At 32.0% G+C, this 66,990-nt stretch overlaps 8 protein-coding genes, 1 long non-coding RNA gene and 1 pseudogene across 12 annotated transcripts; 7 read left to right on the top strand and 3 right to left on the bottom strand.

Annotated features, from left to right (window-relative positions):
• Nucleotides 1–12,774: 12,774 nt before the first annotated feature.
• On the top strand, nt 12,775–14,608 carry LOC105112176 (S-adenosylmethionine decarboxylase proenzyme 4-like). Its single transcript, XM_011007773.1, has one exon. The coding sequence runs from the start codon at nt 13,055–13,057 to the stop codon at nt 14,078–14,080; it is 1,026 nt and encodes a 341-aa protein (XP_011006075.1). The 5' UTR covers nt 12,775–13,054; the 3' UTR covers nt 14,081–14,608.
• A 5,003-nt stretch (nt 14,609–19,611) lies between these two features.
• LOC105112177 (probable protein phosphatase 2C 35) lies at nt 19,612–22,554 on the top strand (the record flags this gene model as incomplete). Its single annotated transcript, XM_011007774.1, has 2 exons — nt 19,612–21,270; nt 22,408–22,554. Coding segments are annotated over exons 1-2 (1,068 nt in total), but the record flags the coding sequence as incomplete, so codon positions are not given.
• LOC105112178 (uncharacterized) lies at nt 22,555–23,436 on the top strand. The gene is made up of 2 exons (XR_839709.1): nt 22,555–22,682; nt 22,927–23,436. It is a non-coding gene; the product is annotated as an uncharacterized LOC105112178 (long non-coding RNA).
• A 5,294-nt stretch (nt 23,437–28,730) lies between these two features.
• On the bottom strand, nt 28,731–29,623 carry LOC105112189 (uncharacterized; annotated as a pseudogene).
• A 2,101-nt stretch (nt 29,624–31,724) lies between these two features.
• LOC105112179 (peptide methionine sulfoxide reductase B5-like) lies at nt 31,725–32,551 on the top strand. The gene is made up of 3 exons (XM_011007775.1): nt 31,725–31,956; nt 32,052–32,208; nt 32,312–32,551. The coding sequence occupies exons 1-3, from the start codon at nt 31,862–31,864 to the stop codon at nt 32,459–32,461; spliced, it is 402 nt and encodes a 133-aa protein (XP_011006077.1). The 5' UTR covers nt 31,725–31,861; the 3' UTR covers nt 32,462–32,551.
• Nucleotides 32,552–32,670: 119 nt separating this feature from the next.
• Nucleotides 32,671–34,104, bottom strand: LOC105112180 (uncharacterized). Of its 2 annotated transcripts, XM_011007777.1 has the most exons (3): nt 33,913–34,104; nt 33,739–33,784; nt 33,557–33,647 (listed from the first exon to the last, which is right to left on the bottom strand). In XM_011007777.1, exons 1-3 carry the CDS (start codon nt 34,045–34,047, stop codon nt 33,592–33,594), a joined length of 237 nt encoding a protein of 78 aa, XP_011006079.1. In that variant the 5' UTR covers nt 34,048–34,104; the 3' UTR covers nt 33,557–33,591. The 2 variants fall into 2 exon arrangements, 1 of the variants encoding a protein (XP_011006079.1); XR_839710.1 differs by lacking the exon at nt 33,739–33,784 and having other exon boundaries at nt 32,671–33,647; nt 33,913–34,101.
• A 3,691-nt stretch (nt 34,105–37,795) lies between these two features.
• LOC105112181 (putative E3 ubiquitin-protein ligase RF298) lies at nt 37,796–42,307 on the top strand. Of its 3 annotated transcripts, none has more exons than XR_839711.1 (4): nt 37,796–37,936; nt 38,429–40,570; nt 40,681–40,996; nt 41,615–41,702. XR_839711.1 is itself a non-coding variant. In XM_011007778.1 (3 exons), exons 2-3 carry the CDS (start codon nt 38,435–38,437, stop codon nt 42,155–42,157), a joined length of 2,679 nt encoding a protein of 892 aa, XP_011006080.1. In that variant the 5' UTR covers nt 37,798–37,936; nt 38,429–38,434; the 3' UTR covers nt 42,158–42,307. The 3 variants fall into 3 exon arrangements, 1 of the variants encoding a protein (XP_011006080.1); XR_839712.1 differs by having other exon boundaries at nt 40,681–41,014; nt 41,615–41,700; XM_011007778.1 differs by lacking the exon at nt 40,681–40,996 and having other exon boundaries at nt 37,798–37,936; nt 41,615–42,307.
• Nucleotides 42,308–46,822: 4,515 nt separating this feature from the next.
• LOC105112183 (tRNA/rRNA methyltransferase (SpoU) family protein) lies at nt 46,823–49,002 on the top strand. Its single transcript, XM_011007780.1, has 4 exons — nt 46,823–47,114; nt 47,200–47,301; nt 47,422–47,548; nt 48,460–49,002. Exons 1-4 carry the CDS (start codon nt 46,908–46,910, stop codon nt 48,672–48,674), a joined length of 651 nt encoding a protein of 216 aa, XP_011006082.1. The 5' UTR covers nt 46,823–46,907; the 3' UTR covers nt 48,675–49,002.
• A 3,768-nt stretch (nt 49,003–52,770) lies between these two features.
• On the top strand, nt 52,771–55,293 carry LOC105112182 (DNAse I-like superfamily protein). Its single transcript, XM_011007779.1, has 4 exons — nt 52,771–53,964; nt 54,295–54,505; nt 54,594–54,723; nt 54,846–55,293. The coding sequence occupies exons 1-4, from the start codon at nt 53,087–53,089 to the stop codon at nt 55,106–55,108; spliced, it is 1,482 nt and encodes a 493-aa protein (XP_011006081.1). The 5' UTR covers nt 52,771–53,086; the 3' UTR covers nt 55,109–55,293.
• A 2,190-nt stretch (nt 55,294–57,483) lies between these two features.
• On the bottom strand, nt 57,484–58,777 carry LOC105112184 (uncharacterized). The gene has a single exon (XM_011007781.1). The coding sequence runs from the start codon at nt 58,499–58,501 to the stop codon at nt 57,854–57,856; it is 648 nt and encodes a 215-aa protein (XP_011006083.1). The 5' UTR covers nt 58,502–58,777; the 3' UTR covers nt 57,484–57,853.
• Nucleotides 58,778–66,990: the final 8,213 nt, after the last annotated feature.

Raw genomic sequence — 66,990 nt, forward strand, 5'->3', positions numbered from 1 at the left:
AAGAATTACAAAGATCAACTTCTAATATTGAAGGTTGAAAATGAGAAAAAAATAAATTCATGAGATCAATTATAACCTAATAGAAAAAAATAAAAAAATACAAAGTATAATTTCAAAGAAAAAAACTAATATTGAAAAAAAAAATTGAAAAAAAAAACTAAAACAAAGATTGGGTTGTTAGAAGTTGAAATTAAAAAACTAAATCAATTAAAAAAAACCCAAAATAAATTGATTAAACTCAAATCAACCTGTCAAACTCATGATGCGTGCAAACCTCGTCTGAAATTGTAAACTATTGTTATAAAAGGAAATCTTTAATTAAAAAATGATAATAAGGAAGAAAAAAAATACTATGAATGGAATTAAAAATCTCATAAATTTATTTAGATCTCATATGGAATGAAATAATAAATTGGTATGTAGAACAATAACCTAATTATAAATCGTGTAAAAATTTCTAATCGAGTAAAATAATTATTTTAAATGAAAGGTTTGTGAAAATTGGAGGTAAAAATATTTAGGAAAAAAAATAGAAGGGAACTTTGAATAAATCAATATATGAATTTTCATGCGAATAATATTAATGGTTAGTGCAAGTTGTGCATTAACTACAAAAATTTAACTAAAAATAGTGAATAATAATATGAGAGAAATTATTATTTTCAAAGGAAAAGTCCCTAAATGGTTATATTTAGTTATATATTAAAAGTAAAATAAGACTTTAGTGGAAAAAGTTCCACAACCAAGGGCTTTATGAAATTTACTATAGTTAAATGACTTAAGTATATTTTTATCATTAAAAAACACCTCCTTACAATAGCAGCAACCGACAATTTAGAGGAGAAAAAGGAGCTTAGGAATTTTTTTTCTCTTTTATTTTTTTTCTCCTTTTAAATCTAGGTTTTTATGGTATGGAAGTTGAGTTATTGATTCTTATTCAATATACTAAATCAAATGGGGGGGGGCTACAGAGGGAGTAGAGAAGGGTTGAGAGTTTTGGGTTTTTGAAAAGGAAAGTAGGGAAAATTGAAGAGGAAGGAAGGGGTTTGAAATTTTCATGCTTGAATTTAAATTGATTAAATCCATGAACTTGGGTTTCATAAGATTTGTTTTGTTAAGTGTTAATTGGATGATACATCATTCTTGATGGGTTAATTATATGTATAAAAATGAAATGAATTTGGTCAATTTGTGAAGAATTTCAAAGACCCCTAAATTTCTCAGTTTTAGGGTTCATGAAATTATTTAGAAATGGGGTGTTTTGTGTTAAAAAAATTATGGAAAGGGTATGATGTTGGTAATAATTAAAGCAAAAATATAGAAAGAACTTAAAATAATTCAAGGAGGAATTTATTTATTAAGGTTGACCATGATGGAATTGCTAGGGGAGATGGAAAACTTGGTTAAAATTGTTGATATTGTGTGTTTAATAAATGAGTAGGTATGGGTAATTGTGTTTGGGAAAGATTTTGGTGGGATATGTGATATTTTATGTAACATGTGTGTTTAGGGCGGGGGGGTGGGGAGTTAGGAATTTTAAGTTGGAAAATTATGTGGTATTGAATGTTTATGGTGTAATAGAAAGCCTTACAAATTGTAAATGAAGGAGACTTATTGCTTAAATGGATGATTGGCATGTTGTCGTTTCTGATTGAAATGTACAGGAAAGAGGTTTGGAAACTTTGATAAAATATGGACATGTAATTCATTGATGAAAAATTGATGTTTGTACATTGAAATTTGTAGACAAAAAGAAAATTATTTGGACATTAAAATAAACTACAAAAATAGATAACAAAATGTTTAGATGTTAAATGTTATAGTAAAGATATAAGATGAATTAAATGAGTAGGCATGTTTAAATGCTGAATTGAAATTGTGAAAAATAAAAAATTCTATATTACTCTAAATTGATAAGGTGAATATTAGTTGTTGAATTATGATATATAAAATATAAAATTTGTAATAATGGGATGTATGAAGATTCTAATGTGAAATGTTTATTAATGATATGAACAATAATTTTTATTGTTTTAAGAATTGTAAAAGAAGATCCAAAGAGAGATTGGATTTCTTGAGAGCTTGTGTACTACGAGCTCAAAGTAAGAGATTGCGCTCTTTTACTCTTTTTAATATTTAAAATACTTTTGCAGTTATTATAATTAGAATGAATATTTAATCTTGTTACATATAATTAAAAAGTTTTATTTGTTTTGTAATTGACGGTGAATGCAATAATATTTTACATGTGATTTATAATAAACTACATTGAAAGTAATCATTAAATAATTGAATTAAGTCACAATAATAATAATCGGTAGATAATTGTAAGAAATTGTAATGGTGGTAATAAATAAGCAATTGTAATCAATCGCAACTGTGACATCTAGTATATTATCAAAATCGACTGCAACGATGGTAACCGTTTTGTAAATAGAAATTGATTGTAATGACGATAACTATTTCATAAATATAAATTGACCATGATGAAAAAATAATTAGATATAAATTGTAATCATTCCTAATGGTGGACTTCACAACACAATATTTATAAGGTGACCACATGAGTGAGAGGCTAATGATCAAATATTTATGAGCTGACCACTTGAGTGGGGGCTACTAATAAGATATTTATGAGTTGACCACATGAATGCAAACCATTCATCATATGTTTATGAGCTTGTCATATGAGTGAGGCTACTAATCATATATATATTGATTTGATTACATGAGTGGGGGCTATGGTCTGAAAAATATTTATGTCAGCCATAAGAATGAAGGGTGATGTTAAAATAAAATGTAGTGTAAATATTGCAATCGAGAAAGAAAATAAATGATAGGTGAGATATAGGTGAGATACGTAATGTTAGAATTAATGTGTAAAATTTTAGATCAGCCACAACGATGAGCCTAATATTTTAAATGTTAATGCAGCCAATGAGGGTTATTGGTCTAGAGTATGAGTTATAAATTTATAATAGAATTAGTGATTATGAACAATGAAGAAGACAAGTTTGAATATGAAAATGGATCAATTGAATTCAATAAGTTGATTAAAGTGTTAACCAAAGTTATGGATGAATGGATAAGTCTAAAAAGTATGGATAAGTTATAATTATTATGTAAATGAGCATGATAAGTATCGAGGTTGGAAAAAAAAATTATGAGCTAATGTAAAATAGAAAATTCTCAACTAAAAATAATTATATATTAAAAGGAAAAAAATTAATGTGATTTAGGATGAATATCTCTAGTAAATTAACTTTAGTTTTGGATAAGAAAAGCTAATAAAATGGTACATAAATTTAAATTTTGACATAAAATTACTTATTGTCTAGTTTTACAATATTAAACATAACTCTCAATTCGACCATTAAATCGGGCTAAAATTATAAGAGAAGTCTCATAACATGTTGTTGTATTGTGGGATATATTAGTAATCCATAAGATATATTTATAGATGAATAGTATAGGATAAAATATTAAAATTTGTATATTATCTACAAGGTAGGAAAATATAGTATGTGTAGATTGTCATGGGGACAAAATGAGATATTAATATGTATATTGCATGTAGGGCAAGAAAATATATTATGTGAATATTGACTATGGAGTAAGAAATTAATGATTAATGAAAGCGTACATAAGGGGAAAGGAAAAAAAAAATATGGGAAGGAATATGTTTTCATGGTAGAAATTTAGCATATGAAAGTTAAATATATCACAACAATAAAGTTTAATATGAAAAATAGGAATAAATTACAATGATGATACTTAAATTAAATGGACCACAACAATGAATTATAATACATGAAAATTAAGTTGACCATGATGGCAAATAATATAAAAAATTTGATCCAATCGCAATGGTGAGCTTAGAATGAAAAACATATAGATGGTTCATGAATGAACCAAATGAATATTTGTGAATGAATAATATATGGATGAGTATAAACAAGCCGAACAAATAATTGTGAATTAATAAGTTGACCATGATAGCAAATAATATAAAAAATTTGATCCAATCACAATGGTGAGCTTAGAATGAAAAACATATAGATTGTTCATGAATGAGCTAAATGAATATTTGTGAATGAATAATATATGGATGAATATAAATAGGCCGAATAAATAATTGTGAATTAATAATATATGGATAGGCCATAAACTAACCAAATGAATATTTATGGATGGGTAATAAACTAACTAAATGAATATTTATGGATTGGATGACATTGAAAAATATATAGATGGACCATAAATGGGCATAATAAATTACTGAATATGAAAATATATTGATGTGACATGAAATGGTATAATGAATAATTGAGAATGAAGATTTGGACAAATTATCATATGAGTAATAAAGGAGAAAGAATAATATAGAAGAGCCTAAATTGAGATGTTATATATGGATGAATTAAAATGTAAATGATGATTTAATGTATATGGTTGAAATTAAAAAGCAATGGATGATTATACAACTTATATTGGAAGAGATAGCCATAGTCTCTCTAATGTTATTACACATTATTCATGGATGAAATTGGCAAGACATAAGCAATGGGGATTGACGCGATCTCTATAGAGAATTAGCCCCAAAATCACGAAGGATAAGATTGACTCAATCTTCCTAGTGCGATTATATAATTTACCTTGAAAAGGATTGATACGGTCTCTTCAGGGCAACAACCCACAACCTTTCAAGAATGAAATGGATTAATCTTCCTAGTATGATTGCATAAATTACCTTGAAAGGGATCAACTCAATCTTCATAGTGTAATTACACAACTCACCTTAAAAGGAATCAATATGGTGTCTCTAATGTGATTGCACACTCTCTAAAAATAAGATTGACTAGACCTCAATAACTCTAAATAATTTTACTTCATCTCTGTAATGTAATAACATTGATCTTCATATGATCCTTGGGATATCTTAATGATCTGTTGGGAATATAAAGATATACTTGCAACCCATATCTCTTTTTAGTTGCAAGCAAGGCTAAATCCTACTATGGTTAGTTAAAATTCAAAGCTCGATTCTTATCAAAACTTGATAAATATTTTTCTAAATATATGCATTGAATCCATACAAGTTTTTCAACAATTTCTTAATAGGCTTTTGGACCTTGCACAATTTTTTTTTACTATTGTTTAAGGAATTGTCTCAATATTTTTTTAAGTATCGGTGTTAGACCTATATAAATTTTCAAAATGTTTTCCAAAGACTTGAGATTGTTTTATACTATAGGCATTAGATCTATATAGACTATATAAGTCAATGTATAAATAAAAAGTAATATTCAAATTTATAATGAAATATATATATATATATATATATATATATATATAAGCTCCACAAGATCAATGTTGTTTACATAAGAGGAGATGGAGAATTAAGGCTTAAATATTTAATATAGACTCCTCAACTAGATATTCTTATATTGGGTAGCAACAACCTTAATTGGGAATACATTTGTAAAAGTAGGCATCATGACTAAATGAAAGACAACCCTAAAGTTTATATGCATTCCTTTTAATTGATTGAAGAAATACATGTTCGATATGACAAAAGGAAATTTTTTTATCCTTAACCATTTTAGACAAAGTTGCAAAACCTCCAAAAATTTCTTGGAACTCCTCTAAAGAGTTCCTCAAAGTCTTTATGGGCGGTCTTTACCTTAAGGGTCTTTTATTTCAGGACACTCACTTGGTTATAAATGGTTTAAAATAGTGTATCAATAAAACTCAATTGAAGAACAGTGCCTTGTATTTGTGCCTTTATTGATGAATAATTCATTTTGAGGCTTATCTGTTCGGCCTCCATAATATTTTCATCCTTCTTTAGTCATTAGAAGGCATCTTGGTTGCCTTTTATTTAGCAATATTCTCCCTTTACATGGTTTTTCTTAAGCATCTAACACCTCTTGGAGTGAGAGCATATCATGAAATTCTACTAAAAACAAATATTATGAATAATGGTTATACAACAAAATTACAAAGGGAAATGAGAAAGTTTCTTATATTAAAGGTCATTTATCCAAACTCTCATCAGACATCATCGAGATGTTTGGTGAAATGATGAGAATCCTTTGTAACAGCCTCACCACTTCAAAGCTAATCTGTCTAAGGCTTGACCTTTCACCGATAACAGACTCCATAAGCTGCCTTTTCTTATCAATCAAGGTAGGGAAACTAAAAGAATCTTAACCAAGAATGATGTTGACAAAAATATCCTCAAATTCAACTTTTTTAGAAATAGCCCGGGTAGAGGGCCCAACTACTATAACCTTTGTAGATAAAGTTGGAAGTCGAGGTAGAAAGAATGCCATCATAAGAGTTTATATATTCGAGGATGGAACATCGATCTACACAAGAGTGAATGATTAGTACTTAAAAGTGTATTTTTTATTAAGGTTTTATGTCATCATTTTGCACTTGAAATATCAATAAATCCTTAACTAAAGCATGTTTTATAATAATATATCTAATAATATAAGATACCTTTAATTTGTGGTAAATGTTCATTTTAAATGAAGGCCTATCACATAAATGAAAGGATTAATTGATGACTTGAAGAACTTAAATTGCATGGATAAAGAGATGGCCAAACTTAGAAAAGAGATGTCGGTGCAATCCAAACCGGAACACTGTTCGGTAATTGGGTCATATCTAGAGCTATATATCTCAGATTTAGGTCCAATTTATATGGATGGAAAGGTAAGACATAGGCCTACAACTTTCATATGGAGCCCAAGATCTAAAAAGGCCATTATCAAGTCCAAATTGTAGCAACAACAAAGAAGCCCGAATCTGTCTTCCAGCCCGAGCACTGTTCGGTATTTTGGCCATATCTGGAGTTCTAGAAGTCCAAATGAGCTGAATTTTTTACACAAGAAAGTTGAGACAATTTCCTACAACTTTCATGTTTAAAATGACTCCAATTTGAACATTATCAATGACCTTTTGGGCAGACAAGAGAAGATAAGGATTGTCACCAAGTCAAAAGTTGGCCACCCACTTATCAATTAGTCATCAAATCAATAGTTCCTAATTTTGGCCTATAAAAGGAGGCATTTCCCATGCATTTAGGCATCTTGGTTTCCAGATCAAGATCATGCTCTTCCTTTCTCTCTTTGTATTTTTTATGCTTTGTTTTCATTAATATTAAGTTTATGCCTTTCATTTCCTTTCCTTTACTTAGTTAACTTTTATGTTCTTATTTTGTTTATCTATTTTGCTTTCTTTCATTATGTCTAGCTAAGTTAATTATGTCAAGGTGAAAAGGTTACACTAATGGTGTAAGAATAAGTATAATGTAAACTTAATATGAACTTTAATGTTTGATACTAACATGTTTTATATTTGTTATCTTGTTCACTCTTTAATACTTTGCTTGTTAAATGACTAATCTTGATTTATGTTGTATAACACTTGGTACAACAAATGCTTGGCACTTTCATAGCCCATAATGTATGGTATAACCGACACCTGAGCTATGAAAGGAACTTGATTTATTGTTAACATAAGTTATAATCATGAATGCGTTTCGACACTTTTGCGCTTGGGAGAAGACATCAATTTTTTAGTCGTGTCAGTAAATATCTTTTTTCTCTTAAAATAGGCAATATCTCCACAAGTGTGAAGATCTTTTTTCTCTTAAAATAGGCAATAGGGCCCACAATCACTTTAGAGGTGGTTAGATTTGTTTGATCCTCATGTAAGGGAGTACGACTACCCCTAATTTCAGTTTATATAGGAGTTCTTGTTCCTTCCATTATGTCCTTAGAGATAAGGAGCTCATTTACAATGATTGGGTTATCTTCTACCTTTTCTCTAGTCTTGCTTCCATTTAAATTAAAAGATGGATACCCTCTTTATAAAATTTTCTCTATAAACCTTGTTATAGTTTTTCTTTCTCTTTTAGCTATCAATCATGCATAAAAATATAGTCAACAATGAATTTAAGTGTAATAAAATAAGAGGAAATGAAGCTATATACTTTACAACAAGGCCTGGTAGTCCCCTCTAGCCATCCTATTGACTTCATGCCTAGTTGAGGTCATTGTCAATAAAACACATGTTTTCTCTTCATTCGAACTAAAACAAGGTCTTCTATTAACATCAGGGGGAGGTACCCTCTAATAATAGGAACAACTCCATTTCTGTTGCATCTCATCTATCGGGCTAACTGACCTATTATACTTTAATATCAATCACCTCCCTTTTAATTTTTTTTTATATAAGCAGAATTTCCCTACATGGTTCTTTTTATGACTTTTATAGGTCTGTTAACGAAGGTAAAAAACTAACACATGTTGTTGCCAACATTAATACTAGCGACTAGATGGCAACAGGTATTAAAGATATTAATTATAGGCTCGATTTTGACAAGTTTAAAGAACTTATCAAAAATGAATAAGATTATCCACCTGTTAGGGTGCAGCTGACTTGGACTTAACTACTAACATCTAAAAACTTCCCTCACACATCTTTGGAGAGGAAAGATGTACCTAAACACATGCATCCAGAGCCTAAAATCAGTTGATTGATATATTTATAAGAGTATTTGAGTTATGTACTCTTATGTTTACTGATCATTAACAATCTTTATGTCCTTCACCCCTAAAGTGCTATGGGCATCATCCTCGAGGACTTGAGGTAGCCTTTCTCTCACTTGAAGTTTTATAATAGCATCATAGAAAGAACTTTTCTTGTAGAGCGAACTATTATCCCCTTATTAGAAGTGAATATTGGGGTTCCATCCCTTTTAGTTCTGGAGCCTAGTATGAAGGAAATTTGTCCTCTACTTTTTTACTCTAGTCTCAAGTTGGAATTTGAACTCCTTATCAATGGTAATAATTTCCTGTTTCTGTGAACAAATCTGACTCTTTTTGGGTCAATTTTTATTCTAACTAAAGAAAAAAAAAAGCTTTTGGTGGAAAATACCTAGAATGATAGTTTATTCCTAGATTAAAACAAAACTAGCTTAGGGTTTTTGAACAAAACTATTTTTTAGAAATTACAAAAATTAAAAGTAAAATAAAAAATAGAAGCAAGAACAATTAGGTTTATAAAGGGAATAATTTTTTACCCTCACTACTAGATGAATAACCTTTCATATCATCTCAAATCTCTAAAAGTCTATTCAATTGTTACATTGAATGTACACTACCTTTTTTGTTTCATAAGGAACACCTCCTTGTAATGAAAATAGGTCACCTAGTCATCTTATTCAAATTAAGACAAAATACACGACCATGAAAAATCCCAATAGTTTTGCAGAGACAAAAAATCTCATGCAAGAAAAGTGAAAAGTCTCTCATTAATGGCATAAACAACTTGGGTAAAGAGACTTTAATTAAAGCTGATAACCTTTCAAAATATTTACGTCTTAAATATATATGGACTTAGAGGGCTAATGATGGATCAATATATTTTATAAATGTTATTTTTGTTTAAAATCCATGTTTAAAAAAGACCAAAGACAGGGTGATAACTCGACATCTTTGGGCTCAGCTATGCGTTAAGCCAAAGTACTTGTGGTTCTGACAGATTGCCAGACCCGACATCCCAAGGCTCTGCATCTCGTCGAGCTTAGATGAATGTAAAATTGATGATTTTTCTATGCCTTTTGCCACAAGACTTTGTTTGTTTTTATTATTATTATTATTATTATTATTATTAAGAACCTTAACATAAAATGTTAAGGTCGAAGGTACTTATCTCTTTATACCTCTAGCTATTTAAAAGTCTTCAAAAAAGACCTACTACTTATCTCTCATTAATTATACGTAAGAGATATTTATTTCTTTTTAAAGTTGTTAAGGCAACATGACACTTCAACTCCTTATCTCTATAAAAGAATAAGATTCATGAGCTATAAAGACCCTGTGAATCTTTTAAATAAAAAAAGGTTTGCAATTTTTATTCATAACTAAATATTTATTTTTAGAGTTCCTTTCTAAAATATTATATTTTCTTTTTTCTAAAAAAAAACTACATATTTAAGCATTAGATAGTCCTTAAATCCACACAAAAAAAACCCTTTTTAAGTACTACCCATTAATCATTTGAGTCTACCAAGTATCGATTACCAGCTACCTTAGTTAGGGAGAGTCTAACAAATTACTTGAATCAAGAGATTAATTGATTATTTGACACATAAGCCTTACTTCTAAGCTATGAGTTTTTAAGGACATTATCACAAACTTTATTTTATTGTGCACAATTATTATTTTTACAGTAAAATATTGATGATTTTTTGGCACATCTATTGCTTCTTCCCCCACCTCTTTTTAATAATTAACACCCTTCATTCTCTTTAAGGAAAAAAAAAGGACAAATTGGTTTTTATTTGTGTTATTAAACTTGGCCAGCTAGTCAGGTCAATCCAAATTTGTGATATGTAATTTTTTTTTAATTTTATTCTCATTCTTTTAATTATTATTTTTATCCATTTATTAAATTGATTTTCTTTTCAATTTCACATTTCAATAAAAAATTTATAGTTGTTCTCTAATTTATTTTTTTATTTTAATTTTGGTTCTTATTCTTTGAATTGTTCTTTTGTTTAATTAATCTTTAATTTTAATTTTACACTTCAATTAAAAATATTATAGTTTTTCTCTAATGTATTTTTCATTTCTATATTCATCCTTATTCTTTAAATTATTTTTTAATAGTTTTTTTTCATTTCCGTCATTCAACATTGGATTGGTTCAATTTTACCCTTAAATCAAAAGAATTTAGTTGTTTTTTATTTTTTTTTAATATTAATTCTCATTCTTTTAATTGTTTTTTAAATCATTTTATATAGTTTTTTTTTTAATTTTGATTTTACAATATTTGATTGGTTAGAGATTGAACTTCGTAGTTTTTCTAGATACTTTCAATCTAATGACTTGAGTTTACATGTCTAAAAAAATAACTCGGATTGACATTTTTTTTCTTTATTTATTTTCTTTTTTAATTTCATTATTCGACATTATTTTTTATTTATTTATAAAAAACAGCTTTATAATTGTTTTTTTGGTTTTTTATTAGGTTATCCAAATTTTATAACTTAAATTAGAAGTTAACAGGTTAATTTAATTATTTTTATAAAAAAATTAATTTTTTTTAAAAGTTAATTTAATTATTTTTATAAAAAAATTTAATTTTTTTTTAAATATTATTTTTTATGAAAAAATAATTTAACCAGTGTCATATCGCTTCTAGCTGGGAGTCCAGTGGCTATCATTAAAAAAAAAAAAAATCAGGAGTGTACTGTGCCAGACCTTAAGCTACCTAGTTTGTGTTTTCTTGTATTATGTGTTTGCTCTGTTTTCTCTGTTTTCGGTCTGTTCTCTTGTGCTTCTCTAGTGGCGAGAGCTAAGAGACTGACCTTAAACGGCAAATAACTTAGGTTCAGCACTGCAGAGCTCATAAGTTTAACTTTTTCCATTGAAAAATGCTAATAATTGTTGTCATGCATAAAAAAGAAATCATGTAGTCCGGTCTATAATTATGTCTCTTATATATGCTTCATAAAAGCTTCTTGCTCTTGAATGACTGAAGACGGTGGTTTTTCATTGTGAATGTTGAATTTTGACCTGGTCCCATTAATTCAAAAAACTCTTCTGATCAATGCATGACCTATTGATTAGATGATGCCCTATACTCACATATATTTCAAGTAATTCTTAATTAATCTGAATTACTGCTGGTAAATACATGTCAAGATTACAAAAACAACTATAAAAATTAGCAAAAAGAGATCAATTATTCGGTCCTGTATAAGTTCAGTAAATGGGACTAGAACTATATATTGAATGGTCCCTCTTGCTAGGGAAACGAATCATGAACATGATTTTTAATTTTTTGGTCGATATCATGAACATGAATGGGGATTGCTTGCATGATCACAGGCACTGCTCCTGTCGTCCCCCCAGCTACGGAGTCCCCCAACATCCTTGAATAAGCATGTTAAGCATTTGCCAGACACTCCAACAGAAGAACACCAATTGGATAACCCTACTAAGTTGGCCTGATCCGAATTGCAATCACAGGTTTCAGACTCAATTATCAGCATTGCTGGTAATTAGATGAAAATAATTTTAGACTGATTGATTAAGAATTATCCTGAGCTTTCGATTAATGGAAGTTTAATTCGGAAACATTACTCTTAATGTTTTTTAACAAGGTTAATTTGGGCAGTACCTATGAACTTCCATCAAAAATTAACATGAAGCCAAGTTAAATGATCCAGTATGGTTAGTCAGTCACATCAATCTTCTAGTGCCAATTCGATAATGGTGTTAAATGGGGGGAAAAACAGTAAAAAAGAAGAAGGTTGCTTGCTTGAGTTAGAATACTGGAAAAGAGTGTTCAGAGGATTTATTCCTAGTTTGAATATTGTGAGATGGGCTAGATTTGTGTACTCCTGACAATGAGTGCTGCCATGGAAAAATATATGCAAAAGGATATATAGTGGCTGGCTGGCTGGCTGGCTGGTACTGAAACTGGAGAGTGTTAGGCAGCGGCAAGAGAGTCTTAAAGAGTTGAGTAGTGACAGAACCATTGACAAAGAAACAAAGAAAAATGCATGCGCGTGGCATAAAATCCGTCCTCCTGTTCTTGTCGTCTGTGATGATCAACTCAAATTTGAAATTACTACTAGTATTACTGCAAGATTTATTTCGAATAATATAAATTAATTGTTTTGTTTATATATATATATATATATATATATATATAGGAAATCATATCATCATCTTATTCACTTCATTATGCCTGCAATCATGACTCTTGGTTGCCTCACCCGCATGCCCCCCTTCTCTCCTTCACTCACTATCTTCCCCTAGCTAACCCCACTCTCTCTATTTCCTTCCTTTTCACCCACCTATAAATCCAACACTAACCCCTCTTCTCTCTCTCACCTGTACTCCTTCACAACACCAAAACTCTCTCTTTTCTTTACTACTCACTAGCTATACACCTCTTCCCTTGATCAATATTTAACCCCTCCTTCTATATCTCTGTTGTTGCAGTCCAATATTTAATAATATCAATGGCTATGTCTGGATTTGAAGGGTTTGAGAAGCGGTTGGAGCTTCATTTCTTTGGCGATGACCCAGTGATGGTGGACAACAATCTGGGTCTTAGGCTTCTTGGTTTTGAGTCACTGGAACAAGTGCTAAATGCAGTCCAATGCACTGTGGTATCTGCTGTCGCTAACCAATATTTTGATGCCTACGTGTTATCAGAATCAAGCCTCTTTGTGTACCCCACCAAGATCATCATCAAGACATGTGGGACCACCCAGCTTCTCAAATCTATCCGTCCATTGATACACTATGCTTGCAATCTTGGCCTCACTTTATGCTCTTGTAGGTACACAAGAGGTAGCTTTATCTTCCCTAAGGCACAGCCTTTCCCCCACACCAGCTTCAAAGAAGAAGTTATCTACCTCGAGGAGACCCTTCCTACCAATCTTTGCTATAGAAAAGCCTCTGTCATGCCTTCCAAAATGACCACTCATTCTTGGCATGTCTTCACGGCTAGCGATCAATCTCACGTAATCCCCAAGGATATTTACACCCTAGAGGTGTGTATGACTGAACTCGACCGTGTTTTGGCTCGTAAATTCTTTCAGCCTCCCGGTGGTACCAAAAGTGGTGACATAGCAGGCAAAGAAATGACCAAGATTACCGGTATAGGTGATATCAATCCAAGAGCTATGATTTGTGATTTTGCATTTGACCCTTGTGGATACTCCATGAACGGGGTTCACAATGATCGCTACTCTACCATCCATGTCACCCCAGAAGATGGCTTTAGCTACGCCAGTTTTGAGTGTGTGGGCTCCATCTATGATGATGATATCGAACATCTTGTTGGGTCCTTGAGGAAGGCAGTCCAAGTTTTCCGGCCAGGCACCCTATCGGTGTCGACCACATGTTCAAGCCACGAGGTATGGACACGTGTCGCCCATGCCCTTGAGCCACTTGGATTGAAATGCCGAAGTTGTGCTGCCGATGAGTTTCCAGCCGCTGGAAGCATCGTGTTTCAAACGTTCACGGCCCGCCGGAAATAGCTCCACCAAAACATCGGTGCTGGTGTGCATGGTACGTAGATAAGACATATTGTGGGACGGGGAGGTTAAAAATTAAGAGAGTTAGGGTTTAGAGGGAGGGTTTAGCTGAATTTTTTAGGACGGGTGATGATGTGGAGAGATGTGATTGGTTAATTGAGGGGTTGTGGGCTTTTGACCTGTGTAGAAAGATCATAGATAAAAGTGGGGATGGGAGTATATTTATCTAGAGATGAGAGGATGGGTGTGGAGGCATCAAGAAGAGGGGTGAAAACTTGGGCTCTATCATGATAATGCACCCCACTTAGGCTTGTCACGCCTAAAGATTTTTGAGCTTGTGTAGTAGTGGGGGAGTGAAAAGGTGCTCAATGTTTTTCAGGTTTATATGGAACTTTCTCTTTCACTTAAATATTTGTTTTTTCTGTTCTTTTCCCTCCTCCCCCCTTGATCAATCAATTGTCTCCTATGTTCTTAGTCTATCAAAGAACAAATCAACACTTTTCAAGTTATAAAATCTTGTTGTTCCCCTCATGATGCACGATCAATTATTTATATTGTTTAATTAATTCAGTACATACCAAGATCGATTACGATGTACGTATACGGATTAACCAAATATTCCTAAAACCATGAATTTAGCGAAAAATACTGGAGGCGCCACAATAAAATACAGAAACAAAGACGAAGGGAATTAAGCACTGAATCATCATATAGTCTGGATGATTTGCATGGGGTTAGAGCATTTTACATGGAAGTGTAAATTAATGCGCTTTGTTTACGATGATAGTTGAGTTGCATCTGGCGTGGAAGTCACCACACTGAGATATGATGCAATCTAACAGCTTTGTCGCATTACCATACACAGAATCTACACGTGAACATGAGTGGCCAGATCGATTAATGTGTGTTGTTCACCCTCACTTTTACTGACTTGGCCAAGAATCATTTGCCGCAGAAATCAAGTATGGAGATCGCATGTGCCAGCTTAAAGCATGTATATTACTGCAATCTATATCGCAATATTACATCCATGCCTCACCTCATGACCATGCCAGCATGCCCTTTACATGGCATTTTTACTCATCAAGATGATTTTGGTCATTCCTAGTTTGAGGTTATCGAGAAATTACTAGCTCGCCATAGCTCTCTATTACTGCCCGTTCAAGATTTCTATTTAATGCATGTGCACTTACATTTACATGCATGCATAGTGTATACCAAAGTTGCAATACGATTTGAGTCTCATTCCATTTATGATCCAGTTTATTACATCGTATACTCAACTCGTATGTTGTCGAATTATTTTATTCAAAACATTATCGCTGGAAGATTTTTTTAAAATAATTTCATAAAGTCGATCATGTCAAGTCTCGTTAAAAAATAACCAGAACCGGGTCAACTCATTGTATCAATATCCAAAATAATATAGAATGAAACTCGGTCGGTTAAGATAATGAATGGGGGTTGGCTTCCATGAACAGCCTAGTTCCCAAGGGAATGGAGGATATACTGTTTTACGCTTTAAGAGTCGACAACTTTAGGGTCACTGGTGACTCTTGAACGATTCTATTTCGAGGCCTTTGTGTTCTCTTTAAAAAGCAGACCGGGCTTCTTATCAGCATGTTTGATTCTTTCTTCGATGATTGAATGTTGATAAAAAAGAAACAAAAGCAAGGCCCAGTACACTAAAGACGACAGACGCAAAAATACTCAGCGCCACTGCTTGTTGGTGGGACCTTAAAATATACGTATATGTGTTTGCGAGCGCGCATGCATATATGAGTGATAAGTATTTTATATCAAAAAAATAAAAAAAAAAAAGATGCATATAAATAAGATAGAAGCATAATTCATTAGTCTAGTTTTTATGGATCGGAGGTGGTGTCCATTGTTACATATAAGTTCCTATACATGTAGGCTAATGTGTATAAACGCAGAAACACGACTATCTCTATAAAACAAATAGAACTCCTTCCTTTGTTTGCTTCCTTACAGTCGAGCAAAAACACTAAACTCCAAGCTTCAGATATGAAAATCGAATTGTTAGATACTTCTGTTGAAAGAGGAGTTGATAATTGTGATTGAATGGGTTTGAGTGGTAGATATCCTATATTGAAAATGAAAAGAAAAAACTGAAGTGCTTATATATAAGATGAAGCGAACATATTATTTCAAGCTGTTAAATTGAAGGTGATATCCATCATCGTATGTGAATCCTTGCACACATATGCACAATATGAACATGGAGGCTCAGACGAACACCAGAAGCTCCTTCACAATTAGTTTGATGGTTGGTAGTTCATTTTATTTCTCTTTTTTTAAGGTTATTTTTGTTAGATTTTATGAAAGATACATTTATAGTGAGAACAATAAATTTAAAATTTTTTAGATATTCTAAGGATTTTATTAAATAAATTTATAGTTATTTAGGTTTCAAACGAATATTATCTGAAGATTATTATTTTTTTATTTTGAATAATTGCTTTAAGATTAGATTGTTATGAATAACAAATCATTTAAGTGTCTGTTTTTTAACATCAATCCACACAAATTAATAGTGAAAAATCTCCTAAATCCTTTTGAGAGAGAAGAATTACTATTTCTTTGAGTGCTAACTCTTTTTTTTTTTTATGCCTTATGAGAAATTTCTGTAACTAACATAGTTTTTTTCAGTTGTAAAAATAAAAGGCATTTCATTTTATTTATAGAAAAACTCCTATAATTTGAAAGCTTTATAAATGATAAAATATCAATTTGCCCCTTAAATGATATCACATATTATTTTATGATAATTTTAGAAATTTAATCAATCAATTCCCTACTTGATTTTTTTCTAAGTCTTAGAATTGTATTAACCTATTAATTATATTATAGTCCTTATAATTTTAAAAATTTATTTACAATCAAGTTACACTTGATTAATTATCTCATTTTAATTCATAACCAATAATTCTCATGTGTGTGACTCATTATGTTTTCTAATAATTTAGCCAAAATATAAATCATAACCATACATAAAATATGATTAAATAAATTAAACAATCTAATTTATTATCAATTCAATAATTAATTATTTTATATTTGAAAATCAAGTATAATGTTTGGTTACCTATCATGATTCCCTAAATTTTAAAAAAATTATTGTAAGTGGCTTGACTTAACCTTTTAATATATTTATTATTCATTTATTAAGAATATTTTTGTTTAAATATTACAATATGAAGTATGTTTGCTTTATTAAATCATTAACTAATAGCATTTAAGAATAATGATACAACATGAATCTTATAATTATAAAAATTTTATAATTTCATTTGTAAAATATCTTTATCTCATAAATTTTATTTTTTTTAGATTTATTAATCAAATATATATATATATATAAGTATTAAATATAAAAAGATTTTATTGATAATAAATATATTTTACACAAATAAAATCAATGTTAAATATAACCAAAAACAAATAGCTACACATAGTATTAACTAAAAGTTTTTCTTGCAATAACTATATTCTGACCACACAGCAACAATAAAGTTGATGAAGAGATCTAGAAAGGGTCATTTCATTTGGGTGCCCACATGCATATCATCTAGAATTTTGTTGCCAATTCAACCTTTATGCAAAAGCACTTTAGGAAGGAATGTTGCCTGGAAACACTCTCGAAACATCCCTACCTTGCACCTTCTGCCAAGCTTCTCTTGCCGATGAAGAGTAGTTTTCTTGGTAGTGCGTTTTCTATCTTTATCTTCGCACACAATACAGGAACTTTCAAACAGATTAAGGACAAATTAGAAGTATAAGCAAGCAACCTAGGGCATCATCTCAGACTTTGACCTCCAAGAAAGTAAAGGCCGCCTCTCGTTTTATAACTTTCCTAGCTCTTTCTTCTTCATCATCACCCAATTGGTAGAACTATTGTTTTGTTCTTGCTTAATGTTCAGAGATTCCCACTTGATGAGTTATCCTGGTTTCTTCTGAATGGAAAAAAAGAAAATGAAAAAAGATGCATCCAAAATAGGCTGGCGTGCAAACAAGAAATGCTAAACTGATTGAATATTCAATTACTTGCCATGATAGTTGAATATTAATAGTAGCAAAAATAAAGCAGTTACCTGTTGCACTCGATTAATATTTGATTAATTAATATTTACTATAATTTTATATTAATTTCATTGGAAACTCTCTTTTGAAATAGTAATATAGAAAAAAGCTATAATATATAGTTTTTATTAAAACTTTTTTTTTCAAATTGTAACTATAAAAACTATTGCAAAGCCAAATACACATTATATATTACCTTTTCTCTTGGCTCCTGACATGAGATTTTACAATATATAAGGGATAAAATGAAAAATTATTGTGCTTTTTATGTGTTAAATTTGATTTTTTAAAAAAAAATTATAGACTAAAGTTTTACTTTGCATCATCAACTTTTAATTTAATATTGAAATTTTCTTTGACAATTATATATACATATATATATATATATATAAAGAAAATTCAACGCATAAAAACAAGACAATAGAAAACCTGTGAGAGTTGAATTGTAAAAATATAAAGACAAGTGCAGGGAAAGTAATTAATAACGTGAAAACTAATCATTAAAGTCATCTAAAAAATAATGTCAGGATAGTTAATTAACGGTAAAAGCCATATGCTTAAGATCCAAAGAAACAGCGAAATCTCTGGAGACGTAATCTTTAGGCAATCAATGCGAACTTCAACTTGCCATATTTACAACTCCATCACTCTTTACAATTTCCTTACAATCACAGTGACTTCTGTCCTCATGGTGAAATATATCAAGAAAGCCTTACTCAATTGGAAGTTTTTACTGGTTAGTTTTTTTTTTTTTCTTCCTTATCTTTTCTCACTCAGTTATTGAATTCAAGAAAGAGAGGTGCAATGATAGGGATATGTTTTATTTCTTACATTTTATAAATCTAAATTTTAGAATCAGTATTGAAATAATCTGTTTTCTTAAATTTATTGGCTTGTTTTGAGGAATTTAATTTAAAAATTATTTAAAAATAAAATAATCTTGATACACGTTGAAAATACCCTTGAAATCCCAGAAAAATAAAACTCAAATACAAGTTCTTAAATTTCATTCTTGACATATTTTAACTATAAAATAGGCATTACCTCCTAATATATTTCTAGCCTTTCAAATACAAATCTAATTAGCAGTCACTGGAATTATATTAATTGGATTTGATTAAATCTTATTCACCACCGTATATTTGTATTGGTTTTTGAAAATTCTCTCCTGAATTTTGGTTAAAGAATTATAATATATATTTTTTCTTAAACTTGTTTTTTTAAACGATAACCTAAAAAAATTATCATAATATCAATCATACATGAGTTAAATTTAATTATGGAGTGGTAATGGCAATGTTCAAGGGTGTGATTAGTTAAATTTAATTATCCTTATTCTAATGGCAAAAAATCTCAAATAGATTACCTCAATAATCCCTCTTGGATCTCGATAATCCAAAACACTCATCTGGGATTCATTAAAAAAAAGGGAAAAACATGTAACTTTGTTTTTATCACTTTACTGTCTGTGTAGAGTTGTTTGTTTTCTTGGAAGATGGACTTTTGTCTGAGCACAAAAAGAAAACCCATCCATGCACACAACCTCTCTCTCGTTTGCGTCATCATCGACGCTTCATTGTCCTCTTCCTGCTCTTTCTCATGTTTTTTATATTTAATTTTCCTGTGTCTTCAACATTAGTACGAGCACCTTACTTGCTTTGGTTCTTTCATCTTAATGAGCAGCGATCTTGTGCGTCCCTAAACAGCTGCATTTCTCGTTCTTTTTTGGAAACCATCCACCGTCATCGTGTGATCATTGATAGACTGAAAAAAGTTTTCAACTTTTGCTTCTGCCTTGGAGGTTTATTCTAATTCTCTTGTAAAACGTTTTCTTGGGTATAAACCAGATTCAAATCATTCATCGTCATTTTGAGAATATAATTTCCTCTTTAAACACCGAGCGGTTTTTGGAGACATTTTCTTAGCTTTTGCCTTTTAGGGTTTGTTTCTGAATTTCCTTTGTCAAGAACATGGCTTTCCCACAAAATTATCTGTTACAGTGCTTCGTTGTTGAATTTATAAGATACCCATCTCGCTATTTCCACCAGAAATTGCATCCCTGCAATTTGTAGGCCCCCCTTTTTTCTTCTTCTTTGGATTTTCTTGCAAACACTAAGCGTGCGGCTCAAAAATTGTTCTTTCCAGCTATTTGGTTATACGTTTGTAATATGGGTTGTGTTCATGGCAAGTATTGTAGCAGGTACCCATCGTCAACAGAGAGTAATTCAGGGGACTACGGTGAAATGGGTTCACATATGAATGCCACCAGCAAGCATATACTTACACGAAGTTCACTAGAGATTGTTCCTGTCCCTTCCCGTAACTATGAATTGCAGTACTCTGTCTTAACACAGAGAGGTTACTATCCTGGCTCGCCTGATAAGGAAAACCAGGATAGTTTCTGCATTAGAACACAAGTTCAAGGTAACCCGAATGTACATTTCTTTGGTGTGTTTGATGGCCACGGTCATTTTGGTACTGAATGTTCCCAGTTTGTTAAGGATAGGTTAGTTGAAATATTAGCATATGATCCCACGTTGTTGGATGACCCTGTTAAAGCTTATAATTCAGCATTCTTAATGACAAACTATGAGTTACATAGTAGTGAGATTGATGATTCAATGAGTGGTACAACAGCGATAACAGTTCTTGTGATTGGAGATACAATTTATGTTGCTAATGTAGGCGATTCGAGAGCAGTTATTGCTGTTAAAAATGGGAATAGGATTGTAGCAGAGGATTTGTCTAGAGATCAAACACCATTTAGGAAAGATGAGTATGAGAGAGTTAAGCTTTCTGGGGCTAGGATTCTGACTGTTGATCAAGTCGAAGGGCTTAAGGATCCGGATATACAGGTGTGGGGTAATGAGGAAAGTCACGGGGGTGATCCTCCAAGATTGTGGGTGCAAAACGGGATGTATCCAGGAACAGCATTTTCGAGGAGTGTAGGGGATGGTACAGCTGAGACAATCGGTGTCATTTCTGTTCCTGAGGTGTCTATGGTTCGCCTTACTCCTGATCATTTGTTCTTTGTTGTTGCAAGTGATGGAGTTTTTGAGTTCCTCTCAAGCCAGACTGTTGTGGATATGGTATGGCATTATGACCCTTCTGTATTTTTCTTTTCTATGCGTTGCATTTATGATTTAGTGGTTGCCTTCGACTGCCTTCATATAGTTAAGCCTCTGATTGCTTGCTGCTTTTGGTTGTCCAGTTATAATTGATAGTTTTTTTTCCTTTTCATTAAAGTTTATAATTTCATGGAAATGAAGGAGTGGAATTTACACGGAGTTGTACAGATATTTAAGTCAGTATCAATCATTGAGTTTGATCTGCATCCAGACTTTCTCATTTGAATGAGGAAAGAGTGCCTGCTTACCATAGAAACCGATCAAAATAGACTAAAGGAAATTACCTTCTTTCTTGATTGGCATCAAATTTTATTGAATACATAATTGTGAAAATAGTTTTTCTTCATAATTTCTTTTCTCTGTACTGTCTGTAGACGTGTTTGGTGTTGCCTTTGCACTGCAGTGCCAAATAGGGGTTCATTGGCCTAGTTCATCGAACTACACCATCAAGTGCTGCAATAGAAGAATTACCTGTAACATTTCTGAGCTGCTCGCTGGCGAATTTAGTGTACTAAAATTTGCTTTTCCTCTAGAAACCGCAAATCAATTATATTGAGCCATAGTCAGACATTTGATCTGATTTAACAATTACTGCATTTATTTAATAACTTCTTGAAATGAAAAGGGTGCATGTGGATATTAGTTGCATGTTCTAATAAAATTTTCATTCTTAAAATGCTGTTTTTTTTTTTTGGAATTAAATTCGGTGTGCTAGAAATGATATCTTGTTAAGGTAAAACATGGCTATTGCTATGCTTTTGCATTTTTAAAACAAGCAACCAAAATTTAATTAATTGCCATTTAAAATTCTATTGTAAGGAACATAACTTAATGATGTTCTTCGTTGAAATAGCAAAAACATTGCATGCCACTGGGGGTAATATATGTCCTCTGAAATCATGTAACAAATAATTCTAGCCAAGGAAAAAACAGAGGGAAAAAAAAAATATGGATTCCATTGGAATTTTGAATTGATTATCACTTTCTTCCGTGATGAAATTCTAGTCAAGTTGGTTGTAGACTTTTTATCTCTGTTTTTTTACTCTCATTCCTGCTGTTTCTGTCCCTAGATATTTTAATGTCTCTTTCTATTGATAGGTGGCAAGATGCACAGATCCCCGAGATGCTTGTGCTGCCATTGCTGGGGAGTCATACAAAATATGGTTGGAACATGAAAGCAGGACAGATGATATTACAATCATTATTGTTCACATTAAGGGCTTGTCTAATGTAAGTTTGATTAGGGGGCCATCACCTCTGGATCAGAAATTTACCTTGCAATAAGAAGCGAATTCACAGATCTGCAACTTTCCATGAGTCGAAGCCCAGCTGTTGTTGTTCCATCTCCATCTCACTAGAAGCCCTTGGAGCTGGTGGGTCTATATGTCTTGTGCAATTGAGCTACAACTATATTATTGACTGGGTGATGTTCCCTTGTTGTTTACTATAGTAATCCTATCAAATTACCTCTAGAAAGCTGCTTCACATTCATTTTATTTCCATGTAGTTTCACTTGTTTAATACATTTGATGCTGCCTGTTCCTCATTTGCCTCAAATTTGGTTCCAAGGAATCTATTCCTTGAAGTCTCAGTGATCTTTTTTTCGGCTTGTATCAGGATGGGGGTTAGTGGCACCCTTTGCTAATACGGAAGGCAATTTGGTCTGCACGCTCAAGGATCTCCAGGCTGCAAGCTCTTTACCAATATGTCAACTAAAACATGGTGACTAACTACACGTGACTTGGTGAGAAAAATGCTCCCCTTTTTGCTGCAACTCTTCCCCTTCTAATCTAAACTTAAGGTGAGTTGGAAATCAAACTTCGGAGAGATTCCGGGATGTTCAGGCTGATAATCATGAATTCCATGAAGATTCCTTTTTCTTTATGATGTATCAAGAAAGAAAATTTTTCATCAGGTTTCTGCTTGGAAGCTCAACGCCTCAGTTGTAATCCTAGATCTTCCTGATATCTCTGAAGAGTAGGCATGTAAAGATACAAAGTAAATGTATAAATAATGCATATCCTACATGATATCTAATATTGTTATTGCAGCTACCATGCTTGGTATCCGCTGACAAACAATAAACAGGTCCAGTGAAATCTATAGGCTTTGTTCAATTACTTCAAAGATTTGATGTTGTCTCTGGACGTCCAAGTTCCTGCAATGATATTGGGTTAGCTGTCTGATCCAACCAATGCCCGAGAATGGGGTTGTTTTCCACAGGATGCGACTTTCTCGTCCTTGTGTTCTTGTTTCTTTAGTAAGTGACCAAGGTTTCAAGTCGCATGCCCCCACCTCTTGGAGAAAGATTGGATTGATGCAGGCAATTCATTTCAGCGGAGTTAGTGAGCGGCAACCCATTACTTGGTGACAAGTTCACCACAGAGCTCACAAATCACAGTACAGTAGGGGAAGAAAAAGAAAAAGAAAAAATCTTTGCCATTTGAAGGTCCTAGGCAACCCAGGAACAACAGCCCCAGTTAGCGCAAAAGATTTTCTTATTAGTGTTTTAAGAGTGTTTTTTTGTTTTAATATTTTTTTGTTCAATTACTTCAAAGATTTGATGTTGTCTCTGGACGTCTAAGTTCCTGCAATGGTATTGGGTTAGCTGTCTGATCCAACTAATGCCCGAGACACGGGGTTGTTTTCCACAGGATGTGACTTTCTCGTCCTTGTGTTCTTGTTTCTTTAGTAAGTGACAGAGGTTTCAAGTCGCATGCCCCCACCTCTTGGAGAAAGATTGGATTGATGCAGGCAATTCATTTCAGCGGAGTTAGTGAGCGGCAACCCATTACTTGGTGACAAGTTCACCACAGAGCTCACAAATCACAGTACAGTAGGGGAAGAAAAAGAAAAAGAAAAAATCTTTGCCATTTGAAGGTGCCAGGCAACCCAGGAACAACAGCCCCAGTTAGCGCAAAAGATTTTCTTATTAGTGTTTTAAGAGTGTTTTTTTGTTTTAATATTTTTTTTATTTTTTAAAAATTATTTTTAATACCAACAAATTAAAAAAATACTAAAATATAGAAAAATATTTTTTTAAAAAAATAAATTTTCATTAAATATTGTCAAGCCTTGGGTCTGTTAAATATTGTCATTTTTTATGAAGGAAAATGAAAGGATGCTGAAAAATTGTCAAGCCTTGGGTCTGTTAGTTAAATATTGTCATTTTTCATGAAGGAAAATGAAAGGAACCTGAAAAATTGTCAAGCCTTGGGTCTGTTAAGAACAAGCTCAAATTATATATTATAATAAAGAACACTAAACCATGGGGTGAAAACACTTTATACATGTGTATTGTTGACTTTCTTATAAATTACGATGCACTGGAGAGTGATGTTTTTCTATTTTTGTCATTTTCATTCTCAAAGGTTTTTTCTCCCCGACTCAGTTCTTCAACAGAAAAGGACAATTGCTTTCTATTTTCCAACCAGGGGCAAAATGAAAAGTGTTGAAAATAGGTGGTGGTTCGAAATTGTGATGGAAAGTTCAATTTAATCCTTTAATTTTTCAAATTATACCTTTTCAATCCTTTAAGTTCTTTAAAATTAAATTTTGATACAAAACTTCATTTTTTTTTTTCAACCCTTAGTTTGTGAGAGAAGAGAGAGCTTTGTCGGATTTAGACTCGTAGAGAGAAAATCGTCATTAATATCAATTTCAACCACTAAAATAATTGATCTAAATATCCACTGATTCCATTTGATGAGAAAAATTTAACGATGGTTGTTTAGAACCTCTATATCATCTGAAAAAACAAATCATAGTTAAGAAAACAAAATTTTATCTGGTTTGATTTTGTGTTTTTGGATTTTTTGGGTTTCATATATTAATAAATTAGTTTTTAGATGTTTTAAAGGTGTTTATAAAATATTTTTAGGATAAAATGGGGTTTTATGTAACGATCTACACTTTCATATATGTTTAAAGTTACTTTCTTACAATTTTGTATCAAAAAATATGTATAATGTTTTTTTTTTACAATTCTTATATCATAGTCTACCAAAATTTCAACCAAAATTTTGGTAAAGTTTTCTATGTACTGGAGGTCTTAAGTTATCTACATATAATTTTTTTATACTTTAAATATCTCATATCTCATGACTCACTCACTCATGACTCCATCATCCTAAATCTCCATTCACAAACATTATTATTATAACCACAATATTTATATCATATTAAATAACAAATATCATTTTTTTTGTATTACAAACAAATATATATTACTTAATCATGAAGTGAAAATATAACATTAACCAAAATGAGGAAGACTTGATATGTAATAATAAACTTGATATTTATTACTACTTCTATTATAATCCTCCAACCAAGAGTCTAAGTTAGACTAATTACAAACAGTAATATTATGCAATACTGCATAAGTTTACATTATAATTACATGTCAAAAAAGGAAGTCTATACACACACAAAAGTCTCCCTAATATTTACAGGTCACACAGACAAAGAAACGAGCCTACCGGATATGGGAAGTTCCTACAGTTAATGAAAAAATAATACAATAAAATATATTATATTAAAATAAACATGAATATTTCAATAAAAAGATTCTTTCTATGATAATAAATTTAGTGTGTTCATCAATCTCTCTTTTTATTTTATTTTTGTTAGATTTCCATGATTCGTTAGGTAACACAGGCATTTTAATACTTTCATATTTCAATATGGCGTTCCATTCTTAGACGCCTATCTCTTCCTTAGTCACCTTTAGCAACCAAATCAATTTTCATAATTCCTGCATTTCATCTTCGAAAGCCAATTTCATCTATGATTCTATAATCATTTCCAACAATTTAACCGATTGCTATACATCCAACATTTCATTCTTGAAGCCAGTTTCATTTCGTGATTCAACAATCACTTCTACTCATTTTTGAAAGCCAGTTTCATTTCATGATTCAACAATCATTTTTAACAATTTAATCGATTACTATACATTTGGCATTCTATTCTCGAAAGCTAATTTCATTTCGTGATTCAACAATCACCTCCAGCAATTTAATCGATTGCTATATCCGACTTTCCATTCTCAGAAGCCAATTTCATTTCGTGAGTGAACAAGCACTTCTATCAATTTAATTGATTGCTATACATTTGGCATTCTATTCTCGGAAGCTAATTTCATTTCGTGATTCAATGATCACCTCCAGCAATTTAATCGATTGCTATATCCGACTTTCCATTCTCGGAAGCCAATTTCATTTCGTGATTCAACAATCACTTCTATCAATTTAATTGATTGCTATACATTTGGCATTCTATTCTCGGAAGCTAATTTCATTTCGTGATTCAATGATCATCTCTAGCAATTTAATTGATTGCTATATCTGACTTTTCATTCTCAGAAGCCAATTTCATTTCGTGATTCAACAATCACTTCTAGCAATTTAATCGATTGATATACATCCAATGTTCGATTCTCGAAAGCCAATTTCATTTCATGATTTAATGATCACCTCTAGCAATTTAATCAATTGCTATACATCCGATGTTCCATTCTTGGAAGCCAATTTCATTTTGTGATTTTATTAATCACCATCAACAACTTTATTGGTTGCTATAAATCTGGTATTCCATTCTCGGAAGCCAGTCTCATTCTATGATTCAAAAATCACTTCATTCTAATATTAAATCCATATGAAAAGTTTCATCTTTATGACAATTAATACAACAACTCAAATAATTTTATTATCAGATTTACATAGCTTAATAAGAGACATCTAAGTAATGTTGTCACCTACTTGGAGTATAATGTGATGTTCCAGTGTGGATACGCTAGACTACCTCGGGGCTCTCTCCTGCACTATAATGAGATCGAAGTTTGTTTATCATAAACTTTGGATCGAACCACAAATCTTAATTGACATATTTCTTTCATCCAGAAATTTAAAATATATTAGTTCATTCATGTGTATCCAGAAATTTAAAATATATTAGTTTATTCATGTGTTTCTCATCCAAAATCCCATGACCATTTCTTTTAAAATATCCATGGTTAGAGATTCCTCCCAAATAGTTGCCATTCATTCATCAATGTGCTTTTACTACTACACATTGTTTTGCGTTTAACTTGTTTAATTGGGAAATATAGTGCAATTTTATTTTCTCACACATTAACATGTCCCTTCTTGGTTATTAAGAAAAGGGAGGTTAGATTACCCCTTAACACATCTAATTTTGCTCATTCTCAACACTCTCACAAATCTGTCTTTTAGGTGGCAGTCTGACCCTTCCATGGATTTTTATGCATAATTGGAGCTGTAAAGGTTCAGCTTATGCAAAGTTTGCTTCAAATGAGAGTTAAGATCTCTAGTACTAATGCCATGAAGAGGTATACTCAAAATTCCATTCTCATCTATTTCTAATTTCAGCTACAATTTAGTCATTATAAGCTATCATATACAGTAGGACCTATCTTCTGTTTTTTATTCGTAACTTGAGTTTTAGGAACTTGAATCAGGTACGGCCAATTTCTAATGAACGTTAACACCCATATGCACAACGTCAAAGAAGAAACTTATCCAAACTTTCATGCTCCACTGGTTCGAAATATTTTACTCACATGCCAGCCAACAATTTCAGTTTTAGAATGCATAACCTGACCCCTCATTAGTATTTCGCCCGCATTTGGAGTTCCATAACTCCAAATGACCCACATCTTGTTGCAATGGAAAGTTAACATACCTACACTTAATCATATGAAGAAAAATATCGTAAATTCTTTCGATTTCTGTTCTCAAACTCAGCTGCAACTTGGATGTCAGAGTTGTCCAGCTGCAGCTCAATGTCTCCCTTCATCAATAATCATTCAAGTAAAGAAAGTCTTCCTCCACTCTTTTCTTCCTTTGGCCAAACCCAAGGGCCTCTTTTTTATATTAAGTAAAAAAATATTGTTAAATATACAACGAATTTTAAATTCATAGTTTAAATCTTTTGTTTTTTTTTTTAAATATATTAGCAGTACCAAAACTTCTTCTAAAAAAAATATATTAGCAGTACCAAAACTTCTTCTTTTTTTCGGTGTTCAAAAAATATTTACTTCACTTCTGACCCAGTGCCAGGCCAATGCTGTAGTATTACCTTTCACAAATGCATCGCAGTTATAGTACAGAACTAGAGATGCAAGACCGACCCACCCTTTAACATCAAGGTTATGTGCAGAGATACAAAATTTATTGCTTAATATCAGAACTAAATGGAGAGCTTCTCACTTGTCGAGTTTTGCACTATGTTACACTGCTCCACCGACTTGTTTAATTCGTCAGCGTCTTTGGTCACTTTGCCAGCAAACACAATATCTTTGCTTAACCACCAGGGCAATCGTGTTAGTGTAGTTAAGAACATCACCATTTGAGATAGATTGTCCTTGGTTGAGGCTGAAAAGCTTCCACATGTGCTTGATCCCTTCCTGACAGAAAGGGGCTGCAGCCAGCATCAATTGCTTCATCAAGGGTAGGTTGTTAGATAAGGTGCAGATCCACCCCCTTCATACTGCAACTCAATGGGTATTCTTGAAGCTGGATCAACATCATAACTTCTTAAAATGGAGGCTGAAGAGAAAGCTCCACTGGCAATTTTCCAGCAGGGAAATCTCAGGACAAGGCCAATTGACAGGAATTGGCAGCAGCAGCAGCTTCCCCAAGAGACCAATCCAAGGCTTCATTGAAGGCTGAAATACAATGGTTTGGACTAACCTCATAATCCCTCATGCTTTCAAGGACATCCAAGGAAGGATTTAAGTGGGTTAGAACCAAGTCCACTGTTTTTATGCAGTGAAAATAAGGTTGGAGGGGTGATTCACTTACCAACCACCAGAGTCCTTGCGCATGTCACTGGAAAATCCATCACTTGTTTTGTCTTCAATAAGGAAAACAATCGAAAACCTACTTATCTGTGATTTCTCTATATCCAAAAGGCTCAATTCATTGACTATGATGGAGGAAAGACCCAAATCTTCTTCACAATTCGAACCACTTAAGACAAGAAGGGGCAATTGGAACCAGAAGGGATGTGCATCAGAAGGTTATGAAGTTGGATTCTTTGAAGATTCCACGGGATGCTTCCAGATACAAGGAACAAAACAACACTTGCACCATCTACTTTCACATTCGAATAGTCAAACTTAAAATCCTTAGCAACTGACAAGCAGCAGTTCAGGTGATTACCAGATTGTCAGGCCAGTAGATGAAATTAGCATATCGCCATCATCATTATCTTTTATAGAAGGCATGAGCTTTGAAAACACCCATGAGCCTGCTACAGACCTTATGATCAACGAGTTTTGCCTGAACATTATACAATTTGGTAAAATTTTATAATTATTAATATTAAAGTTATAATTATTAATATTTACTGTATAAAAGAGAAATAAATGTAATAAAAAAAAGAGAGAGATAAAATCACCTTTAAGGTTTTTTTATAATTTATCTTTTTGATATTGAGAACTGTCATAACCTAATTTTTGATTTTTTTATTTATTAAAAAATTAATGAAAAAATGATTAAAAAAAAAAGTAAATAAAGAATAAATTAAAATTTGAGTTATTGGCAACATGATTAAAAAGTTTAAATATTTAATTAAACTATTTCTTCTATACTTTATCTTTTTTATATTGAGGACTACCATAACCTAATTTTTAATTTTTTTATTTACTAAAAAATTAATGAAAAAATAATTAAAAAAAAAGTAAATAAAGAATGAATTAAAATTTAGGTTATTGGCAACATGATTAAAAAGTTTAAATATTTAATTAAACTATTGACTAATTTAATTAATTAAATTAAGAGTTTAATTAGAGAATTAATAAATTTTGAGACTTAATTGAACTTGAGATTAAGTTAATTAATCAAATTAAAAGAAATTGAGGAATTAATGAGTTTGAGGATTTAATTAAACTTTGATTTAATTAATTAAAGGAATCAGGAGTGTAATTGAAGAAATACCAAAGTTTGGAGCCGATTTAAGAAAAATTGCTAGAAAATTAAAGTCCAAGGATGAAATTGAATAGTCCAAAAACCCAGGATTGTTGTGTAAATGGCACTATAAATCAAGGATTCAATTGAATTAATCCAAGGGTACAATTAGAAATTGATTATTAATGATTAGGATCTCAATTGTGAAGTTTAAAATGTATAGGGACCAAAGTGAAAACATGCCTCAAAAACACAAACGGCGCCGTCTGGAAGACTGCGTTCCCTTCCGTTTCCCACGGAGAAAACCGATTCAACGGGGAAATCTGCAGCAAATAACAGGGAAATCTGCAGCAAATCATGGACCACAATCCCGTTTGTGGGGTGTAACAGTTGTGGAAGCTCTCTGGCCTTTTAAAAGGCAGAGATGAGCAATGAAATATGAGGAAAAAACGGAAAAAAACCAAGAACACAAAAACTAAAAAAACCGGGGGGGAAGAACACTGGGAAACAGGAAATAAAAAAACACAGAGGGAAAAAATAGAGAGATCACAGAAAGGAGATTGAAGAAAAAAAACGGGGGAGAACGAACGAAACAGAGGGGGGAGGGAAATTTCTTGCCAGGACCACACCTTTATATATCATCATCTTCGTCTGTCCCTCGGCAAGCACAGGGAAACAGAAGTCCAAGGAAGAACAAGAGGACTACACAGGAGCATAAAGAGGAACCGAAGCAGAGCTTTGGATAATCCATCGCACCTCCGTCTCTTAAATCAGAGAGCAAGCCAGGCAAACAAATGCAAATAGGACATAAGCAAGCCAGGAAATATAGAAAACAAGAACCAGAAGAGTAGAGGGAGAAGTTGGCTTTGGCCAGTCAGCACGCCTTCGCCATTGTCTTCGTCAACAAGCTCCAGCACCACGCAGACATTGAGAGAGACAAGGAGAACAAGAGAAGCAAAAAAAACTAGAGGCAGGGAAAGCAAGAAAGAGGCAGACGATCAGCAACCGGGCGCCTTCGCCTCCAGCAGACCAGGTAAGCAGCTTCTTCTTCTTCATTTTGTTGTAACTAATTAGCATTTACACTATGCAAGTGAATTTTAATTCACTTGCACAGTGTAGCTGGCTGGGTCCAGCCCAGCCCAAATAGGTTGAGCTGAACCTAGCCCGAAAATAGAATAAAAAAAATAAAAAATAAAAAGTATAAAAATAAAAATAGCATAGTGACCCAAGCCCGTGACGAGTTGCAGGAGGACGAGAGTAGCTGAGAGCAAAATTGTATGGACCCAAGCCCGTGACGAGTACAGGGATGGAACGAAAGGCTTGACAATAAAAATGAATCTGGTTCTATATCCAGTCTTTGTACATTCCATGACCATGACCATCCACCCACTGCTAGCTGCTCCAAGCAAATATATATATATATATATATATATATATAGATAGATATATATATTCTTGATTCTTGTTTTTAAGTTTCATTAAGAAATAATTAAAAATATTTACTTTTGATTATTTTATTAAAATACTACTTTGATACAAGCTAGGATAGGATATATACAGTCATAACAGCATATTTTTCTGTATTAGCTCCATTATAAGAAGAGAAAAAAAAAACAGTGATGGCGGGAGGCGGTTCGGTGCAGAAAACCGAGGAAGAATGGAGGGCTGTTCTCTCCCCCGAGCAGTTTCACATCCTTCGTGGCAAGCGAACAGAGTGAGTCATGGATCCTCTCCCCCCTTCTCCTCTCATCATATTACCTTCAAGTGATTTTGATCTGATGATCTATAAATATAAACACAAACATGCAGGCCGAAATTCAGTGGAGAATATGATAAGTTTTTTGAGCAAGGAGTTTACAATTGTGCTGGTTGTGGGACACCTCTTTACAAATCCACCACCAAATTCAACTCTGGCTGTGGCTGGCCTGCTTTCTATGAAGGTCTACCTGCTGCGATAAATCGATCTGTAAGTTCTTCTTCTTCTTCGGCCTGCTTTCTATGAAGGTCTTCCTGCTGCGATAAATCGATCTGTAAGTTCTTCTTCTTCTTCTTTTTCTTTTGACTTTCAGCCGGACCCAGATGGGAGGAGAACTGAGATCACATGCGCAGCTTGTGGGGGGCATCTGGGTCATGTATTCAAGGGCGAGGGTCACAAGACTCCAACAGACGAACGCCATTGTGTCAACAGCATCTCTATCAAGTTTGTTTCTTCTCAGTGATCTCCTCTCTGAGTTAATTAATAAAGGCTTTTATTATCCATTGTAAACCCAGCCCCTATGCCTGCCACCAAAACCAGTCTAAGCACAAAATAATATGTGAAATATGAGAAATATCAATCCCAGCCCATGCCTCCATTTCTTTTATCTATTGTCACCCTTGTTTAGCCCTTTTTCTGAGGTGGTGTTGTGTAAAAGTACATAATGTGGCATAGGAACTAGGTGAATAAATTTCAAGATACAGCTTTTTAAAAGGATCTCCATTTTTTCCATCAAAATAATCTACTTTTTCCTGGGCATTCGGGCAATGAGATGGAATTGTCTACGCATCCCTTCCAAGCTAAGGGTTTTTATTCTACAAATGGTTATGTCCGTCTCAGAAATCATGGTTTCTAAAGACTCAGAGCAATTTTTGACAGTCACCAAAATGTCTCAGATTATTTATGATTTCTCAGAGAGAGAGATAGAGATAGAGAGAGAGATTTTAAGAAAAACAATGACTCTCAATTGCGTATGTGGGGCTAGGATTGGACAAACATACCGAAATGAACATGAAGATTGTCCACCATGGCCATCTTCAATAGAGAAGAAAGGGCAGGCATTTCGTTGATTGCCAAGGAGCATCTGCATCTATCGTCTTGAAGCAAAAAGGACTTTAAGAGCCAATTAAGATGTTAACTGGTGACATAAAAAAGGAAACAGCAGAGAGTCAATCCTAGAAACACACTTGCTAATTAGAATAACTGTTTTTTCTTCTATCAATTTCTTCTCTTATTTTGCAAGCCTACAAGCTGATAAAGTATTGAGTCCAAATAATTAACAAGTAATTCCCAGTGCCTATTTATTTCTGCTGTACAACACAAGTATTTTCTCATCTCTTGCTTGCCTATTTATTGGAAACAATAAAGTACTGCACGATACCACTGTGAACCAAGAGAAGCAAATGCTATATTTCTTTTGGATAGAATCCCGATACGAGAACATTCCGAAATTCTTGAATAGCTCAAATGTTTACAGCAATCCATTGTATTACAAAACTTGCCAATCGGAGAGTTATGAATGCTGAATTCAATGGAGAGTTTATTGTGAGCCGAGAGTTAATCACGGTTTTGGAGCTTGTGAGTGCCGAATCTTCACTTCCCCTTGTCATTCTTCATCCTATCATTGCATGCCTTCAAAGCTTGAATTTCTGTGAAGCATTTTAACAAGCAGGACGACTGTCAGCCCTTGTTCATGAGCAACGATGCAAACCCGGACAACAAATAAAGTTTAGCATATACCCTTTTGGCAAGATTTCCAGTTTCTATTGGAATTAACAAGGCAATCCCGAAAATTATAAGCAAAAGGAAAAAAAAAAAAAAAAGGTTAATCCAGATCAGTGACTGATAAATACCCTTGCTGGGTATGGGGTTTTAGAGCCTTTCCTTTTTTCTTGATGTAGTGGGACATAATACCTGTAGGGATAGGTAGAGAGAGGAGCATTGTTTGAGTTGCTTAACGTTGTCATCATCCTCATCTGCATCGCTCTGGTGAAGCGGTTGCTGACGAGGTGGTGGAATGGAGATGTGTATGCTTGGTAGCTCAGCCATTGCGGGGTCGGTCGGTTATCCTCAATGCCTAAATTTGTTGGGGTAAGCCATTTAAAAATAATAAGTGACTAAATTTTAATATTTAAATTAAGTTTTGTTATTAAAAAAAAAGATAATATTATACTTGGTGTCCGAAATAAGTATTGTAAAAGATAAAATTTAATATTAAATTTACAAATCGAAGAGAAAACCAACACCCTTTATATTCATGTAAGGATAAAAATATAAATTTAATTTACAAAAAGTATATATATTTATTAGAAGGTACAGCTATAAGCCTTAAAAATATAAAAATATCCGGGTAAAACCCCAAAAAAAGAAAAAAAAATTAACGGAGGTGATAAGTTATCCTTATAATTCCATATCAAATTTAATGTATAATTACATAATTTTAATTCCTATAATGATTGTTACAGTGACTAATAATAGCATTACAATTTTCTTTTCCAACAAAAACAAATCCATGGCCTAAAAGCATAGATGTAAAATCCAACCCTAGATGTAATAAGAGCAATATTTAAATCACATACTAGAAGAAACTGTCCGGATTAAATAAAAAATAAAAAAAATAAAAACCAGAACAATATGTTTGTCAATTTCTTTTTTTAAAAAAAAGTTATATAAATATGGTTTAAGAGTCAGGTTTTTTACTAGATTTGACCCGAATTAACCATATTATCAAATTAATTTTTAATTAGATAAAAAAATGTCAAGTGAATCCACCATGCAGATTCAAATTTCATAACTATATTTAAAAACCAAAGTTTTTAAACTCGGTGTGGTAGTAAACCCGGTTCCAGATCCAAGTCGACCCTAATTTTTTTATAAATTAAAATGAAATTATTTTAGTTAAAATCATAAATAATTAACATGTTCTAACCGAATTTTTAATCAAATCATCTAGGTTTCTGACTTAAAAAATTCAGTCCCAGATTAATCAATCAAGCCGGGTTTCAAAAGCGAGGTTAAGAGTCCATTAAAAATGTTGAACATAGACTCCCACCTACCATAGAAAGGTGTAAGGAGGGGTTCGAAATCTCATCCGTCAGTCTCATTTTCCAAGTCACACTCCCATGTATTTTTCACTTGCTTTTCGATGCTTCCGACTATCAAATTCAACTAAAATGATTGCAAAAAAGAAAAAAAAATGGAAAAATAGTTGGAATGTGTATCATGTTCTCAAATGTGGAAGGAAGATTTCACGTGCATCATCTTGTTTTCTAATTTTTTTATAAAAAAATTGCCTCCTTCGGCTATAAATCCTTGGGGTTGTTGTTTCTCTAAAAATAGGCAGGAAACTAAATACTTTTAGCTATATTTAAATTAAATTATGAGTCAAGGGTGTAGATTTTGTATTTATCAAACTTTGAATTTGACCCATATTTAGATTAAAATAATATAATTTCTTAGATTAACACAAAAGCTGACCTAGATAAAAGACTTGGTAACTAGATTAATTATTTTTATTAAAATAATAGTGTTTTTTTTTTATAAGCAAGGCAGATCTGGTTTATTTAAGTTAATTAAATTATCAAAAACTTAGTTAAATCGAAAGAGTTTTATCAAATTAATATTTTATTCAATTTAATTAAAAATCTGAATTGGATCACATTATAAATCTCTATTTCCACATCGACTTGTTAGACCGGAATAGATTTAACAATTATGATTATCTAATTATTTTTACTAAATCATTACATTAAGTTTTATTAAAAACATGTTTGCATTGGGTAAAAAATATTCCTAGGTAACCAAGATTAAAGATTAATAAGTGCTTTCTCGGCTTCTCCAACTATATGAATTAGGACACTCTGTGCCTTTTGGTTGTCATGGCCAAATAAATAAAGAAGAATAAGTTTATGGTTATTTCATTATCCATTTAGTAGTTTTATGAACTTGATTTTGGAAAGTGTATCATTTGATGTATTTTTTTAAAACCATGATCTTAGATGCAAATCACAGTTTGAAAACTAAATTCCAAATTAAATATTTGTTTAACATTGTAGTAGCTTTAACTACTTTCAAAATACTTTTTAAATTATTTTTTATCTTAAAAATATTATATTAAAGTGTTTTTAAGTGTTTTTTAAGTTTTTAATATGTTAATTTAAAAAAATTAAAATAAAAACATCATTTTATTTATTTTTTTAATTAAAAATCATTTTTAAAAAATATGGTACACTACATTATCAAACATACATCAAAAATATGATACACTACATTATCAAACATACATCAAAATTTTTATTAAATGCATACCAGTAAGCATAATGAAAAAAATAATAATGATGCAACCAAATATTCGGTGCAAATTGTCTGATTACTAGGTTAATTCATAAATAAAAAAATTATTTAAAATAAATTAATTATATTTTTTATTATTATTATTTTTTAATATATTGACCTATTAATCTTTATTAAATTAACTAAATTTCTAAAAATTAACCCAGATAATATTTTATTTTATTTAATTATAAAATCAATCTAAATAAAATAACAAGTTACAAGCGTAACTCAATTCATCAGGTTTTAAATTTATTTTTTAATGATTATAAATTTGAATTTTTTTAAAGTTATTAAAAATTTATATAATTATTAATTTTAAAACTCATAAAATTAATTAAAATATATATAAATTATTTAAATATTTATATTAATAAAACAAAATCCTTAATTTTTTTGGATCAATCCCCTTAACCAAATCGTGCTTGGTGACTATGATTTAACATACATCACAATCAAATAAAAAGGAGATGGTGTTTCTTTGTGCGACTCCATTAAGTTATCAACAAACTTGATGCGTGGGTGGAATTGCTACCAGCAACTAGAAAGAAGAATGAAATGCATTCAATCTCCTAAATTTTTTATTTTTTCTCGATAGTTAAAAATACATTTTCGTTTTGACAGGACATTTCCCTTTTCTTTTCCTTTGCATGAATATTTGGAAGGATAATAAATAAAATAAAAAAGAGATGAAAAGACACCAATTTGTGAGTAGGTGCCATGTTTGGATTTTTATTTATTTATTTATTTTAAGAAGGGGTAGGTGCCCTTGTTAAATTAAGAGATTGAGTAAATTTTAACTTAACCACGTGTAATTATTTTTTTTAATAAAAATAGATTTAAAGCGAGGCCAACCACACTCTAAAAGAAATATTATATATTTATAATAACTACTTAATTTATGTTGTCTTCACCAACAAGTATTTAGTATAATCTTATCATATTTATGTTGCATTTAAATAAATAAAAATTGTATCAATTGAATATATATTATATTATAATGATGAAACTTAAACTCATATAGGGTAATTTTATTATTTTTTATTTTATTATTTATCAAAAGATTATAGTATTAGTTCATATATATCAAAACCAAATTTATTAAAAAAAATTATGATTCAAGTCATGTTAATTAATTAACACAAATCAATCATGATAATGTTATTTCACTTCAAAAAATAAAAATTAAATAAAATTATTTTAATTTTTTCAAGTTTAATTATATTTTAATTAAATTGTTACTCTTTTTAAATTTAAAAATATTATTTTTCATCTAATTTTTTAATCTAACTTTAGTCAAGTCCCGACCTGCTGTACCAAGTTGAATTTAATAATGCTCATTAAAATCTATACAAAAACACTCTAATTATATGCAGCTAACCATGGTTAGTTGGTATGGTTAAAATCAGTCATAGAAAAAAAGGCCAAAAAAGAAAGAAAAAAGAAACTCTAGGACTACATAAATTTGCAACAAATACAATTATGAAAAACTAAAAAAAACAGGGAGGAGAAATAACTACATATATTTCTGCCATTTCTGTGATGTTTTGAGATTGGTCTCCAATTTTTTATACCCTTTTGATTTTTATGTTAGCTCACATTTCTGGTACGCCTCGATCATTCCATTCTTGTCTCAAATCTTTATTTCTTTTATAGATGTTTTATCTATCTATCTATTTATATCATTTGTGTTTGCCTCAATCGATAAATCTCCTTAATTTTAAGCTGTTTTGTTCCATTTCCTGCTCAAATTTATATGGTTCGTGTTGAGATATCATGTTTTTGTCAACTGGGATTATTTTTAATTCATTGGTTATTGATTATTTCTTCTTCTTCTTCTTCGTTTTTGTTTCTGGGAATTCTTTTTTATTGATTGATTTTGCGATTCTTGACTTGGGTTATTGTTTGGCAGTGAGATAAAATGGTGAAGAAATGATTTTTTGATTGCTTGATTTGTATTGATTCTTGATTTAGCTGCTTTTTTTTTAATGATTATTTGAATTTTGATACATTAAATGGGGGGGTGCATCACCGGTTGATGGATAGATGATCGATAAGGTTTGAGTGATATAAAGATATTGGTTTTGTTTATTTACAGATTAAAATGGCGTCAATGGTTGCTAAAGCAAGTAGTAGTAGTTGTCCCATTCAAGTTTTGCCAATGGCGTCTATCCAAGAAAAGGGAAGCAGGAATAAGAGGAAGTTCCGTGCGGATCCACCTTTGGGTGACCCGAGTAAGATTATGTCTTCAGCTCAGAATGAGTTTCCAGGTTATGAATTCTCTGCTGAGAAATTTGAAGCCGCCCCAGGTCATGGGCAGTCCAGTGCCTGTGACTTGTGTGGTGTGAACCAATACCATTCTGATGGGTTAAAACTTGACCTTGGATTGTCTAGTGCCTTAGGTTCATCTGAGGTTGGGCCAAGCCAGCCTAGAGGGAAAGTAGAGTCAGAGGAATCCCATGATGCTGATTGGAGTGATCTTACAGAATCTCAGCTAGAAGAACTTGTTTTGAGCAATTTGGATGCAATATTTAAGGGTGCAATTAAGAAAATTGTTGCTTGTGGTTATACTGAGGAAGAGGCTACGAAGGCTATTTTGAGGTCTGGTCTCTATTATGGGTGTAAATACACTGTGTCAAATATAGTGGATCATACTTTAGCGCTTCTTAGGAATGGTCATGATATTGAACCTTCAAGAGAGCACTGTTTTGAGGATTTACAACAGCTGGGGAGGTATGTATTGGCAGAATTGGTTTGTGTACTTCAGGAAGTCAGGCCTTTCTTCAGCACTGGAGATGCAATGTGGTGCTTGTTGATTTGTGACATGAATGTTTCTCATGCTTGTGCAATGGATGGTGATCCCTTGAGCAGCTTTGCTACTGATGGTGCTTCAAATGGGATCGCATCTCTTTCTGCTCAGCCCCAGTTGAAACCAGAAGCCAAATGTTCTGAACTAAACCTTCCAAATCCTTGTTCTCAATCAGAGACAAGCACCAATGTGACAGGAGTTCCCAAAAATACAAAACCCAAGAACTGTGCTGTTCTCAATGGACCGGTATCAGATAAAGAGGGATCAAATTCGACAGTCGATGATAAATCCTCCAACATTGCAGGATCATCTCAATCTCAATCTCAATCTACTATACTGGAAGAAAAGTTTATCGTCAGTAGGAAGGTCCATTCTGTTGTTAATAAGAGAGAATACATACTTCGACAGAAGTCAGTTCATTTGGAGAAGAGCTATCGGACGTATGGGTCTAAAGCTTCGAGAGCAGGGAAACTAAGCGGCTTGGGTGGTTTAATCTTGGATAAAAAATTGAAATCTGTTTCAGACTCTACTTCTGTTAACATAAAGAATGCTTCATTAAGATTAAGCAAGGCAATGGGAGTTGATGTGCCTCAAGATAACAGGAACCTGAATCTTCCTAGCAATCCCTCTTCCCATGTAACATTTAATTCAGTATCTTCTAGTACAAGCTCTTCAATCCCTAAGACTGATATCTCATCCGCATTACCCCCAGTAAGTGTCCTTCCAGTTCTACCTACAGTCAACACCCCACCTGCATCATCAGCAGCTGATACCGAGCTCTCTCTTTCACTGCCTGCAAAAAGCAACTCAACTTCAGTGCCTACTAGCTGCAGTGCTGAGGCACCTATGTCTAGTTATGCTGGGATATTGTATGACAAGTCTCTAACACAGTGGGTCCCCCGTGACAAGAAGGATGAGATGATTATGAAGCTTATTCCAAGGGCACGGGAACTACAAAATCAGCTCCAAGAATGGACAGAATGGGCAAATCAAAAGGTTATGCAGGCTGCTCGAAGGCTGGGTAAGGACAAGGCTGAACTTAAGTCACTAAGACAAGAGAAGGAAGAGGTTGAAAGGCATAAGAAAGAGAAGCAAACTCTGGAGGAAAGCACCATGAAGAAGCTTACTGAAATGGAAAATGCTTTGTGCAAGGCAAGCGGGCAGGTGGAGATAGCCAATTCTGCTGTCCAGAGGCTCGAGGTGGAGAATGCTGCTTTGAGGCAAGAAATGGAGGCCGCAAAGTTACGTGCAGTTGAGTCAGCTGCAAGCTGTCAGGAAGTATCAAAGAGGGAGAAGAAAACACTAATGAAGTTTCAGTCATGGGAAAAGCAAAGAGCTCTGCTCCAGGAAGAGTTTGCAACCGAAAGACACAAGGTTTTAGAGCTACTACAGGATCTTGAGCAGGCTAGACAAATACAGGAACAGTATGAGGTATGCTTCTGAGAATTTGGCTCCAATTTCCTTTTCCTCCATCTTTTCTCAGAGGCTACACGCTGGATATATTGTAACAATCGTCTGCTAATCATTTGAATTTTACGTAGCATGGGGGGGTTTGATCAATCATTGAGTGGTGCAGCCAGTGACAGGTTTCTCATTGCCAACTTTTTGACCATTTCAAAACATTCTAACTTACCATGCGGTTCATAGCTTAGCTGGTTGAGATATAGGTTGTTTCACTGCTCAGAAAAAAGAATTATGGATGGAATGGTGAACAGTGCTCAATTAGGTTGATACCTGGTCTGAGAATCTTTACTGCATTTTCATGCGCATGCGTGATGTGTTACATGCAGTTGTGTTCATTGACATGTGTACGACATACACTATCAGGCTACTTCTATTAGAAGGCTAGTTGATGTGGTAAGCGCACATGTAGAGGTAATGATTTATGCTAGAATATATGCTACTGCTGCTAACAGAATGAAACGACACTTCTCTGCTGGCATCTGCATGCATTGGCACTAGAGCTATAAATATATGTTAAGATGGACTTCATATATTGATCCTTTGTAGACTTCCTGTTGATTTTTGTTAACCAAAAAATGTCAGGGTTACCGTGTATAGTGATCAAAATTTTGTTTACAGATTCTTTCCAACTGTATTTCTTTGTCTCTCATCCTTCTATTTCTGGCAGCACTGTCCCGCGGGATTCTCCTCTAGATGTTCTTACGTTCAAATTGGTTTGCAAACCCTTTCTTTAAACTGAGGTCTTATTTATTTGTCATTTCGTTATCCTTTGTTTGTCTCTGTTTTAGGGAGCATTTTTGTTTGTCCTTGCCTGACCATCTTACCCCTGAAGCATAATTCCCAGAAGCTTCATGGTGTAATGTTTAAACATCTGTATTCGATGGTGGAGTTTTAATATGTAATTTTTGGAAAGTATATAGTGTGCTTGGCAAATTGGTTCGACACATCACATTCTATTCGTGCATGCTTTATTACTAGGCCCTTTCTCATTGAAAGTGAAAAATATCACAGGCTAGATGGCGACAGGAAGAGAAGGCAAAGGAAGAACTGCTTATTCAGGCCAGTTCATTAAGAAAAGAAATAGAAAATATCGAGGCTTCAGCTAAATCCAAGGAGGGCATGATCAAATTGAAAGCAGAAACCAATTTACAGAAGTACAAGGATGAAATTCAGAAGCTTGAAAAAGAAATCTCCCAATTGAGACTGAAGACTGATTCTTCAAAAATTGCAGCACTTCGTCGGGGCATTGATGGAAGCTATGCTAGCAGACTTGCAGATATAAAAAGTAATCCTGCTCAAAAGGAGTCAAGGACTCCATGGATCTCAGAAGTGGCCAACGATTTCCATGACCACTCTGAGACAGGAGGTGTGAAACGAGAAAGGGAATGTGTGATGTGCCTCTCTGAAGAGATGGCTGTAGTATTTCTCCCATGTGCTCATCAGGTGGTTTGCACAACATGCAACGAGCTCCATGAGAAACAAGGGATGAAGGACTGCCCCTCGTGTAGAGGTCCTATACAGCAGCGTATTCCTGTACGATATGCTCGCTCATAATTTGTTATGGAGCTGAGCTGAGTGTTTTGAGCAACAATTGCGGGACTCATTTGAGTTGAATAATGCATCCGAGTCACACCTACTGAAAGAGTTTGAGACATTCAAATTGGCATACAGTGCAATGTTTATGCTTCAGTATTGCTTTCCCCATATTTTGCGTTCTTCCCCTTAAATCTCTTGCAACATAAAGAAAATGAAGTGAAACTCGTTATTAAGTGGTAACGCAACTCACAATAAACATGATAATTTCTTCAAGAAAGTTGAATACGCAGGTTTTATCAAAAACTTTGACCTAGAGTTAACTTGTAATTAAGAATTAGAGTTATTGAATGATTGTAAATGCTATAAGGTAAATAATACCTTGCCAAGTGTCTAAAAAAAAAAAAAAAGTTTTCTCAAGAAAAATTAAATCTTTTTAATTTTTAAAACTGCCTAAACTTTTAATAAAACAAAACATAATATAATCATAATACAATAATTTTAATAGTCTCATATTGGACTGCAAGCCAATAGATTTTAACTAAAAACTTAGTTAAACATGAATGTAATACCTAAAATAAGTTTAAATATTGATTTTGGACCAAAACAAACTTAACAGGAATAAAAAACTCTAAAATTGAAATATAATTATCTCAAATATTAATTAAAATAATAAATAAACCTTATAAAATATTCAGATTATACAAGTTGTCAAAACAACACCAAAACCATATCTCCTTGTATTGGATCTCTTGTAGCTGATTATGAAACATGTAGATAAAAGAGTATCCCTTTGTGTTGTCCATTAAGTCTCTTTCCATGCTTGAAAAATATTCTCTTAAATGTTGAAGTTCCTTTCCTTCTTGAATTGAAAGTATACTCTATAAAATAGGAAGGAAAGTAACATAAATATCTCTTTTAAATAGCCTCTCTCTTTCCATGCTTAAAAAATATTGTCTTGAATGTTGAAGTTTCTTTTCTTGTTTAACTGAAAGTGTACTCTAAAAAATAGAAAGGAAAGTAACATAAATATCTCCTTTAAATAGCCTCTCATAATATTTCTTTTAAATAAGAAAATCCTGAAAAATAAGGAAAAAAATTACGAAAGAATCTCAAGCCTCTTCGCCACCACATACAATTCATAATGGAAAAGAAGATCTTGCAAACTATGGATAATAGTTGTTATTAAGATTGTCAAAAATATTTTTTTAACACAACACAAAATAAACTTAGATTGTAAAATTGTAAAATTGTAAGTAAAATACTTAAACTAATTATATATTGACAATCATAGAAAATAAACTTACCCAAAGAATTCAAGATGCTAAAAAAGCAGATAATGAATACAAGGGAGTTGAAATTCAAATAGAAATGACAGGAACTAGAAAGGATTGATGAAATGTATGTATAGCTCTGGCTAAACAAAATGATTAGAATCGTAATGGGATAGTGGTTAGATTCATTTTGATTGTGTTGGCAAATGTAGTGTTGAAGGCCTCTAACTTAGGTGTTTTCTACTTAGCAATATCTATAACCCATTTCCTGCTCTCTATCGAATCTGTCATCTCTTGAAGAATTGTAGATAAATGCTAGTTACTCTAATTATTAATTATATTAACATGAATCCTTGAAATTCTTAAATGACTGAATCATTGAGATATTATTCTAAATAAAGTGGAATGATATAGAAGGATACATGCAACTAAAAACATGATATCTATGATGGAGAATCTTATTTCGAGTTTAACTTGATTTGTTTCTACCTTGTGTAGTTGTGATTTATATGCTTTTATTTCCAAAATATTTTATTTCTACAAATCAGAATATTTGTAATCTCAAGATGAATGTTACATGTTCCATTCCTAGAGTTTTAACTAATATCTAAATAAGAAATAAATACAGCTTATGATCTGATATTTGTAAAACCACTATAGAAGCAACTAATATCTAAATAAGGAATAAATCAAACGTATATTTACATTCATAACCATTCGACGCAATACATATCCTTTATATAGCACCATTTCAAACATGTTATTCCTTTTTTTAGTTCTATAATCCAAACATAATCATATAATTTAATCATCAAAAGGGTGGAAAAAAACAACAACACAAATCATACAACTTAATCATTAAAGGGGGAAAAAATAACGCAAAATTAAAGAGTTAACAATATATCATTACTTTATTTATTTCTGCAATAGAAAAAGTTCCCTCTCGAATAGGTAAATAAAAGATAAAAGCAAAACTTTATTTCTAAGTGTTTGTGTAACATAAAAGTTACAACTAAGAGCTATTGTTCCAACTTCCAATTGCTCATAATAACCATTAAGCTGACTTTGCTTGAAAGGAAATAATATGACAAGAACATGACATGCTTTGATGAAAATCCAACACATTAACACATAAACAGCTCCATTTCTAGACCATCGAGCTCTCCTCGCCTACAATAGTTCAAACAATGGAAGGAAACTAAATGACAACAAGACAACTTTAGAGAACGCAGCATTAAAATTAAAAAAATAAAATAAAACTAAGCAAATGAAAAGCAATGACAAAAAACTAAATTCAGAAAGAACAATGGTAGTAATTAGGTAATTTATAACAAACCCTTCTCCATAAATAAGTCTTCAAGAATTAAGTTACAAGTATGCCAAGAAATAAAACTAACCTGATACAGAGAGGCGAGACATGAGAGCATAAAAGATGGTGAGTAGAGACCCGAGGAAGAACAAAGGCAAATGAAGTAAAGAAAAGAAAAGAGTGTCTTAAGAGAGAGAGAGAGTGTCTGTGAAAGTTGTGGAACCATCCACAATTAGTGTTGAGATTTGAGAACTTGAGAGAAAAGGCAAAGGGGAGAAGGGGAGAAACGGACTGGGGAGTGAGTGATGGACGAGGAGGGGAGTTGATTAATTTCTTAACTTTTGTCAAACTCGTCAACTCGTCCGAGTTAACCGAGTTTAATAATTTTCAAGTTTTTAACCTGATTTTAAATATTATATATAAATTAATTTATAAAATTATATAATTTTACAAATTAACTTATATTTTTAACAATCATGGGTGATATCATAAATATCTCTTCAACAAATTCAATTTTAAATTTAACCTTGTTGTTCTCTCTTATCCATATAAATTATTAGACTTATTATATATAATCAGAAATATATAAATATCTACTTTTTAGAATTATTTTTATAACTCTAGATATAATTCAAATGATATATAAAGATGTAAACAATCAGAATTGATAAGATTTATCTAGTAATTTCGATCATATAAATTAATTATTTAAAAAATTTTCATTTACTTAACATTTTAATCTAATATAAAATAATATATATAAAAACTCGTGTATAGCTCAATCCAACAATCTAACTTAAATATTATACTCGACAATATAAAATTAAATAATAAAAAGTTTCATGTCAAAATCTGAATATTACTTAAGAAGAGCTGGAAATGAAATGCTAAAAAAAAGACTAAATTGCTTTGTCCTCTGTGTGGATAGAAGTCCTGCAACAGTTGCGAGACAAATGCCGTGGGGTGAAATTGTTTCACCTTCCCAGGGATGTTTAACTTGAAAAACCAAAGAAGTTGATGGGAATGGCGACCTTTGTTCGTCCTTCATAAAGGTGAAAAATGGCTTCTGCATGTCCTTCGTGTTGCGTCTGCTGACGGCTTTTCTGTCAGTTGGCAGTCTGGAAGATAGGAATTATCCATTTGCCAATGTTGAAATACTCAATGATGGACGAGTAATAGAGTCGCTATTTCAGCTGGAGTAAAGGGAATTGAGTTTTGAGGCAAAGAGTTGCTGCCAGTGGAGGTGCTCCGACAGCCGGAGTGAGACAGAGAGGCAATCCAACGGGACAGTAATGGGCCTGCTTCACGGCTACCTTCTGGTTGCGCTTCTTTTGTTCATCATCACTAGTGTAGTCCATCACTTCATTATTGTTGTTGTAATAATTTTTACAGTTGCATTTATTGTTTGAAAAAATAGATTTAAAAGGAGGGTTTTTTTTAATGAGATTTATATAAATTTATGGTATGTATTAATTAATTAAATATTTTTAAAATTTCAATTAAAGCAAAACACAGTCTCAATTATCTCTCACCTAAGATCACACTATCAAATATAATCTATGTTGAGTTTAATTGTTGTGGAAGATGGAAGAGAAAGGACGGTATCATAAATTAATGAGATGAAATTACGAGAATTAGATTGATTTATACTTGGTTTGATGAAATAAATATAAATTTATCCAAACATTATAAAATAAAGATAATGTCTAGTTTATCTTTATACATATTTTTCTTTATACTATGCTTATAATATAGCTTTGAAGAATTGTTTTTTAATTTGATATTATTTTAGAAAAAAATCTTGTAATTAATTTAATTGGGTCACCATGTTGAACTTCAATTTTAATTAAAAAAAACATTAAAACTATTCAAATTAACTAAATCAAGTATTAAATTATTTAATTTTGTTAACTTAATCAATGTAAAAGTCACCTCATCTTAAAATTATTAAAAATTTATATAATTATTAATTTTAAAAATTTATAAAATTAATTAAAATATATAAACTAATTTAAATACCCACGTTAATCAATTCAGGCCGGGCCCTTGTCTTAACTTTATAAATGAATATCACTCGGTAAAAGAAATGAAATAGTAATGTTGCAAACGTTGTCGTTTCAAGCACCGGCAAAAATTGCACAGCCCTAAAAACCTTCACGAAATTGAGAAGCAGAGAGGAGGAGGAGAAATGGTAAGAGAAAGCTATGTAGTGGTACACAACATAGCAAAGAGACACAACGTGGGTACACTAGCAAGAAGTGCTACTGCATTTGGCGTCAAAGAGCTTATACTTGTTGGCCGCAGAGACTTCAATTCTTTTGGCAGCCATGGCTCTACTTCTCACCTCCCTTTTCGCCACTTCCACTCTCTCTCTGATGCCCGCAACTTTCTCATAGTATCTCTCTCGTCCAAATCTTGTTTCTTTTTCCAGATTTTTATCACGAATATCTGATTTTTAGGGTTTTATGTTGTTTAATTAGGAGAAAGATTGTGATATTTGCGGCGTGGAGATTACGGATTCTGCTTTTCCTGTTAATGAACACCCTTTTAAGAGAAGTACTGCTTTCTTACTTGGTAACGAGGTAATCATTGAATTCATGATTGTGGGTCTTTTTTTGTTCTTTGTTTCTATGGAAAAGTTGCCTGCTTTTTATGGAAATGGATGGTGTGGTTCTGGATTTCTGAATAGGGCTTGGTTGCAGGGAACTGGGCTTTCGACAAAGGAGTGTGAGATATGCGATTTTTTTGTTTATATTCCACAGTATGGGTGTGGTACGGCTTCATTAAATGTTACTGTTGCAGCTTCTATTGTTCTGCATCATTTTGGAGGTATGCATGAAATTGATGCTTGCACCTGGATTGTTTTTTTAGGTTTTAGGCCTGCTTGATGACTCTGGTTTTTTGTGTAGTGTAAATTTATGACATTTTGCTACTCTCTTCGTGCTTTATTTTTCTTTTTCTTTTTGAATGTTTTCTGGCTCTCTTGGAAGAAATCAATGCACAACATTTCTTTCCCTTTTATTTCTTGCAAGATTTTAGTCTCCTTTAACAAGTAAAAATTGCTTAGATGTTAGAATACTGTAATTGCAATTTGAACATTCTGGAGCGTAGTGCTCCCTTCGTTTGAGAATAATCTTTGTGTAGGGATTCAGATAGTCGATGAAGGCAGAAGTGATTATTTAAATGCCTTCATCACCGTTATTGATGGTTAAGAAATTCCTCACTTGAAGTAAAATGTACTCTTGAAAATGTTCTGTAGGCTTACCTCATGGTAGTTGCTTCTGATAAAGATTTCTTTAATATCTCTTAGGTCTTGTATGTTAAGGAACACTCCAAGAAGATAAACCAACGAACCATAAAATGACCATAATCTAGCAAGTAATTTGTGTCAAAAGTTTCATGTCATATGTTGAACCCATCCATTCCAAATTATAGAATTTGAGAAGTCTCTTTTTCCTGTACATTCTGTTCTGTCATTTCTTTTTCACATTTAACTTTTACTGGAATATAAATTACATCATTGATGAATATCTTTTGCGTCTTCATTCCACATGCCTTTGTTTTTTTCTTTCAGCTGCATATGTTACTGTTATCATGTAATGAATGGTATTGACAACCTAATAGCACCAAGAACTAAATTAGCATAGAGAAATAGATATTTTCCCTTCACAAACAAAAGACAGCTAAGATTCAAACTTTTGTATACAATTGTCCTAGTTCTCACTCATGGTTATCTCCAGTTTGGGCAGGCCTTTCTGAAAGAAGCCGAGATGGACATAAGTTTATTGTAGCTGAGAGACCTGTGAAGCAGGGAAAATATTGCACAGAAACAGAAGAATCTATAATCCAGGAAAGGAAATCTAGGAGGGAAAATGCATCTAGAGGATTCTTTGATGAGACCAGAAATGCAGAGTCAACTTCAAGCCCTTTGGATACCTTGTTTACTGAGGAATGATCGAAGAAATAGTAGATGTTATTTCTTGCATTCTTATAGAGCAAATTGATGTCATGAAACTGGTATGAAATGTGGGTGATGTTATGACATTGCACGGGTTGCTGGGAAATAGCCCAATTTGGAAGAATCTTATACGTTGTCTGGGGAAATGGTTCGTAAGTTAAACCCTTGAGGGTTACTATTGTAATAAAATGCTGGAGCTTGAGCAATAACTATGATTAGCTGACAGCATTAAATATATCCGTTTTTATTTCAAGTTGTGGACCAAGTTGACTTGTTGTCTTGTTTCGTCTCTGTTACCATAGCAATTCATGCTTTCAGGTTTTAATCTGTGTTAAAACATGTTATTAAGTGTACCTGTTCATCATGGTGGTCTAGTATGGTTGGAAATGCAAAAGGCACTAATTTGGTGTGTTCTTAATCCAGTTGCACTTCCTTCTGCATCATTATATACAATACTCTCTTCTGCATCATTATATACAATACTCTCTTCTGCATCATTATATACAATACTCTCTTCTGCATCATTATATACAATACTCTCTTCTGCATCATTATATACAATACTCTCTTCTGCATCATTATATACAATACTCTAAATGGTGTGGGGGAATCACTGTTCCCCCACACCTAAATAACTGTGGATTACAGAAGTAATGTACAGTGTTTTTTTTTTTTTCAGTTTTTCCCCAATTTTCCACTTTTTTCTTCTTTTTTTTCGTTTTTTTTGTTTTTTTTTTTTTTTAAACACCTTTTTTTTTTTTTTGTTCTTCCCCCCTCTTTTTCTTTTTTTTTTTTTTTATTTTTTTAATATTTTAGTTTTGTAATTTTTTTCTTTAAAATACTGTAGATTTTTGCGGTCTTTTCTCACATAATTTTTTTATTTTATTTTTTTAATATTTTAGTTTTGTAATTTTTTTTTAAAACATTATTAATTGCTACAGTGTTTCTCCACGTGGTTCTTTTTGGTTTTTATGATTTTCTCTAAAATTATTTTTTTATTTTATTTTTTAATATTAAACTATTTAAAAATTACAGTTATAATATGTGACGAAAACACTGTAACTTTCCTTATAAATTACTTTTAAATGGTACGGGGGAATCACAATTCCTCCACACTAAAATCACTATGGATTACAACAGTAATCCACATTGCTTTTCTTTTTTTTTTTTATGTTTTTTTTGTTTTTTCAACTTTCCTTTGTTTTCTTTTTTTCTTAATTATTTTTTAAAATTATTTTTCAACTTTACTTTTTAAATATTATATTGTTTATTATTTTTTTTAAAATAATTCTTATTAATTTTACTTTTTAAATGTTGAGCTGATTAAAAATTTCACTTTATATTTTTTTATTTAAAATACTATCGATTTATGTGGTGTTTTCTTATAGTTTTTTATTTTATTTTTTAAAATTATATTTGTTGATTTTTTTAATATTTTAGTTTTGTAATTTTTTTCTTTAAAATATTGTTGATTGCTACAGTGTTTCTTTCGCATGTTTTTTTTTTATGATTTTATTCAAAATTATCTTTTTTATTTTATTTTTTAATATTAAGCTAGTTATAAATTACAGTTGCAATATGTGACGAAAACATTGTAACTTTCCTCGTAAATTATTGTGGATTGCTATAGTGTTTTTTTCTATATGGTTTTTTTCTGTTTTGTTATGTATTTTTCCTAAAGTTATCTTTATCAATTTTATTTTTTAAAATATTAAGTTGGTTAAGAATTGCAATTACAAGTAAATATAAGTTTTTCCTTACCAAACACTATGGATTGATACAGTTTTTCCTCACATGGTTTTTTTTCCAGTTTCTTTTGTGTTTTTATTTTTTGTAATATTTTTTTCTAAAATTATCTTTGTCAATTTTTTTTTTAATATTGAGTTGATTATAATTTAAATTTGTGATAAAACTTAATCATGTGAGGGAAGCACTGTAGCTTTCCTTACAAAACATTGTGGATTACTACAATGTCTCTTCACATGATTTTTTTTCTTATAATTTTTTTAAAATTATCTTTATCAATTTTATTTTTTTAATATTGAGATGTTTGAGAATTACAATTACAAGTCATTACAAATAAGGTTAAATCATGCGGGGAAGCACTGTAGTTTTAATTACAAAATATTGTGAATTGGTTCAGTGTTTCCAACATGATTTTTTTTTGTGTTTTGTAATTTTTTTTTTCAAAATTATCTTTGTCAATTTTATTTTTTTAATATTGAGCTGGTTAGAATTTAATTTTTTAGTGAAGTTTAATCACGTGTGGAAAGTACTGTAACACTTCTCACAAAACACTGTGGATTGCTATAGTGTCTTTGAACATGGTTTTTTTCTTATGAATTTTTTAAATTATTTTTATTATTTTTATTTTTAAAAATATTGAGTTGGTTGAGAATTATAATTACATGTCATTACATATAAAGCTAAATCATGTGGGGAAGCACTATAGCTTTCATTACAAAACTTTATGAATTGCTATAGTGTTTTCCAATATGGTTTTTTTTCTTTTTTTTCTGTATTTTTTTTAGTTATTTTTTTCTAAAATTATCTTTGTGGATTTTATTTTCTTAATACTGAGCTGATTGAGAATTTAGCTCTGTAATTTTTTAAAAAAAATACTTTGAATTGTTGTAGTGTTTTTCCATATGATTAATCGTTATAGTATTTTTCTATATGATTTTTTCTAAAATTATCTTTGGTTGAATATTGAATTAGTTAAAAATTATAATTATATAAAACTAAATCACATGGTAAAAGCGTTGTAGTTTTTCTCACAAAACACTATGAATTGATACAATATTTCTCTAAATGGTTTTTTATGATTTTTTATAAAATTATCTTTGCTGATTTTATTGGAAAAAACACTGTAGTTTTCCTCACGTTTTCATCACAAAACATTGTCAATTACTACAATATTTTTCTTCATGGGTTTTTTTCCTTCCAAAATTATCTTTGTTGGTTTTTTTTTAATATTAAGTTGGTGGAGAGTTTAGTTTTGCAATTATTTTTACTTTTTATTAAAAAAAAAAGTTAAATCATGTGGTGAAAACTGATTGATACTTAAAAGTGTATTAAAATACTGCATCTTTCCTCACAATACACTCTGAATTGCTATAAATCATTTTATTCAATCTCTAAATTTTTAATCACCAATATAATTTTTTTTTATTATAAAATATTTATTTCATGTACTTTTAATTTTTATTATTTATCTAATATTAATTCATAATTATAATATTATTAAATATATTTATTTTAATTTAATATATTTATTTTATAAACTCACAGCATGCGAACATATTATCTCGTGATTACCTAACACAGTTTGAGACTCCTTTGACCGCTACACGTCTCTTGGATGTTCGAAGAATCCATTATGCACAAGCTTTCAAGTAGAAAAGGGAAATGAACAAAAACATACGAAAGTCACTGGAAAAACCAGCCTTCATTGAACATTTCCACTTGGGACAGCAGTTTGATTCCACACGTTCATGCCGAAGGATGTGATTGTTTTCTTGACAAAGTATAAAGATTAAAAGGGTGTTTAACAGCGTGGTGGTGATGGTTGGTTTTTAAATTGTATTTTTTTTTTTGTTAAAATATATTAAAATAATTATTTTTTAATAAAAAATATTTTTATATATCAAAACGATTTAAAAATATAATAAAATATTAATTTTATAAAAAACAATTATTAAAAAAAAAGTATAATTTGACGAAAAAAATATTAATTTTATAAAAAAATTATTAAAAAAAAAGTATAATTTGACGATAAAAGAACTCGAACAGTATCTTGACTATTGCCCATTTGTGGTTGGGCCTTTATATCCCACTGTGGACAAAATCCTCTTGAAGGAATCAGCATAGAGGAAAACTCAATGTGTGATTGCTTCATCTCTTAACTCGTACTTTAGTCAACAAATTTGGATTAAATCCATTGAAACTTTTATCAGACTTGCTAAAGAAAATCTAATTTCAGCTGCACTGGTACGCAAAGCCATTCGGAAGCCACTTGTGTCATTATTGTGTTCAGACTTGAAGAAAGTCTGGCTTCTTATTATTTTATATCTTGTGGCTTCCAATTATATCTTAGTTTCAATGGTAGCAGTTGGTATGCTTTTTGGAGGGTTTCAAAAGAAGCTCAACAACATTGCTAATTTGTCAAAAACTACCCCACTCCTTTGGAGCAGTTGAAACTTGGACTAGGAATCATTTTTTTGCCTCTACAACTACTTTCTCACTACCACATTGTTAGTTACGCAACAAGTCTGTGTTCCCTGCTACCTCTCCCTTCTAGCTCCAGAATTAGTCTCGTATCTAATTATACTACTGTGACACAGTGCTAAAAGCCTGAAACTTGTTGCTTTGAAATTTTTTAAAAAGGTTCTGTGCAACAAGCATCTTACATGTTGGGTCTGATAGGCAGGAAGTTGCGGCAGCTCTGTGCAAGGATACGGTTGCTGATATGGAGGCGTCCAAGGCCAAAAGTTATTATCAAAAGGTTTGGAAAAATAAGATCCAAAGATCGATGTAAATGGCGCCCAGGCTTTCGTAAATCTTCAATTCATCTAAATGGCAAGCATGGTAATTCTAGTTCTGATAGACCAATTCGAATTGCCACATTCAATGTTGCCATGTTCTCTCTTGCACCTGCAGTTCCCAAGGCTGAGGAATCAATCATGATCAGTCAAGAACATGACGGCTATACGGCATACAAGAGTCAGGTGGAATTCGATACTCAAGTAAACTCCGTAAGCTATTATCCCAAGAGCATACTCAAGCAATCTCCCTTGCATGATAGCCTGAAAAATTCAGAGCAATTCCCGGCAGAAAAGAAGGTTTCAAGATCAAAACTAAAGGTTTCAATTAATCTTCCTGATAATGAGATTTCATTAGCAAATAGTAAATTGCTTGGCTTTGTGGACGATGAAAGTGGGGGGTGTTCTAACATTGTTACCAGCAGAAACTATAGAAGCAATGTTGTGATGAGGTCTCCTGTGTGCTTGCCGGCTAATATGACTCAGTTCATAAGTGAAGAAGGCTGGAAAAGCAGCAGAAGCATTATGGAAGTCTTAAAAGAAGTGGATTCTGATATCTTGGCCCTGCAAGATGTCAAGGCAGATGAAGAGAAAGGCATGAGTCCTCTATCAGATTTGGCCACTTCCTTGGGGATGAAATACGTGTTTGCAGAAAGCTGGGCACCGGGATATGGAAATGCGATCTTGTCAAAGTGGCCAATCAAAAGGTGGAAAGTTCAGAAGATTGCCAATGATGAAGATTTCAGGTACTGCTTTTTTCGCTGTTATACTAAACATGCAGATTAATTTTTTTGGAACGAGTAAGTTCATTTTTTATAAAGGCAGATGACTGCGATTTCTGATGGACAGGCATTGATCATGGAAGATATTCAAAGCTGTATGCTTTTCTTATGAATAGCTAGTTAGAAGAGCTCATCTGTCTGAATGTTCTAGGACAAATTGTCATCACTTAAACAGATCAATTACTGCTCTGTACAAGCATCAGCTTGATTTTCTAGAAATATATTTGCAAACATTCTTCCTTGAGAATCTCAAACTTAAAGCGCAACGGGCAAAACCTTGTCTTTTTAATGCAGGAACGTGCTGAAGGCCACAATTTATGTGCCATGGGCAGGAGAAGTAGACTTTTACTGCACCCAATTAGACCACTTGGATGAAAATTGGAGAATGAAACAGATAGGAGCAATGATAAAATCAAATGACATGACTCCTCACATATTGGCAGGAGGTATCAATTCTCTTGATGGATCAGATTACTCATCCGAGAGATGGATGGACATTGTCAAGGTATAATTTTCAACAAAAAATATCTTGATAATCTACATTAATGCTAGCGTTTTCTACATCTTCTAACCCGCCAGTGTGGATTTTCCAGTACTACGAGGACATAGGAAAGCCAACACCAAGAACCGAAGTGACAAGGTTTCTGAAGGGAAAAGGATACGTAGATGCAAAAGACTATGCAGGGGAATGCGAGCCAGTAGTCATCGTTGCAAAAGGCCAAAGTAATTGAACAACCTTGTCTTGTTTTTTTTTGCCAAAATTTAACCAGTTTTTGTCCTTCTTTCTCCCTTTTCTCTTTCGAGATGATCATAAAGTTTGCGTGTCATAAATTTTGTTGAAATAGATGTACAAGGGACATGCAAGTATGGCACAAGAGTGGATTACATGCTGGCATCACCCTACTCGCCATACAAGTTTGTTCCAGGATCATACTCGGTGATCTCATCCAAAGGAACTTCCGATCATCACATAGTTAAAGCTGATATCTTAAAAGCAGGAGAGGGTTATCAAGCGACTGCAATTGGAGAACCCCAGCAAGCAAAGCAGAAAGTTGTAAGAATAACAAATCCCTGGTGTTCTAGAGGTGTTTGGAAGTTGAACACCTGAATATCTTCATGGATAAGATAAATATCTGATATTTTTGTAGTGAATTATCTATGATTTGATTTTACTGATGGATTATCGAATTCAAAGTGCATTATTTGCACAAATTTCTGACAGGACAAATTGAATATGTTATGTATAGATGGATATGTAATGAAGATATTACTACGAAACATTCTATTTGTTTACCCTCTTGTCGCTACATATGATGAAGATCGAGACTGTTGTGTCGAAGTAGCTTTAGACTACCCAAAATGATAGCCTTTTTCCCACTTTCCTAGCATTGAAGGATGCTCCGGTTAGGCCTGCTTTCTATTGACACCATGAACACGGTGCACGAGATGGCACCAATACCAGGAGGCAACGCCATGAGCAAAACCTTCTCGGTGGACGATCAAAACAAGGATAGAAGCCCTCCACGATGTAGCTATCCAACAGGACCAACACTGCAAACACGATCAAGGAAAAGAAAGCATGAACAAAGTCACCAACTCGAAGCTTGTAAGTTGACAAGTCGACAGAGCCAGTAGAATCAAGAGATGGCCAAGGCCTTTCATGGTTGCAATTCCATAGTGTTAACCCTTGGATTCCATCTTGAAGCACTGAACGTATTAATGGGCTGTTAAAGTTTAGATTATAAGTGTTTTTTATTTTGAAATATATTAAAATAATATTTTTTATTTTTAAAAAATTATTTTTGATATGAAAATATTAAAATATATTAATTTCAAGTAAAAAAATAAAAAAAAATTAATTTTTTTTAAAAAATATTTTTAAAATTAAAAAATAAAAACTTCCTCGGCATAAATTTACATAAAACAGAATACTAATTTTTGAACCACACAATAAAAATAAAAAACAATCCATTTCCACAAAACTTCATTTTCCAAAAGGGATGTTCTCCAGCAACAAATTCCTTTCCCCTCCGTGTGATTTTAGGGACACAAGTTTCCCAAAACCCTAATTAGCGCACCCATGGGACAATGGATTCACCTTGAGAAATCAGATATTCCTGACAGCCTTGATGGTTTTCGGCTTAGCTTTTCCATCTCTTTCTTCTTCATCAATTCGATTCCATCACTCCGTTTAGTGGAAAGCCCACAATGCCAAAACTGGACGAGATTTCTATCTCTTCTGGCTAACGTGACGCAGCACTTGAGCACAGATATGTAGGACCACAGCTCCATCACCTTTCCTCCACAGAAAATGTAGTCCAGCCCAGAGGCATATGATTTCTAGGAAAACACTTCAACTTTCACTCATGATCACTCTTGCGACTCTCTTCTGTCTTGCCAGGAAAAAAGAAAGACTGCACCCTGAGAACATATATATATATATATATATATATATATATTGGAGATTCTATTTAAAAAAGCTAAATTGATAGTATAGTTTTATAAAAAAAATTAATTTATTTTTTTATGTGCACTCTAATGGTTAAAAATTATTTAGAAAAGTAAATGGTAATTTAATATATTTAATACATAATTATTAATCTGATTAATTTAATAAATTTAAAGACAATTTAAATAATTTTCAGTCAAATTAATAATAAAAAATATTTAAATAAAAATATAACTCGAATTAATTTAGATAAACTCGTTAAACTCATTGATTATAAAATTAAAATAATTTTATAAAAAATAAATTAAAAAATATAAAAAATCAATTAAAAAACATAATTATAATGAATAGTATTCTATAAGATTTTAGTATATTTGTAAGATATATAAGAATAATACTTTTATAAAAATATAAAATAATATTTTACATTTTGTTTAGCATCCTCTAAGCATGTCAAACATTCATTGAAAAACAAAAATAATAATTTTTTTTTCAAAACTAACAGCCTTGGCTGCTGTTAGCTCGAGCTATTTTTTTTTAAGTTGAATTATACTATATATTTATCTAATAAAACTCAATTAACCAACCACATTTTCAGTGACGTGTACAAATATATGAACATTTTTATTAAGTGAAAGTTTCTTGCCATTGCTCAGTCTTGGATCATTGCAAGCACTCTAAGCCGGCGCTGGTCTAGATTACCCTGTCCAAAAGCTCAGGGAAACTGCCTGGAACATCCCTCCAATCTGTCCTATTGAGAACGAAATTTCTTTAAAGCTAATCATCTCCCCTTCCTTCACAAAACCATGTCAATCAGAAAAATGCATATTCCTGGGAAGTTGAAAAATAAAACCAGTATTTATCAGTGGAATATTATTATTTAGAGAATAATAAAGATTAATTATTAAAAATATATTTTCCTTGCTCGAATTCAACTTGATTTTGATCTCTCTTCACATAACGTTAAAGCACAGAAGGGAAGTCTAGGTGGCCTAACAAAGACTTCCACCCATTCATTAAAAGCACAGAAGGGAGGTGGCCTAACAAAGACTTCCACCCATTCCTTCTCTCACAACCCTAACTCCCAAATATTACAACATCCACCCCCCCAATTTCCTCCTTTTTTTCATTTCTCCACCCTAGACAACTCCCTATTTACCCATACAACCCATTTTAAAAAACAGCCCTCGGATCAACCCAATATTACATAACACCACAAATTTAACTGATTCGCCCCCGTATTTTTCCCTGATTTCCAGATCTGCCTCCAGTTTTGTAAAAAGCTGACGGGAGGATCCCGGAAATCAAGGGAAGCGTATCAAAGACGAAACATAGAGGCTAGAGAGATTAACATGGAAAGAAAAGGGCAACCCGAATCCGGACCCGAAAGATTCTACTCGGATCTCAAATATCGAGCCGAAGCAAACGCCTGAGGTCTCTGGTGGCTGAGTCATCAACCGACAGATGCTTCTTCTTTGAGAACAACGGTAAGGGAAGCGAACTCGGTGGCGGAGATACTGAAAAGGCCGATCCGGCGTAAATATCACAATTCCCAGCCACCGGAGGCCTAAGATCCACGTTCCTCATCTGTTTTGAAACCATTTTGGGGTCCGGACCCAATCTATCCGTATTAGTAACAACCAAATCTCCACCATTTCCTTGTTCCTTCTTCGAGGAAACAGTCGCAGACGCAGTCTCGCTGCTCTTGATCTTCGAATCTAGCGACTCTCCTCGCCGCAAAATAGTCACTTTCTCCATCCCTTTGTTGTTGCTGCTGTTATTCTTACAGATCTTGACAAAATCATCAACAGAGCGTGATTTCTTTGAAACCGACGGCTCTGATTGTTTCTTTCTCTGGTCAGATCTATCAGACCGAACCGTTGTTGGTTTTCTATTGAACCTAGGATTGTTGCGGTTGTTGTTAGAGCTATAAACGCTAGGGTTTGCAAAGTTCCCGTTCCCATTTCCATAGTAATAATTCCTCCTCCGACAGGGAGAAACTCTTGTTCTTTCAGTCAGACAATCTTGTGGTCTCAAAACCTCAGTCCCCATAATAAATTTAAACAAACAACAATAATAATGACTAGACTAGACAAGAAGAGAAGAAAAATTTACAAGAATCTGTTAGGGTTATTGTTGTTATGTCTGTCTGTCTGGCCTTTTCCTTTCTTTCTCCTCTATTAAATGGAAGGGAAAGGAAGGAAGAAGAGAGAAGGGGAAGGAGGAGGAGGACGTGGTGGTTGGGATTTTTTGAAATGAAAAGATGTGGCTGTGAAGGAGAGGGGAGGGGGTTCTGTCCTATTTATATAGGGGAGAAGATGAGAAAAAACGGCAACGGAGAGTTTCTTCGCACTCCGCCCTGGCCTTCCCTATTATTACATGATTTTTTTATTTTATTTTTTGGGCTAGGGCCGCCTGGTTTGAGCGGTGCACCAGAGCTGACCCTGACTCGGTCTTTGTTGGAATTGGGTGGGGTCCTGTTGACGGACACGGTAACAGCAAAGCATGAGAAGGCAAAAACTTCTGTTTGGACAGCTATGGAAGAAGCCTGCAATTTACAATGTGCTCCCCGATCTTTAAACTTTTCACGAAAATGCATTTTTTATTCAATGGGGGTAAATAATTTTTTTTGTCAAAACAGGATTTTTTTTAGAGGAAATAAATAAATAAAAATTTATTTTACTTGGCAACATGGAATGATTACTCGAATATATAAAAAACAAATATACTATCAAAATATGTAATTCGTCAAAGCTTGGTTTACTCAAACATACATAGATAAAATAATAAATACTATATTATTTTAATTATAATATTTTTCATTTAAATAATTTTAAAAAAATCATATATCTATATTGATTTTAAAGAATAATCTTACCTAATAAAGGTGCATGGTACATGCATTTAACATAGTTCTTGATAGTTGGTGACAATTAGCAACTAAACAATAGGAGTTGTTGAAAGATGGATCCAATTCGGAATTAATTTCAAGGAATTGGGGGACTGAATTGTTAAATGTGCTATAGTTGTGGATTCATTTGTAATTGTTCTTATATTTTTCTGTTAGGAAACTGGGGGACTATATGTTTCAAGGATAACGGCGTTTGCGGGTGCCCAGGGAAGGGTTAGTTGTCGGTTTCCATCTGTGGATGGAAATTATTTCAAGGTGGGGCCCAGAGGGGCCTGTGTTGTTTGATAATTAATAGGTTTGAATGATGATAGGTTTGTTTCTGGTGTGGTGAACTAATACAATACCTTTTGGCTGTGGTGGTGCTCCCTAGTGAAAAAACAAAAAATCATCTTTGTTTGTACGTGTGTTTTATAATGTAGTATATAATACTTTCTAAAGTATTCTTTAATTAAATATATATTAAATTACTTTTCATAGATTATATATTAATAGGTTAAAAATATCTAAAAAATATTAATTTAATATTTTTTAAATACAAAATAATTAAAAATAATAATTAATACAATATCAAACCATCATTTAAATATTATATTTTTAAATAATATAAAATAATAAAACTAGCTTGATAGTTTGATACGAGAACTTGTTCAGGATAATAAATTAATCATAATTAATTAAGATGAATAAAAAAAATATTATTTTACAAAAAAGAGTTCAACTAAGTTTGTCACATTAATAAATCACGAGTTGGTTCTTCAAGTTAATTTAGCAAATCAAATTAATTATATATTGAATTTTTTTATAATTTATGTTGAGCATGGATGGGTCAAATTCAATAAATATGGAGTGATATTTTGATTTTTAAGCTTAATTTTTTTATCTAAAGATTTTTCTTGATTGTCATTTTTTGTAATAGTTTCAAACTTGTAAACGCAAAATATATGATATATATATATATATTATATATTATATATTATCGATTCAATTATTTCTCAATTTATAATATCAATTACAATATTCGCTCCATCATTTACATTTTTAAAACTCAAGCATATTTTAATATCTCAATTCTATTTTCTATAGAACACCATGATAAAAGCTAATAAATTCATAACAAGCATAGTTTATTTCTTCTTCTTTTTTTCAAGTATTTGTGCTTAAAATATATATACAATCAACCATAATTCAACTTAATAATAATAACATTATAAATTACATCATACACAAGATAATAGGTTGAATATTACAATTTTTAGATATGGAAGTATATTAAAATAAAATATTAGTTTTTCGAATTACATAACAAAATTATTTATCCAAGTATCCATTTTCTAGATCGAGGGTGCAATGTATGTAAAAATATAATCTCATTAAATATGATTAAAAAAATTATACATTTCAATAAGTAATTGATTAAGGACTAACTATTTATATATATTAAAGTGACTTTCATATCATCGATAAACTTGTCTTATTTTCTTTTTGAAATTTCTAGTTTCATAAATTCTCTTATAGATATAGGGATAAATCTATTAAAATAAAAATATTAAGAGTGCCTCTCACAACCAGCATGTTTAATTTCAAATTTTTACAATTAATCTATTTTTATATCAAGTGATTAACTCATTAATTCATAAATTAATTTTCTTAACATGACCATTTAACCAAACATAAATTCCAGTAATCAGGAAATAATCTTTAAGGTTTGCCTATTCACCAGGGTATTATTTCCAGTAACCAACACTAGAATTTACAATTTATAAATTTTCTTCTACAAATAAAAAATATAAACTAATTACTTATTTCAAGGTGTCGAACACTTACCTGATGTTTATGATGTGAAGAGATGCCTTATTGTTGATTAGGTCCTGCGGCTTTCTTTGTACCAATAAAAATTACTCTACCATTATTTATTCATTCAAACTAGTAAAATTATAATACCCATTACATATTCTTTGATTAAATCTAACACCTTTAATTAAGCTTAATTGACTTATAATTCAAGAAGGATAAAATCCCCCCTTTTGAAACATTTACTTATTTTTTTCATAAAGTCCCTATTTAATTTAACATATCAACATCAATTATCTTCAATTTGGCAAGATTCCTCAATAATATTATTAGAACTCCATTCTCTAATTTTGCTGAAAATAACATAGGGAAGAAAGTAAAGATTTTTCTTTTTTCTTTGAAAAATTCTTACTCCGTTCATATAATAACACTTATAAACCTTTATCTTCCCATATTTTCCAAACAATTATATTAAACCTCAAATCCCTTAAATTATTCCTCTTTTGGCCAAATATTCAATTAAAATAGGAAAAAATATTTTTTATTTTTTTTATTTGAAATTAAACACTTACCCAATCATAATTCATGCTATCTAACATGGTTCAAATATAATTTGCATTATTCCTACAAATTATAATATAATTCCACAACTTCACATAATTATAATTTTGCATAATCCTTCATCAAACATAAAATTAAAGAAATTAATCATTTTGAGCATGTTATTTACCTCACTTTGACAAGGATTTAAGGAAAGAATACAAGAAAAATCAAGTTTTCTTCTTCTCTTTCTTCAAACCCTAGCTTGAAATACTTCCTCCAATGCACTCACCACATTAAATTCACCCCCTCTTGATGTTTAATTAAGTTAATCACTCTAATTACTTACTTTAATTAGTGTAATCAATGAGAATTTAAGTAGAAAAATCACACAATTCTTCCTCCCTCTCTTTATTTCAAGCACATGACCAAAAAAGAAAAAAAGGAGTATTTATAGTCTAACTTTTACTTATTTACACATTGATCCTGATTTCTTTTCATTTTTATTTTTGTCACTCAACTCTTTTTTTTACTTAATTCACACCATAAATCTATTGTATCCAATTACAATACTTAAAATCTTTTTATTTAATATATTTGATATTTTATTTATTTTACTTAGATTATAATTTGGTGGTTTTTCACATTCTCTTTCCCTAAAAAAAAATTTTGTCCTCAAAATTGAACCTCGTACCTAAATCTAGAAATAATTCGGTGTGTTTCTGTTTTATTTGAGATTTTCTTTCCCAAGTTACCTCCTTGATTTGAAAATTCCTCCATTATATCTTGATAATTGGAATCTTCTTATTTCTCAATTTCTTCACACTGCAATCTAAGACTTTCACCGGCTTTATTTCTAATGTTAAATTCTCATCAATTTCTAGAGGAATTTGAGGCAAGACACAAGATGGATCCACTCCAGCCTTTCTTAACAGAGTGACATGAAATACATCATGAATTTTAGCTAGATATGGAGGTAAAGCCAATATGTAAGCCACAGGCCCAATCCTTTTAGTGACCTCAAAAGGCCCAACATACCTCGATGTTAATTTCCTTTTTAAACCAAATCTTAACACTTGTTTCCACAGGGTGACTTTCAAAAATACTTTGTCGCCAATTTCAAACTCTAGGGGTCTTCTCCTATTATTTGCATAACTCTTCTGCCTATCCTGAGCTGCTTTCATTCTATTCTTTACGATCTTTATCTTTTCAGAGATAATCTGTACCAGCTTTGGTTCAATTAGTTGTCTATCCTTTACTTCTTCCCAGCATACTGGCGTCCGACATCTTCTACCGTATAAGGCTTCATAGGGAGCCATTCCTATTGTAGCCGATAGCTATTGTTGTAAATGAATTTTACAAACAGTAAATGATCTTCCCAATTTTCTTTAAACTCTAATATATAGGCTCTTAGTAAATCCTATAATATTTGAATAGTCCTCTCAGATTGATCATTAGTTTGAGGATGAAAAACTATGCATAGATTCAACTTCATTCCGAGAGCCTGTTGAATAGTTGGCTATAATAAAGAGGTAAACCTTAAATCCCAATATGAAACTATTGACACCAGCACACTGTGTAACCTTAAAACTTCATCCACGTATAATTTTACCAATTTCTCCACTGAGTTTATCATTTTCATTGCCAAAAAGAATACAGATTTAGTCAATCGGTCCACAATGACCCAAATAGCATTGCTTCCATTTTTTCCTCTTAGTAATCCAAATACAAAGTTCATCGTGATATTTTTCCACTTTCACTCAGATATCAATAATGGTTGTAAAAACCCAGCTAGTTTTTGGTGTTCCACTTTACTTGTCGGAAAATCCCACACTTTGCCGCATATTCAGCCACTTCTTTCTTTATATTCGGCCACTAATAAAAATCTTTTAAATTCCAATACATTTTAGTACTTCCAGGGTGTGTTGTAAGTCTAAACTCGTGGGCCTCCTGTAAAACTTTCCTTTTCAGCATTTGATCATCTGGTAAGTACATTCATCTTCCAAGGACTACCATTCCATCTTTCTAAATTTGAAACGATGTCTTGATTCCTGACCTCACCTTTTCTCTTACCTTACAAACTTCCAAATCTTCTTGCTGAGCTTCTAGGATCCTGTCTCAGAGTATTGACCTTACTCTTCATTGGACCACTAATGACTTATCCAGTCCAGCCTCTACTTGGGCATCAATCTTTCTTAATTCTAGCAATTCTTTTTCATCTCAATCCTCCCACTGAGCATCCACTGTCTTAACCTTGCGACTAAGAGCATCTGCGACTACATTTGCTCTCCCTGAATGATAATCGATTACACAATCATACTCCTTTATCAATTCCACCTAGTATCTTTACCGCATATTTAATTCCTTTTGCATCATTAGATACCTTAAACTCTTATGACAATTCCTTTTGCATCATTAGATACCTTAAGCTCTTATGAGTCGTGAATATCTGAACTCGAGATCCATATAAATAGTGTCTCCATACTCTTAAGGCAAACACCACGGCGACTAATTCTAAATCACGCACTAGGTAATTGATCTCATGAGCCTTTAACTGTCTTGAGGTATACACAATTACTGTACCATGTTGCATCAATACACACGCCAATCCCTTCTTCAATGCATCATTATAGACCATTAATCCTTTGGTTCCTGATGGGAGTGTTAACATCAGTGCAATAGTGAGTCTTATTTTAATTCTTGGAAGCTTTCTTCGCATTCCCAAGTCCATTTCCTCTTTGTATCTTTTCGAGTCAACCAAGTTATGGGAATAACTATGGTAGAAAATCCCTCAATAAATCTTTGATAATACCTTGCTAGTCCAAAAAAAACTATGAATTTCAATGATATTAATAGGTCTTTTCCATTTTAATATTGCTTCAACATTTCTAGAATTCATCGATATTCTTTCAGCTGACATAATGTGTCCTAGAAAAATCACTTTTTTCAGCTAGAATTCACACTTGCTAAGTTTGGCATACAATCAATGTTTCTTTTAAGGTCATCAATACTTATCTCAGATATTATTCATGTTTCAAATATAATATTGAATAAACTAAAATATCATTTATAAATAATGAAATCCATTATTTTTTTTTATTTTTTTTAGATTAACGCCACCACAAACCTCTTTATAAAATCCATAATGCATTCAACGACATCTTGCTGGGCATAGCTTGTGGACCGTTATGACTTCGTCATTGTTTATTAACCTACCGAGCGGGACTGCATTTCAAAACTATTGCTGGAATCCTAACATGGACTTGGTTACAGTAACATAGCACCAGATACATTATTTTGGCCACTACCTAGATGGTTATTGAAATCCATAATTCATTCAACGACATCATGCTGGGCATAGCTTCTGGACCGTTATGACTTTGTTATTGTTTATTAACCTACCGAGCGGGACTGCATTTCAAAACTATTGCTGGAATCCTAACATGGACTTGGTTACAGTAACATAGCACCAGATACATTATGTGAGGAAATTCTACGACGTCTTGCTGGGCATAGCTTATAGACCGTTGATGCATTCAACAATTCGTAAAATATGATCCTGGTTCATGTTATAGGTGATAGGGTCTGACGCAGATCGATAGCCGATGACTTGATATTTAATTTAAGCATTTCGTTTTTTCAAGCAAAAGCAATGATTTCTTACTCCTTTTTTCATCATTCTTGTCTACATATGTTTGTGTGATTCATCGTCCAAAGTGCATTGAAATATGGCCACTTGCTTTGCACTTTTTTTTTTAAAGATAAAAAAAAAAAAACTATAATCGCAACTTTATAAAGTAAGGAAATCATTGATGATTACACTATTGCTATGCTTTATAAAAGCTCACCAAGGCATGGCTGTAGCATCCTATCTGAAATTTAACTCGCAGCAATATAAATGGATTGTCCGGTTAATTTATGAGTTTTAGATTCATTCGGTTCAATAATTTTCTTTTGAAAATACAAGAATCATGTTGATTTAGCCGGGTTTGGTTTGGTCCAATAAATTTATTAATGAATATTTTTTTTAATGTAAATTAAAACTTATTATAAGTTTTAAATTATAAGTTTTACAGGTTAAATCGTTAAAATTAGGTTAAAGTTTAATAAGTTTGGTACAAAGGAACTCTTTCCATCTTTGTTTCATAAAATAACTTGGAGTCCATGTGCTTTGATTTAGTCGAGGATCCTCCCATCTATTTCATGCTTAATCAAATCGAGACCAAGTGCTTTAGTTGCAGAGTTTTTAATTAAATGGTGGAAACCTACTTCAAAGCATTGCAGGATACTAAGCAAATCTTCTGTTTAGATTACGTTACGTTGTTTCTTTAATGAAGTGCTTGTCAACAGATGCACCAGGCAACCTATTAAAATGTGTATGATTTGAAGGTATGGTGGTATAATTTTTTAAAGGTGTAATATTTTTTAAATATAAATCACATCCTAAAACATTAAAAATACATGATTTTTACTTAAAAAATACAAGTTAGCTCTTATCCAAACACATATTTGATAGTTCCCACCTTAAGGGGTATAACTAGCTTGTTGTCAATTTTTTAATATAAAAAAAATAAAGTAAATTATGTAAAGATTAAATCAATGTGATCTAGTAGATTTGACGGGTCTACAAATAATATGAACAATCAGTAAAAATATAAGTTGATTAAAAAATTCAAAATGATATTCTTTTAAATATTAAGATTACACTATAACAAATCAACCCGTATCAAATTAGATTAACCTATCAAATTTAAAAAATAGATTAGGAGCCATGATAATAAATTATAAAGTTTATTTTTCAATTAATCTAATATTAAATAATAAAATTAAAAAAAAAACTCAAGTTAATCTTTTAAATTTATAACATGAGCCATGTCACCATAATAATCCTTTGAAAAAAGTAAATTGAAAAAAAAATTGAAAAAAAAATTTAAATTAATCCAAATTAACTTGTTAAACTCGTGATTCAGGTAATGAGATCGAAATAACCTTATATATATATATATATATATATAAACCATCTAGTTAACTTGAATTATCCTATCAAATTCATGAGTCAAGTCATAAGATTATAATAATCTTATATAAAACAAATTCAAATAAATTATTAAGTATAATTTTTAATCAACTCATTATTAAAAAGTAAAATTAAAAAAAATAATCTAAAAAAATAACATAATAAAAAATTATTGTAATTAAACTGGTATGATTTTAGTTTTTAATTTCATGTATTATTTCGTTTCATTAAAGCATTTATGTTATATCAACTTTGTTGTGATTATCAATTAATATATATATA

The sequence above is a fragment of the Populus euphratica genome, unplaced genomic scaffold (assembly GCF_000495115.2).
Source record: "Populus euphratica unplaced genomic scaffold, PopEup_1.0 scaffold327.1, whole genome shotgun sequence".
Classification (NCBI taxonomy): Eukaryota; Viridiplantae; Streptophyta; class Magnoliopsida; order Malpighiales; family Salicaceae; genus Populus; species Populus euphratica.

Bases quoted from the DNA above. Each gene is read 5' to 3' on its own strand.
- LOC105112182 (XM_011007779.1), top strand. From the start codon at position 53,087: ATGTTGGGTCTGATAGGCAGGAAGTTGCGGCAGCTCTGTGCAAGGATA. The intron at 54,506-54,593 runs GTATAATTTTCA...TGGATTTTCCAG, and splicing joins GATGGATGGACATTGTCAAG to TACTACGAGGACATAGGAAA. The intron at 54,724-54,845 runs GTAATTGAACAA...TTGTTGAAATAG, and splicing joins CATCGTTGCAAAAGGCCAAA to ATGTACAAGGGACATGCAAG.
- LOC105112183 (XM_011007780.1), top strand. From the start codon at position 46,908: ATGGTAAGAGAAAGCTATGTAGTGGTACACAACATAGCAAAGAGACAC. The intron at 47,302-47,421 runs GTAATCATTGAA...GCTTGGTTGCAG, and splicing joins CTTTCTTACTTGGTAACGAG to GGAACTGGGCTTTCGACAAA. The intron at 47,549-48,459 runs GTATGCATGAAA...GGTTATCTCCAG, and splicing joins TGTTCTGCATCATTTTGGAG to TTTGGGCAGGCCTTTCTGAA.
- LOC105112184 (XM_011007781.1), bottom strand. From the start codon at position 58,501: ATGGGGACTGAGGTTTTGAGACCACAAGATTGTCTGACTGAAAGAACA.
- LOC105112180 (XM_011007777.1), bottom strand. From the start codon at position 34,047: ATGGCTGAGCTACCAAGCATACACATCTCCATTCCACCACCTCGTCAG. The intron at 33,785-33,912 runs GTATTATGTCCC...TATAATTTTCGG, and splicing joins CTCTCTACCTATCCCTACAG to GATTGCCTTGTTAATTCCAA. The intron at 33,648-33,738 runs GTATATGCTAAA...AATGCTTCACAG, and splicing joins CTGGAAATCTTGCCAAAAGG to AAATTCAAGCTTTGAAGGCA.
- LOC105112179 (XM_011007775.1), top strand. From the start codon at position 31,862: ATGGCGGGAGGCGGTTCGGTGCAGAAAACCGAGGAAGAATGGAGGGCT. The intron at 31,957-32,051 runs GTGAGTCATGGA...ACAAACATGCAG, and splicing joins CTTCGTGGCAAGCGAACAGA to GCCGAAATTCAGTGGAGAAT. The intron at 32,209-32,311 runs GTAAGTTCTTCT...TTTGACTTTCAG, and splicing joins CTGCTGCGATAAATCGATCT to CCGGACCCAGATGGGAGGAG.
- LOC105112176 (XM_011007773.1), top strand. From the start codon at position 13,055: ATGGCTATGTCTGGATTTGAAGGGTTTGAGAAGCGGTTGGAGCTTCAT.
- LOC105112181 (XM_011007778.1), top strand. From the start codon at position 38,435: ATGGCGTCAATGGTTGCTAAAGCAAGTAGTAGTAGTTGTCCCATTCAA. The intron at 40,571-41,614 runs GTATGCTTCTGA...AAAATATCACAG, and splicing joins AAATACAGGAACAGTATGAG to GCTAGATGGCGACAGGAAGA.